A 72,089-nucleotide genomic window follows, 5' to 3' on the forward strand; every position below is an offset into this window, starting at 1 on the left:
CACCGGCGGAGTTGAAGGAATTGAAAGGACAACTTCAGTAACTCCTTGATAAGGGGTTTATTCGGCCTAGTGCGTCACCTTGGGGTGCACCGGTCCTATTTATGAAGATGAAGGATAGTTCTATGAGTATGTGCATTGATTACAGGCAGTTAAACAAGGTCACAGTCAAGAACAAGTATCATTTGCCTCGTATTGATTCAGGGAGCGAGGGTGTTCTCCAAGATTGATTTGAGGTCTGGATAACACCAGCTGAAGATTTGGGATTTGGATACTCTTAAGACAGCTTTCAGGACCCGATATGGCCATTATGAGTTCTTAGTGATGTCTTTTGGGCTAACCAATGCCCCAGCAGCGTTCATGCATTTGATAAACAGTGTATTCCAGCCCTATTTGGACTTATTCATTATTGTATTTATTGATGACATCCTGGTGTACTCTCGTAGCAAGGAGGAATAGGCTCAGCATCGGAGGATTGTATTACAGAGATTAAGGGAGGAGAAGCTTTATGCAAAGTTCTCCACGTGTGAGTTTTGGCTCGGTTCAGTAGCATTCTTGGGGCACGTGGTGTCCAGTGAGGTTATTCATGTGGATCTGAAGAAGATAGAAGCGGTGCAGAGTTGGCCTAGACCGTCCTCAGCCACGGAGATTATGAGCTTCCTTGGTTTGGCGGGGGTTGGTCAGAGTGGAGAGGTACATTGGGTCATATTCCTAGTAGGGTGGTGTCATTTCTGAAGGCACAACGGATGGTGAGAAGGGGTGCTTGGGATATTTAGCCTTTGTGAGAGATGTCACTGCTGATAGTGTTACTATTGAGTCAGTTCCAGTGGTGAGAGAGTTTCCAAACGTGTTTCCAACTGACCTAACGGGCATGCCACCTGATATGAATATTGATTTTGGTATTGACTTGGTGCCGGGCACTCAGCCCATCTCTATTCTACCACATCGCATGGTACTAGTGGAGTTGAAGGAATTAAAGGAACAACTTCAGGAGTTGCTTGATAAGGTTTCATTAGACAGAATGTCTTGCCTTAGGGTGATCCAGTTTTATTTATTAAGAAGAAAGACGGCTCTATGAGGATGTGTAGTGACTACAAGAAGCTAAACAAGGTTACAATCAAGAACAAGTACTCACTACCGCGTATTGATGACATATTGGTGTATTCTCGCAGCCAGGAGGATCATGAGCAGCACTTGAGAATCGTACTCCAAACTTTGAGGGAGAATGAGCTATATGCTAAATTCTCCAAGTGCGAGTTTGGCTTGAGTAAGTGGCATTCTTAAGCCACATGGTGGATTACGGTGGATCCAAAGAAGATTGAGGCAGTTCAGTGTTGGCCCCGACCTTCTACTGCTATTGAGATCCGGAGTTTTCTAGGCTTGGCTGGGTATTATCATCATTTCATGGAGGGTTTTTCATCCATCGCATCTCCTTTAACTAGATTGACCCAAAAGTGTGCCCCATTCAGGTGGTCTGATGAGTGTGAGGAGAGCTTTCAGAAGCTCAAGACTCCCTTGACCACATCTCCAGTTCTGGGTTTTCCTTTATCATTGGGTTCTTATACAGTCTATTGTGATGCTTCACGGATTGGCATTGGGTGTGTGTTGATGCAGGAGGGTAGAGTGATTGCTTATGCTTCACGTCAGATGAAGTCCCATGAGAAAAACTACCCAGTGCACAATTTGGAGTTGGCAGCCATTGTTCATGCGCTGAAGATTTAGAGGCATTATATTTGCGGCATGTCATGTGAGGTGTTCACAGATCACAGGAGTTTACAACACCTATTCAAGCAAAAGGTTCTGAACTTGAACCAACGCAGGTGTTAGAGCTACTAAAGGACTATGATATCACCATTCTTTATCATCCCGGGAAGGACAATGTGGTGGCCGATGCTTTGAGTAGGAAGACTGAGAGCATGGGCAGTCTTTCTTTTATTCCAGTTGGGAGAGACTATTAGCCTTGGATGTTCAGGGTTTGGCCAACAAGTTCATGAGGTTGGATGTTTCGGAGCCAAGCTGGGTTTTTTGCTTGTGTGGTTTCACAATCTTCTTTGTTTGAGCGCATCAGTATGATGATCCCCACTTGCTTGTCCTTAAGGACACAGTGCAACACGGTGATGCCAATGAGGTGACTATTGGGGATGATAGGGTGTTGAGGTTGCAGGGTCGGATGTGCGTTCCGAATGTAGATGGGTTGCGTGAGTTGAAACTTAAGGAGGCCTATAGTTTGCGGTATTCCATTCATCTGGGTGCCACGAAGATGTACCAGGACTTGAGGCAACACTATTGGTGGCGTAGGATGAAGAAAGATATTGTTGAGTATGTTGCTCGGTGTTTGAACTATTAGCAGGTGAAGTACACGAATCATAGACCGGGTAGTTTGCTTCGGAGGTTTGATATTCCGGAGTGGAAGTGGGAATGTATCACCATGGATTATGTAGTTGGGCTTCCACGGACCTTGATTAGATTCGACGTTGTGTGGGTCATTGTGGAGAGGCTGACCAACTCTGCACAGTTCATTCCAGTCATGACTATCTACTCTTCAGAGCAGCTGGCTCGGATTTATATTCGGGAGATTGTTTTACTTAATGGTGTGTCGGTGTCTATTATCTCGGATCGAGGCACAAAGTTCACATCGCATTTTTGGAGAGCCGTGCAGCATGAGTTGGGCACACAGCTCGAGCTAAGTACGACATTTCATCCATAGACGGATGAGCAGTCCGAGCGCACTATTCAGATATTAGAGGACATGTTACGTGCCTATGTTATTAATTTTGAGGGTTCATGTGATCCGTTTCTACCGCTTGCAAAGTTCGCCTACAACAACAGCTACGAGTCGAGCATCCAAATAGCTCCTTACGAGGCCTTATATGGGAGATGATGGCGTTTTCTGGTTGGTTGGTTTGAGCCTACGGAGGCTAAGTTATTGTGAACTGATTTGGTACGTGATGCTTTGGAGAAGGTAAAGTTGATTCAGGATCGACTTCATATAGCGTAGTCCATGCAGAAAAGCTATGCTGATCGAAGGGCTCGTGATGTGGCATTCATCGTGGGTGAGAGGGTTCTGCTTCAGAGTTTCGCTGATGAAGGGTGTGATGAGGTTCGGGAAGAAGGGCAAGTTAAGCCCTCAGTATATTGGTCCTTTTGAGATTCTTGAGAGAGTGGGTGAGGTAGCCTACAGACTTGCATTGCCACCCAGCTTATCGTGAGTTCACCCGGTATTCCATGTTTTCATGTTGCGGAAGTATTATGGTGTCGTCACATGTGTTAGATTTCAGCTCAGTGCAATTGGACAAGGATTTGATCTATGTTGAGGAGCCAGTGACCATTTTGGATAGGGAAGTCCGGAAGTTGAGTTCGAAGAATATTGCATCGGTGAAGGTTCAGTGGAGAGGTCAACCGGTCGAGGAGGCGACTTAGGAGACCAAGAATGACACGCGGAGCCGATATCCTCACCTTTAGGAATTTTCAGGCATATCTCTATACTCGTTGAAGGACGAAAGTTTGTTGGTATAGGTCCGTTGCTCATTTGGGACTTGCATGCAAAATTTGAGGTCATTCCGACTTGATTTATCATGGTTCAACATGAGTTTTGGAAGTTGAAAGTTCATTAGTTCAATAGGCTTGAACTGAGGTGCGGTTCATATTTTCGATATTGTTTTGTGTGATTTGAGGCCTTGAGTAGGTTTGTGTTATGTTTTGGGATTAGTTGGTGTGAGTGGACGAGGTCCCGGGGGGACTCGGGTGAATTTCGGATGGGATTCGTATCATTTGGAGTGGTTTTGGCAGCTCAGGTCTTGTAACGACCCGGCCGGTCGTTATGAGAATTAGAGATCCGATCCCCTAATATCTGCTTTCCCCACATTTGTTTCTATTTTTGGGATTTGCCAGGAGTGATTGGTTATGGAATTCGGGGAGTTTTGGGACACTTAGTCCCTAGTTGTGAGTTTAAGCTTTAGAAATTGGACCGTTGTCGGAAATGTATGAAGACGGATCCAGAATAGAATTCCGTCGACTCTGTTAGCTCCGTTGAGTGATTTTGAGCTTAGGAGCGTGTCCAAAATGCATTTTGGAGGTCTATTGTAGATTTAGGCTTGAATTGGCGAAAGTTAGATTTTCGGCGATTTCGACCGATATTGGAAATTTTGATATCGAGCTCGGAATGGATTTCCGAAAGTGGCTGTAGGTTCGTAGTTTCATTTATGACCTGTGTGTAAATTTTGAGGTAATTTGGAATAGATTTGACGTAGTTCAGTTTCATTTGCAGAATTTGGAAAATTCTAAGTTTTTAGGCTTGAATCCCTGCTTAATTCATGATTTTTGATGTTATTCGATGTGGTTTGAAGGCTCGACTAAGTTCGTATGGTTTTATAGGATTGGTTGGTAGGTTTGGTTGAGGTCCCGGGGGCCTCAGGTGTGTTTCGGATGCTTAACGGAATGAAATTGGACTTGGGAAAATCTGGTACTTTTGCTGGTTCTGTTGTAATCGCACCTGTGCAAGGCTGCCCACAGGTGCGAGCAAATTGGCGCAGAAACGGGAAAATGGAGGTGTGCCAGGGTCGCAGGTGCGAGGTGATTTCCGCATCTGTGATGCCCGCAGATGCGTTAGGGGTCTTCGCAGGTGCGCAAGGTCCGCAGAAGCAGAAGGGAATTCCGCAGGCGCACACGCGCATATACGGCCCTTTCATTGCAGGTGCGAAGGCAGAGGGGGCAAGTGAATTGCGCAAATGCGCACAATTTCCGCACAAGCGCACCCGCAGGTGCGAGCCCAGGTTCCGCAGGTGCGGAAATACCTGGGCAGTGGTTAAAACCGAAGGGCTTCGTGATTTTTGTCATTTTTGACTTTGCAAACTCGGTTTAGGGCGATTTGTGAGAGCATTTTCGAGGCATTTCTTGAGGTAAGTCCCAATGCTTAATTTTGATCAATAATCTTGCTTTGCCATGTATTTTTCCACCTAGTTAGTGTATATTTAAGGTGAAAATTGGGAATTGGAGGCTAGGGATTTGGAACTTTGATTTGTGGATTTGGAGGACCATTTGGTGTCGGATTTTAGTAAATTTGATATGGTTAGACTCGTGAGTGAACGGGCTTTCTTATTTTATGACTTTTACCCAATTTCGAGATGTGGGTCCCACGGACGATTTTGAGTTAATTTCAGAATTTTCGTTAACGTGTTGATTTCGTTAATTAGATGAGTCTATTATTGTTATATTTATGATATGTAATTACTTTTGGCTAGATTTGGGCCATTCGGAGCCATATATTCGTGAGAAAGGCATTGTGACCGATTGATTGAGCTTGGTTCGAGGTAAGTGGTTTGCCTAACTTTGTATGGGGGAAATCCCCTTATGATTTGGGACTATTGTAATATGTGAGCGTCGTGTACGTGAGGTGACGAGTACGTACACGGACTAGTTGTAGTAAAACCCGATTTTCTTACTGAGCAGCAATATGTTTTCCTGTTATTTTGAGTTATACTATTTTAATGAGTACTAATCTATTTTCATTCTTAATTGAGTTACTCCAAATTTGTATAGCTATCATGTTTAGTCTAATACAATATGTCTACGTGTCTTAATTGTTTATGTTAATTATGTGCAACATGCTTAGTGAATTTCCTGCTTCTTCCCTGACTGGTACTTAGTTTAAATTGTAAGAATTTCATGATGTAGTTGTATTTCTATCATTCGCGCTGCATATTTACTTTGGGACTACGGAACGGTATTCCGGGAGATCCCCCATGTACTGCATATTTACTTTGGGACTACGGAACGGTATTCCGGGAGATTCCCCTGTCTTGCATACTTACTTTGGGACTACGGAACGGTATTCCGGGAGGGTATTCCGGGAGATCCCCCTGCACATTTACTTTGGGACTACGGAACGGTATTCCGGGAGATCCCCCTGCACATTTATGTTTGGGACTACGAGACGGTATCTCGGGATATCCCCTGTTGTGTTTTTTGTGTACTAAGCTATTACCTTCTATGATTTCATTATTGTTAAATTTCAGCCTTTATTTTATTGCGGTATTTCACTCTATATTCTTTTATTACATATTTACCAGTAGGGCCTTGACCTGACCTCGTCACTACTCGACCGAGGTTAAGCTTGATACTTACTGGGTACCGATTGTGGTGTACTCATGCTACTCTCTGCACATGTTTTTTCGTGTGCAGATCCAGGTGTACCTTATCAGCCGCACTATCAGTGAGTTGGGATAGCTTTGGAGACTTAAAGGTATATCTGCCGCGTCCGCAGACCTCGGAGTCCCCTTCTACTCTTTCTCATGTCCATTATCTTATGTATTTTTCCTTGTTAGAATCTGATGTATAAAAACACTAGATTTTTCTTTCTGTAGTTTGTGATTCACGATGTTCCGGGTTTTGGGATTTGTTATGTATTTTTGAATAGTTGGTTAAATTTATATTTTTATTTCACTATTTCGCAAAAATATTAGGCTTACCTAGTTGTAGAGACTAGGTGCCGTCACGACGTCACACGAAGGGGAAATTGGGTCGTGACAGGTCTGGTACTTTCGCACCTGCGATATTTGGTTCACAGGTGCGAGCCGATAGAAGCGGGTAGGGACCGCAGATGCAGTGTTGGCTGAGCCTAGGAATTTCTCTAGGTACGGCTATGTGTGCACAAAAACGCAACCGCATGTGCGCCTTTTGGTCCGCAGGAGCGCGTGAAGGTCTGCAGAAGCGAAATTTGTGAGTCTTAAGTGGAGTCCGCATCTGCGATGAATTTTCCGCAGATGCAGCATCGCAGATGTGACTGAGGGACTATAGAAGAGAAAAGGTTGGGCAAAAATATTTTGAGCGAGGGGTTTAATTTCATTTATCACATCTTGAGTTAGAACAGCTCGATTTTGGGCGATTTTGGAGGGGATTTTCACGATTTAGATTAGGGTAAGTATTTTTGACTCAGATTTGCTTTTATTTCATGATTCTAACCTCGATTTTGGTGTTTGATTGATGAATGTAGTTGTACTTTGATAGTTTCAGTAAAAACTTTTCTAAAACATAAATTGATGATTTGAAGGCCGATTTGAGGTCGGAATTGGATGAAATTGGTATAGTTTGACTCATATTTGAATGTGTGTTCGAAATTTTTGAGTTTGTCTGGTTCCAGGGCACTAGCCCGGGTTAAAGTTTTGAGTTGACTTTTTTTATTTTAGTTAAAGATCGAAGATTTATTATTTTGAATCATTTTTTATGGCTTTTATTTATGATACTAAGTTATATTGGCTTAATTCGAGCCGTCCAGAGGTTGATTTGCATGGCAAGGGCTTATTAGTCGATTGATTTAGCTTATTTGAAGTAAATATCTTGGTTAACTTTGTGTGGGGGAAATTACCTATAGGATTTGGTCTAATTTGTATTATTTGTACTATGTAAAACGATGTGTACATAAGGTGAAGAGTGTGTACACGGGCGTATGTATTGGTTGTGACCGGATTAGATCTTGGACTATTAATATGTTTTTTTGGAGTTGATTGTTATATGAAACATGCTTTTATTTTGTTGTTCACTCGCCACACCCTTATATTACTATGATGATTCTTGCGCACATTTTTGTTGAGTCGTTGGCTATATCTTATTGTGGCATTGATATTGTTATTGTGGTGATATTATGGCACATATTTCGCGAGGTGCGAGTGATTGTTATTGTTGTATTGTGATTGAGACGTGCATGCGGCGGAATAAGGGTGGTGTGTACATTGATGCGCATGCGGCGAGATAAGGGGGCTTATGCGCGCGTTGCTAGTAAGGGAAGTTACTTCAGTGTGAAGCACATGCGACGAGATAAGAGGGATTATGCGTGTGAAGCTATTTCGGGGAAATATTGTAAAAATATGAAGCTCACGCGGTGTCATAAGAAAGATTTGTGATTTGTAACTTGTGATTTGTGATGAGGTGTGGTACCTGAAGGTGATTTTTGTTGTAAATCTTGTGTTGGAACGGCTTGATGATTTGAGCACTCATTATTTCCTTAGTTAATTTCATTTGTATTTTGATTTTGATGTTTTATCACATGTTTACTCTTTGTTTTCATTTATTAATTTTGCTTTCTGTTGTTAGATTTATAGTTATATCCTGCACAGGTTTTATGTCTAATGAGTATTTTGACTTGAACCTCGTCACTACTTTACCGAGGTTAGTCTTGATACTTATTGGGTACCTATCTCATACTACACTTTTGCATATTTTTTTGCAGATCCAGGTACCTCTGAGCGTACCGGTCGGTAGTGAGCTGATTTGAGATTGCTGTGAAGACTTCAAGGTATACCTGCTATTCTTCCCGCAGACCTCAGAGTCACCTTCTGCTAATTTTTTTCCTACTGTTTATTGCATTTTCAAACATTATTGTGTTTGAGATGTCACATGTACTCTCTGCAGAGCTTATGACTCGGTAGCACCGATTTTGGGATTTATGTGATTTTGTATTTCCGCTTTTAGTTAAACTAGTATTTATGAACATGCGTTGCACGTTAATAATGACACATGATGATTTAAATATTTATTTATATGGAAAAACAATAAAATTTAATTAATAAGAAAAATTTTATGTATAATAATACAACAATCATCTAAATGCCGAAAATATTATTACATTAGCATAATACATGTATTTAAAATAAAAGGACATCATCAAAACTTACACAAATGATCAATTTTGTCATGTTAGTCAGATAATTATATATTAAAGTTTAAAAGTATTTAATGTGATGGTATCTTAACGAACACTTCTTTGTGGACATTATTCTTTTGTGTATGTTTCCTCCTAATGCTTTAGTTGCTCTGCCTTAACCAGAACTGTTGTTGTCGATCTTGATATCCCTCTTGAAAGTGCAATATACAGTTGTTCGTGCAAGAAAATATATTGCGGTAAATATAGTCCAATATTTAAAATATTTTTCCTTGTGCTTTATGTATTATATTTGCAAAAGATAAACATACTAAAAAATATTTTCACACAAATTTAAAAGGATATTCCTTAGTTTCGGAAGACGAAAGTTAAATTCAGGGATAAGAATATACTTAGAAGCACATTGACTAGTATCATAATTTTTGCATGTATGACGTTATTGTCAAAACTTCTATATACCATCTGTGTGATATTACATAAGCTATTTGGCGTATTTAAGTTTTTCAGTAGCATGACGAGCATATTTTTCTTCAAAATCAACCTATATACAATGGAAGATCAACTTAGTCTATTATATATACGGTGACACTAACATACGTACGAAATAATAAACCTGACAACAAACATGTATGGTAGAAGGCCGTTTGATATTAAAGTATTTAAATATTCTTCTTGGTAGTAATTATTGGTATCATTTTCTGTCAAGTCAAAAATAAAAAAATATTTTGTTCTTACTATAAAATTTTGCAATCGACCTTTTATTTAATTGATCAACATATTCATTTCTGCTAGCTAAGATGTCTTTTTAATTCTATCATGCGATTTGCACAAATTGCGTTTTAATCTAATGATAGAAATATTTCTCTTATTAAATGCACTACTATTACTATTGGGATTGACAATCAAGTGTTTAGGAAGAATCAAATCATCTTTTATTGGATGCTCTTATTCGTTTCTGACACAAAGCAAGAAGACACTGAATACTGGATCTGTTCTTAGTTTATATTTTTTGTTAGTTGAATCTTTTTCATTTGAGGCCAGAAGTATAACTTTGGGAAGCTGCCTTTTACAGTCTCTGCTTTTGTCGATTTTGGAACTACTGATAGTACTTGACATAAATCACCTTCCAAACCATTAATTTTTCGCTAAACGGTTCATTAATATCCAATATATCTCTAGAACTCCGTTTGCCACTTAGCCATAAGTGCTTTATCCCATACTATCAATTTTGCTTTCCTTATAAATTTAGCACTATTTCTCTGCTTTGATATATTTGTGATGGTTATTTAAGTTGTTTGAAGAGGTATATCAAATCTAAAGTGGGTGGCCTCACAATAAAATCGTTGTTGGTATACCACTTGCTATTATTGCTAACTGTGTCATGCTTCTTAATATGATATTTGCAAGTAATTCATGACATAGAAATATTATTTCGATTCCACCGGATGCATCTACAAAGAATAATCCCGTTATAGCAGAGTCGACTCTTTATAATATAGTCTTGAAAGCTTATTCTTGTTTAATATTTAGCTTTGATTGTACTTCCTCAGACACTTGTATAACATTTTGATTCTTAATAATATATTGACCTTTTTACTTTGTGTTCTAACGCTCTTTTTATGGAATAAATTTATGTACCCTAAGATTTATTTTTAACTTGAATAAGAATTTTATTCATGTGATGAATTTAAAAAGATAATTGAATTGGTTTCTCTTGCTAAATAATTAATTAAAAGATTTAATTATTTAATTTTAACATAAAAAATAATTTATTCTATGATGATTTAGATCTTAATATTAGTTCATCTCTTATTTTGAATATTTAGTCTTAATTATAATTTTATCCACCAAAAATATTATTTTCAAAGAGTAAAAGATTGATATGACATTTCACTTTTAGATCTTTATGTCTGTACAATCATTAGTGGTATTGACTCTTACCAATCATTTTTTTCTCTCTTTCTCACACATTTATATTCTTAAATATTTTCTTAGTTGTAGTTTAATAAGTGGGTATTTTTAAATATTACACGAAAATTGATAAGAAAATATTATTTGAGTAGGAAAACAGTTTAAATATAATAAAAATATATTATCGTGGGCGTATCTTTTTTTCTCAATGTCAACTCTTTATGCCGTCCATTTAATGTTACTTTTTTTTTTGTGTGTTGGACATTATGGAGTGGTATCGTATTGCCAGTATGGAGGATTCTGATGAAATTGATTTTATTAAACCTTCCTACATATTTTTAATAAGAATTTAAGAGACAAATTTTATTAATTTTAAAATATTAAATATTAAAAATTAGCATAGAAGGTATTGTAGTCCAAAAATAAGTTATTTCAGTTATGTTCTTTCTCTATGAGTTCTCCCGTTTAATATTTTTGGGCTATTCTGGTATATTAATATTGTATTTATACTTTTATAATAATATAGGCTCTCCTTTTTCTAAATGGATTTGGACAATATAATACATTCTCAAATTAAATTAGTAATAGGACATTATAATACGTTTTCAAATTAAATTAGTAATAGAAATTTTTAAGAAGTATATCCTAAAAGTAATAGGATTACATGACTAAATATATTTACTTGTTCAATTTATAATGAATTAGACAGCCGTAAAGTAATTATACTAATAGGATTCCTAAAGGTAATCATGTAGGATTCCTAACGTGTAGTATTATGTTCTAAAACTAATAGAATTATAAGGCTAATATCTAGAATTCTGGTTATGTTCTTTTATTATAAGTTATTATGCTTAATATTATAAGGTTATTTTTATAAACCGACATTGTATTCATGCTTTTATAATAATATAGATTAAGGCTCTTTTCAGCTTTCATTATTGTTTAAGTTGGTGTTTGGTTCTGATGATCTTGCTATGTGATAGGCTTACCTAATACTAGGTATTAGGTGCCATCACGATTCTAAAGGTGGGATTTTGTAGTCGTGACAACGACCTACATACAATTATCTTGTTATATGTATTTTATCTTGCTCTTCGAGTTTTAATCTGGAATTCCAACCAAAACCAACTCTAATCTTTACCAAATAGCCTCAAAATTGAGATATAAACTCCAAAGGATATTCTCAATCATTTGCAACAACACCCAATCCAAGAAAATAAAATTCTTGCAAAATCTGGTTATCAAATTTAAAGTTTTAAAGCTTTTTAATGTATTTCAATAGAGCTTTCTAATAAAATTTTATGTTTATTATTAAAAAAACTTATTCATTTCATCCCTTTCATCTTTCCTGTTTACCTTTGTTAAATATTCGTCCATTAAATTCATCATTCTTAGCTGAAATGCGGAAATGAGCAGCTTGGAATTTTGATTCACGTGAACTATGTTGGAAAATTCTTAGGCACAGTAGACGCTGATACATTGGCTTAACTGTTATACATGTATGGCAGAATGAATGTGTACAAAAGGATGCTGTAATCGGACAACCATCTGTTTAGCTACAAGGGGAAGGGAAAATGGAGAGGATTGGAGCTAATGAGGAAGATTGGAGCATAATCCCTTATTTTGTATACAAATGGTTAAATGTATGTTAGGCAATTAAATGGGAACCTTTCAAATAGTGGTAACTAGATTTATAATTTGAGAAATATATATGTTTAGCCGTTACAAAAGTTAATAACCGATAAAATATATACTTTTTGTATATATGTGTATTATATACATATAATATACATATGTTATACTCTTTTTTGACTAAAACAACAACAACAAAAATCCAGTTTGATCCCATAAATGGGGTCTGGGGAGGGTAGTATGTACGTAGACTTTACCCCTACCTCATAGAGATAGAGATGTTGTTTCCGATAGACCCTCGACTCAAGGAACAATGAAGATAAAGCAACCAAGTAGCAAAGAATATTAGCAACAATGTAACATGGTAACGGGCGTGAATGCCACGACATGCATAATAAAGAACCATAAACAGAAAATTACAAAAATAGTCCTAATACTACTGATCGGCCTAGGAGGAACACACTACTATCTGTCAACTTACAACCCTAATTCTTGACCTCCACACCTTCTTATCGTGGGTCATATCCTCGGTAAGCTAAAGCAATGACATGTCCTGCCTAATTACCTCTCCCCAATACTTCTTAGGCCTACCCCTTCCCTTCCTCAGACCCGCCATGGATAACCTCTCACACCTCCTCACCGGAGCATCTATGTCTCTCCTCTTCACATGCCCGAACCATCTCAGCCTCGATTCCCGCAACTTGTCCTCCACAGATGCAACTCCTACCTTGTCCCTAATAACTTTATTCCTAATACCGTCTTTCCTAGTATGCTCACACATCCATCTTAACATCCTCATTTCAGCCACATTTATCTTTTGGATATGAGATTTCTTGACGGGACAACACTTAGCTCCATACAACATAGTCGGTCTAACCACCACTCTATAGAACTTGCCCTTAAGTCCAGGTGGCACATCCTTATCACACAAAACCCTGAGGCTAGCCTCCATCTCATCCACCCCGCTCCAATACGATGAGTAATATCCTCGTCAATCTCCTCGTTGCCTTGAATAATAGACCCAAGAAACTTGAAACTATCTCTTTTAAGGATAACCTGAGTACCAATCCTCACTTCCACTTCTTCTTCATGCATCTCCTTACTGAACTTGCACTCCAAGTACTTAATCTTTGACCTACTCAACTTGAAACCTTTAGACTCCAGCGTTTGTCTTCAAACTTCCAACTTAGCATTAACTCCGCCTCGCACATCGTCAATCAGGACTATGTCATCAGCAAATAGCATACACCATGGTACCTCCCCTGGTATGTTACACGTCAGCACATCTAACGCTACGACAAATAAAAATGGGCTAAGAGTCGATCCCTGATGTAACCCCATCTCCACTGGGAAATTATCCGATTCTCCTCCCGCAGTCCTCACCCGAGTCTTGGCTTTCTCGTACATGTCCTTAATCGCCCTAATGTACGCTACCGGGATACCATTAGCCTCCATACATCTCCATAGGACCTCTCGCGGGACTTTATCATATGCCTTATCTAAGTCAATGAATACCAAATGCAATTCCTTGTTCCTCTCCCTAAACTGCTCCACCAATCTCCTCACAAGGTGAATGGCTTCTATAGTAGACCGTCCCGGCATAAATCCGAACTGGTACTCAAAAATATCAACACTACGTCGCACCCCCATCTCCCTTACCCTCTCCCAAAATTTCATAGTATGACTCAACAACTTGTTACCCTATAGTTGTTATAGTCTTGGATATCATATTTGTTTTTATATAACGGGATCATCAAACTCCGCCGCCAATCTTCAGGCATCTTCTTCGTCCTAAAAATGACATTAAACAAACTAGTAAGCCTCTAAGCCTGCCCGACCCACTGCCTTCCAAAATTCCATTAGGATCTCATTTGGCCCAGTAGCCTTATCCCTGCTCATCTTCGGCATCGCCCCCTCCACCTCTACGCTCCTAATACGCCTACAAAACTCATAATCCCTCTGACTCCCTGAATTCTCCAACTTACCTAGCATAATGTTCCTGTCCCCTTCCTCGTTCAAGAGCCTATGGAAGTACTCCTGCCATCTACGCCTCCACCAGAACCTTTCCATCTTCGTCCTTGATGTACCGTACATGGTCCAGGTCCCGAGCCTTCCTCTCCCTAATCTTGGCTAACCTGAACAACTTCTTCTCACCTCATTTTCCCCCAAGATCCTCGTACAATCGCTCAAAAGCTGCAGTCTTAGCCTCCATGACTGCCAATTTTGCCTCTTTCCTTGCCTTCTTGTAACACTCCATACATGTCCTCTTCTACTCCTCGTTCGTGCTCTTCACTAGCTTCAAATATTCTGCTTTCTTAGCTTCCACATTTCCTTGGACCTCCGCATTCCACCACCAGTCACCTTTGTGGCCTCCCGAATAACCCTTCGTTACCCCTAGTACCTCTCTAGCAGCCTCCCTAATGCAGTTCGCTATCGTGGTACACATGCTACTCGCATCCCCACTATTCCTCCAGGCCCCAATGGACAACAACTTCTCCCCCACTCCTGAGCATTAATCTTACTCTTTTTTTACTAGCGAATGTAATTAATTTCGGCCGACCGACCAATTTTATATTTTGCCCTTAGAATTTTGCATATATAGGTAAATTTTCCGAGATATGCAAAATTGGAATACGAATTACTACTATTATGGATTCGACACTTAATTTTGTAACATAGCAAGGTTTCCAAAGTATTTTAACTTCTTGATTTTAAGCTCCAATCTTCAGCTTTTTCTCCCACCCTCTTTCTCACATCCCTCTCCCCATCTTCGATCTCCCCAAAGTTACTTCTTATGCATTTCTTATCACTTATTAATATAGAATAATATTAGTACTCGCGCGATATGCAAATATTACTAAAAACAATTAATCATATCAAAGTATGCTCTGATTTGTTTGAGCACGTTAAATCATACATGTTAACATAATCATATCTATCTATCACGACCCCAAAATCTCACCTTTAGGATCATGATGGAATCTATTCTCTAAGACTAGGTAATCCTAACACATGATGACATTTAGCAAAAAAATCAACTTAACTATTAAGCATACAACTAATAAATGACATAATAAAGCCGAAGCTGATCAATAGTCTTACATTCCCAAAATTGGTAGTACGAAGTCATAAGCTCTACTGAGAGTAAACTAGAAATCTCATTACAACGTTGTTTTGGAATGAAAATAAAACAATAGTAATGGTAAACATCAGAAGGTGGCTGCGAGGCCTGCGAGCGGGATAGTAGGTATACCTTGAAGTCTCCTCAACAACTCAAACAGCTAGCTAGCGTCCGGCACGCTCCGAGGTACTTGGATCTGCACAAAAATGTGCAGAAGCATTGTATGAGTATACCATAATGATACCCAATAAGTATCAAGACTAATCTCGATAGAGTAGTGATGAGGTTCAAGTCAAGACACTCACTAGACATGAAAACCTGTGCAGAATATAAGCATAAAGCTAACAACGGGAAGCAAAATAAATAAATTGAAATAATGAGTAAACATGTGATAAAACAACAAAAATAATATTAAAAAAATACAGTTAAATACAAGAAAAATAAATTAAGGAAAGCAATAACAGTTCAAATAATCAAGTCGTTCCAACACAGGATTTACAACAAGAACTGATCCGAAGAACCACACCTTATAATCACAATTTACAAGTCACAAATCACAAATTTTCCTTATAACGCTGCGTGGGCTTCACATTTTAAAAATACTTTTTTTGAAATAGCTTCATGCGCATAAACCCCTTATCTCGCCCCGTGTGGTTCAAATGAAGTAATTCCCCCTTACTAGCAATACGCGTATAAAACCCCCTTATCTCGTTACATGCGCATCAATAACACCATCCTTATCCCGCCGCATGCGCATCTCATCACAACACAAAATAACTCGCACCACACATTCCCATATGCCATAACATTGCTAAAATAACAATACCAATTTCACAAAAATACATAGCCCACGACTCAACAACAATGTGTACACGAATTTCAATATCAACGCAATGAAACGGGGAATAACTCAACAATGAAATGTGTTGCGTTAAACTTCAATTCAAGGTATATTAATAACCTAAGCGTCTAAACCGGTAAATTACCATATATAAGCCCGTATACATACTTGTCACCTCATGTATATGTCTTTAACATAATTCAAATAATGCAATTAGACCAAATCCTACGGGAAGTTCTCCCACGCAAAGTTAGGCAATATACTTACCTCAATTAGGCCAAATCAACATTCAAAAATAGATTTTTCTTTAAAATTCGCCTCCGCAAGGCTCAATCTAACAAAAAATGACTTAATATCATCAAACAATGCAAGAAAAACCAACTCTGATAATTAAAGTTAAGGTATTTACACAATTCTCCAAAAGTCAACAAAAGTCAACTTTAGGCTTGTCCGGTCAAAATCCGAGTCCAAGGGTAGATCTCGACTATCAATAACCCCACGAGTCCATATATGTATTTTATTTTCAAATCTGAGTCAAATTCGACTCTCAAATCTCAAAATTTTATTTTTTCAAAACATAGTCCAAATTTCCCAAAACTTTTCTTTAAATTCCATGGATTAGATGTTAAATCTCATAAACAATCATGTAATATAATTGAAATTAGAACAAAATCAGTTATCCGATAGGTGTATATGAAAATCTCTAATCAAAATCCCTTCCCACCGAGTGTAGGGTTCAAAAATGTGATAAATGAAGCTAAGTCCCGAAATCCAACCCTTTTGTTCAGCTACAAAAGTCGCAAATGCGACCTGGGGTTCAGAAATACGAACCCCGCAAATGTGCCAAGTTCATTGCAAATGTGATGCCTGCTGAACATTAGGGATGTCGCAAAGGCGACACAGACTTCGCATTTGCGAAGTATGCCCCTTCCGCAAAAGCGATCAATTTATTGCCAAGCGATTTCCCTTGCCTAGGTGCCTAATCGCAAATGCGATCCATAGTTCGCAAAAGGGAACCTGACAGCCTCCCATCCCACCTTGCAAATGTGACCCCCTCCTCACAAACGCAAGGTTCACAAATATGAACAGTGTCTCGAATTTGCGACACCTGCAACATCTGCCCAACAACTATGAAACATGGCCAAACTAATCCGAAACGCGTTCGAAACTCACCCGAGCCCTTGGGTCTCCACACCAAACATTCATACAAATATAAAAATATCATACAAACTCACTCATGCAATTAAAATGCCAAAATAACATCCACAACTATGTATTGGACACCAAAACATATAGAAACTTACAATAAACTCAAGAATCAATAGAAACCCAACCATGCGTCCGATCTTTATCAAACCAACTTGGAATGACACCAAACTTTGTAGACAAGTTCTAAATGATAAAACCGACCTACTCTAAGTTTCAAAATCACAATCCAAACCCAGGATATTTCTAAACCTTTAAATTGTCCACTTTCGGCAAAACAAGCCAAATCAATCTAGTAACCTTTGAATTTAATTTCGGGCATACTCCTAAGTCCAAAATCACAACACGTACCTGTTGGAACCATCAAAATACTGTTTCGGGGTCCTTTTCACAAAGGTCAAACCTCGATCAATATTTTTAACATAAACTTATAAACCAATAACCAATGGATCCAAATCATTCCAAAACCTCCCCGAAATGAAACCAACCATCCTCGTAAGGTATAAAACAAAAAATACACATACGGGAAGCTTCGTAAGGGGAAACAAGGGTCAAATACTCAAAACGACCAGTCGGGTCGCTACATTCTCTCCCTTTTAAACAAATGTCCGTCCTCGAACAAGTATAGAGACATACCTAAATTTCCAAAAAGATGAGGATAATGGCTCCACATATTATGCTCGGTCTCCCAAGTCACCTCCTATATTGGTTGACCCCTCCGCTAAACCTTCACCACGCAATGTTCATTAACCTCTACTTGCGGACCTTCCTGTCCAATATAGCCACCAGCTCCTCAACATAGGTAAAGTCCTTGTCCAATTGCACTGAGCTGAAATCTAAACATATGAGACGCATCACCAAAATACATCCTGAGCATGGAAACATGAAATAATAGGTGAACTCCCGATAAGTGGGGTGGCAATGCAAGTCTGTAGGCCACCTTACCCACTCTCTCAAGGATCTGAAAAGGACCAATATACCGGGGGCTCAACTTGCCCTTCTTTCCGAACCTCATCACACCCTTCATGAGTGAAACTCTAAGCAAAACCCTCTCACTCATTATGAATTCCACATCACGAGCTCTCCGATCAACATAACTCTTCTGCTTGGACTGCGATGTACAAAGTCGATCCTAAATTAACTTTACCTTCTCTAAAGCATCTCGAACCAAATTAGTCCCCAACAACCTAGCCTTCCCAGGCACAAACCATCCAACCATAGAACGTCATCGCCTCCATATAAGGCCTCGTAAGGATCCATTTGGATGCTCGATTGATAGCTGTTATTGTAGGAAAACTCTGCCAGCGGTAGAAACAGATCCCATGAATCTCCGAAATAAAAAAAAACACAGGCACCTAACATGTCCTCCAAGATCTGAATAGTGCGCCCGGACTGCCCGTCCGTCTATGGACGAAATGTCAGACTCAGTTCAACATGTGTACCCAACTCACGCTACTATGTCAGACTCCGTCCGTGATTGGAGATAATAGACACCGGCACACCATGAAGACGAACAACATCCCGAATATAAATCCGAGCCAGCTGCTCTGAAGAGTAGGTAGTCATGACTAGAATGAAGTACACAGACTTGGTCAGTCTGTCCAGCATGACCCACACATTGTTGAATCTCCTCAAGGTCTATGGAAATCCAACTACAAAATCTATACTGATGCGCTCCCACTTCCACTCTGGAATGTCTAGCCTATGAAGCAAACCACCTGATCTTTGATTCTCGTACTTCACCTGCTGACAGTTCAAACACTTAACCACATACTCCACAATATCTTTCCTCATTCTTCGCCACGAGTAGTACTGCCTCAAGTTCTAGTGTGTTTAGTGACACCCGGATGAACTGAATACCGTGAACTATAGGCCTCCTCAAGAATCAACTCACGCAACTTATCCATATTGGGCATACAAATCTGACCCTACATCATTAATCTCGGCCAAACCCACACCACAATTTAGTGGTGAGGCGGTCGATGCAATAATAAATCCATCGAAGGTCGGGATCGAATCCACAGGGAGTTAGAATATGGGATTAGGTGTATATCTAAGATAATTGCAAGTTTTGACTCCAATTACACTTCCACAAACTTGATTGGTGTTCTACTTCTACATTACTCTATTGTTTGCAAGTATAAAACTAAGGATAATATTTTTGGTTTTGAGTTTTTCAAATGATTAAAAGGGACTAGGGTCGTGACTTCTACCTAGGTGGTTATCTAATGGGTTGTAAACTGCAGGGCAAATTTCATTAGTTGAGGTCGTGATGTAGCAATCACATCCGGATACTCATTCTATACCTCTCGGTAGTTTGAGTGATTTTTTCGAATTTGGCTTTCTCAAGCCCAATTGGGTATTTGCACAATACAAGTGATATTAGCTCAAGTCGGGTATTACTATCTCTAGGTTTAACCCTTTAATTGGGGCTATCAATTTCTTGAGTTCACCCCAATTTCTTGTTAGCCAAGTTTTCCTAGACTTAGTCTCTCTTTTTCAAGTAGAGGCTAAGTCAAATAGGCATGAATCAATGTTTGCAACCATTGATTCTAGAGTTCAATCATGAACAAGGCTAAATATCACTAACCCAATCAAAAATAAGTCCTAAATTAAACACCCATCAAATACCCACACTAGGGTTGGGCCACAACCCTAGCTAAATATTTAGGTACTCATGAAAAATAAAGAAGTACAAGAAGAAATTAAGATAGAATGCATAATAATTGATTAGACAAAGCAAATATAATATTAAGAAGTTGATCTAGTACAAAATTACTCAATAAAGTAAAGAAAAAGGCCAAGGTGCACTTCTGAAAACTCAACTTAACCTAAAAATAACAAAAAGTTCTATTTATACTAAGCTGAAAATATTTGAAAAAAATGCTCCTACGAAGGTTGTGCGACCGCATAATTCTGGTGCGGTCGCACAATGAGCTACTGCGGCCGCACAATTATTGTGCGGTCCGCATTCTTAGGAACTTGGGCTTGGAACTTGGGGGCTTCTGCGGTCCGCATAAAAATAGGTGTGGCCACACTTATGATTATGCGGCCGCACAAAACTATTGCGGTCCGCACTCCTTACTTTTTTGGACATGACACGGCTCTCTGATTCTTCAACCTTGCGGACCGCATAATAATGAATGCGGCTGCACTTGGCCTCCTGCGGCCGCAAAATTTCGGTGCAGTCCACATGCCTTTAGCTGGCTAAAACCTACTCTCTGAATCTCCCCTCTGCAGCCGCACTGCTTGCCTTTTTGCCCTATTTTGGTTCTTGTTCACTTTTGACTCCTTTATGAGTTGATTTTGACTTCTTTGGCTCGTGTCCCAATATTCCTGTAAGTAAGCACATTTTGTTAGTTTCCGAGAATGCCTTTAAGCATTTTTGAGCTAAATCGCAAGTTAAAGAGAGCAAATAATCGGTCAAAATCTCCACTTATCAACTCCCCGAAACTTAAGCTTTTGCTTGTCCTCAAGCAAATAAGGCAATTCCCACCTCCACTAGAAAAAGAGATATTTCAGCTGGCCTAAGTTAAATCAATCACACATTAATTGGGACCAACAATTACCCACAACACATATGAATTATCAACAATGTAATGATTTTCTAATGTGACACTAGAGCATCAAGAGTTGACTCTATTTATCAAGGAAGCTCGTTCTTTCGCGTAGGTCATTATGGATCCCAAACTCCTCCTCCTCTACTCTCCATTAGCACATCTCACTTTAGAATGCAACACTTGATACAAGGATTGTGAAAAGTTCGCTCATCTCTCTCAAAAGAATGCCACAAATACGGCTCTAAGTACCATAAGCTTGATCCTCATGTAAATCACTACTATTGTAAGCTCACTCAACTTGAAATCATGTAGGGATTTTGCCGGATGTAATGAAGGCTTTTAGACCAAGGTAGGATTTGTTGGAATAGAATGGTTTCATCTTTCCTTAAGCACTCTATTTTTTTCTTTTTGGCTCATACTTTCTCGACTCTTTGAGTCATTTTCTTCTTCCTCGGGGGAACTAGAGAGACGTAACGTCGCTCTTTCTTGATCATGACATTCATTCTTCTCCTTTTCTATTTACTTCAGCCTTTTATCCTCATTTTCTTTTGAATTCCCTTCAACTTTTCACTTTATTCACTTTCTTTTTGTTCTTTCTTGCTTTTCTTTTTGCCTTCCCTTTTCTTCATTTCTTTCTCTTCTTTGTACCTTTTATCATTTCAAACTCCTCGTCTCTCCCCCAAACTTATGTTTTTACCAATTGTTTCTCGAGAATGCTAAGAAAAGATGGGGTGCCAAGAGAGGGTCATTTCAGAACGGATAAAGGCTTGTAACTTGGTTATTGAAAGACAAAGGCTTCGGCTCAAAGGGGTTGACTAGGGATATCACATTGGTAGGCTATGGAAGATTTCAATTTCAAATTGGATCAAGGAAAGCCTACAATCATTTCTCAAGCCAAGCTACACTTAAAATTTCGCCTAGAAAAACACTCAGGGCAAGTTCTAGACTATTAACAAGGAAACTTGGACTTGCAATTCAATACCTCACCTCTCACACTGCTTGATTGCTAAAGAGAATGGAGTCGAGGGCCCACAACAAGCCTAGATAAGATTGAGAATCACAAATGGCTCGACTGAACCACTCGATGACTGTTTGAGTCAACACAAGAGTGTAAAGGTCACAACTAGAGCTATTTTATGCCAACAACTTTGTTTTTAACCATAAGGTCAGAGGTAAATGTGTTGGTACCAAGTGAAGCATGCTCAAGACACTTTTATTAATTACTACTATATTTTGTCAAAACATAAAAGAAAACAGACTCAATCCCTAAAGAAGGTTGTCACGCCATCCATCATTGGGAAGAGCCACCCAGTTCACACAAAATCCACATTTGGAAAGAACCGAGGTATTAAGAAAACCAAAGGCTTATTGTTCTCACAAAACGTAAATAAGAAGTTATACTATTAAGGAAAAATAAACTAAAGAAACTATGAAATAAACTATGGAAAGCGAGATAAATGAATATACAAACCGAAGTCAAATGAGTATATACATAAGGAAAATAAATATCTACATCAAATGGGAAGAATATATACATACTAAAGGATAAAGACGAAAGAAAAAATAGTATCAGAGTTATTACAGCCCAAATGTCAAATGTCAAAGTCAAATAATAAAAATAGACCACCCCCAAAATGAAAATAAGCATCGTCCTCAATGCTTAACAAAAATAAGAACAGGGAAAGGGTAGAGAGCTAAGAGAACTCCCTATGTGGTCTCAGTCTGCATAGGATCATCTTCACCCCCTATCTCCTCTAACTGTATGTCATCATCTCCTGGCTGAGGGACAACTGGGTTGCTGAGCATCTGTATCATTTCCTCAGCAGTGTGTGCAGTCGCAACCGGCTCCTCAGACTGGCTGGCTGCTGCCTCTAGTGCTGGGACTGTCTGCTCCATAAGCATGTCCAATGGAGGATCTCCAGTAGATGCAATCTTTGCAACCTCTTTGCTCAACTTCTCTACCGACTTCTTTGATGCGTGGGATCTACGCATCTTCTTGACATGTTTGCCAAATCCTTAATGACCTTCCCATACGTTGCCAGAGTATCAATAATGTTCTTCTGGTTCTCCAGAATCTTTTTCAATGTTTCCTCCACTGACAGAGGTACCTGTGGCTCTGCTGGGGCTGCTGGGGCTGAGGACTGTGCTGTAACAACACTAGATATATCAGTCAGCTTTGTAGTAGTTGCCTGCATCCAGTTGTTGAGACTCGCCAATGTCTGAGAGACTCGCAACGCAGTCTGAGGATATGTAGATGAAGATGGAACTGATAATGGCACTGATAGTCTAACAAAAGTAGGTGGTCCGAAAGATGAAGGTGGCATGGCTGCTGTCCCGGTAGAAGTACCGACTGAGGTGGATGGCTCCGCAGCTGAATCGGTAACCACTACCGCTGGCTCCTCAGACTGGCCATTAGAGGTAGTAGCTTTACCCTTGAATTTCGGGTTGTCAGCTCCCTGAAGTTGGTACCAAGAGAAAGGCTTCTTGGCCTTCACCTCGATGTCATAATGCCTTGGCTCCACCCCTTGGTCCTTGAAGTACTCTGTGAGGAAGCTCAAGTACAGATAGGATCTTTCACCCTTCTGGACAGCTAAAGTGATGTTGGTGGACATGATGGCACCAACATTTATCGGATACCCCGCCATAATTTAAGCCACCAACATTGCACGGGGAAGTGGAAGCATGTTTTCATTGAGGCATGGGTCAATGCGGCTACACACAAATTTTTGCCACCATTTTGCTTCAAAGTTTAGGGTGGCTCGGACTATTGGAACTCCTGCTGTGAGCCACATAGGTGTTGACCCTCGAATTGCCAGAATATCAGCTAGCCATGGGCGAGCTGCGTCACCCATAGCCAGCTTCTCCAAGTATTGGACTACCACCACTACCTCAAACCCCACATACGTGTTCAAGGTGCAGGTATCAAACTTGATTTTCAAATTTCGAACTTTTGTCACCTTGGTAGCCTTTTTGATATGAGGTACATTGGTGTGGAATTCCTTGACCAAATGCTCATTGGCATCCATAATGCGGTGGGTGAACCATCTCCAACATTTTTGCTCCCGAAATTGTCGGAGGACATTAGGGTTGTGCTTGTCTAGATCTTTCATCAAGAACTGCCCCTCAAGAGTGAGTGACCGCTGCGACCACCATTCCCTAAATTTAGCAAAGGAAGCAACACTGACGAATATGTCCCCCCATATCTCTGGTCTCTTTGATCTATCCAAACCTTCTACTTTAGTATCCCCCTCTCTCCCATCGTCTAGGACATCATCATTATCATCCACATTAATTGGATCAGAGGTTTGACTACCCTCTTCCAAACCATCAGAGGAACCGGCAGATGAAGACGACTCATCTAATAGGTGGAATCTACCAGGAAACTGTTGTGATTGGGCTTCCGGCTGTGATTGCACGGAGTTACCCTCTGAAGCTTCCCCATATGGGACATACTTACTAGTTTCTGAGGGTTCGGGAGGTCTGTTGGTTGTAGATTTCTTACTTATAACCCTTTGAAGTGCTATAGGTAGGTTGCTTTTACATCGACCTCGGCCTTGGGAGGGTTCTGCCCTCCCTTGCAATGTATCTCCTATACCACGTGAGCGAACCATTGTCTGCAATGCATAAGGATTAGAGTAAGTTAGATTTGTAAACCACAGGTGCATGCATAACAATTGCAATAAAGCAGTTTCAGAAGGGGCAGTGCGGACCGCACAAAAGTGAGTGCGGCCGCAAACTGCCCAGTGCGGACCACACAAAAGTGAGTGCAGCCGCATAACAAAAATTTCGGACCACACAATTTTGAGTGCGGCCGCACAGCTTCAGGTTTAGACTACTGGGGTCTCTGATATTTCATCAGTGCGGACCGAACAAAAATGAGTGCGGCCGAACAAGTCCAATGCGGACCGCACAATTTTGAATGCGGCCGCATAACTTGAGGTTCAGACTACTGGGGTCTCTGATGTTTCATCAGTGCGGACCGCAGAAAAATCTGTACGGCCGCACAAGTCCACTGCGGACCGCACAATTTTGAGTGCGGCCGAACAATTCAAGCACACAATTTTCCTAACTCGGAGAGCTGCGGACCGCACAAAAGTGTATGGGGCCGTATAGCCTCTAGTGCGGACCGCACAAAAAATATGAGTGCGGCCGCATACTTCAAAATTCACGGGCACTTTTTAAGGTTCATGCAATATGTTCATAATCTAGACATGGTTTGCACAATTAAACATGGATAGCTCACCCAGACCCCAATTAACACTTAATATGCTACCCATATGATTATAAGCAGAAAAAGACTAACTATTGACATTTTAGACATGTAATTAACCCTAAATCAAAGAGCAAAACAAAACAAAAGATGAAAAATCTATATATGGAATTAACATACCAGTTGTGAAGATGCAGGTGATGAAATGAGGGACAATTTGAGAGCAATGGGGAAATTTACTGTGCTAGTCTAGCTTCAGGGCTTAGAAGATCGAAAAGTGTAAAATGATGAGAGAGCCCTATTTATACTTTTACCCGTGGGCCCAGATGTTTTACTTGAGTGCGGCTGCATAATTTTGATGCGGACCGCACTCCTTACCCGCCTTTGAGAAGTCTCATTGCGGACCACACAAAAGTGAGTGCGACCGCAGCATTAGTGCGGACCGCACAAAAATGTGTGCGGCCGTAATTTGTTCAGCATTTTTGACAGGCCAAACTTCAGAGACCATGCATTTTGACACTTAGCCAATTTTTCTTGCACAGTCCCTACCATGCACACCCATTCCTGCATACACTTCAAAACTAGTTAGCACACCATAAAGCCTGTCTAATCTAAAGAAGAAAAACAAGAAAAAGAAAAAGATACATGGGTTGCCTCCCAAGAAGCACCTGATTTAACGTCGCGACACGACGTATGTTACTATCAATCACCTGAAATGGAGTAACGCCACAACGTGGCCATCATTAACCTTGCCAAGATAATATTTAACCCGGTGCCCATTGACACTAAATACCTCATCATTCTTATTTTTCAAATCTAGAGCACCAAAGGGTGTCACATGTACAACTTCAAATGGGCCGCTCCACTTTGATTTCAGCTTTCCCGGAAACATCCGCAACCGAGAGTTGAACAAAAGCACAAGATCATCTGCTTTGAATTCTTTGTTCCGGATATACTTGTCATGGAGGTACTTCATATTGTCTTTATACAAGGACGAACTGGAGTATGCATGGAATCAAAACTCATCAAGTTCATTCAATTGCTCCATCCTAAGATTTGCAGCTACATCCCACTCAAGGTTAAGCTTCTTCAATGCCCACATAGCTTTATGCTCAAGTTCCACCGGAAGGTGACAAGCTTTCCCGAACACTAACCGATACAAAGACATACCAATTGGTGTTTTGTAAGTTGTTTTATAAGCCCAAAGAGTATCGTCAAGTTTCTTCGACCAATTTGTCTGGTTGGCATTCACAGTCTTTGACAGAATACTCTTGATCTCCCGGTTGGAGACTTTAACCTGTCCACTTTCTTGAGGATGATAGAGGGTTGACACTTTGTGAGTGACACCATACTTGGAGAGTAAAGTATCAAAATCTTTGTTGCAAAAGTGTGATCCCCCATCACTAATGATGGCCCTTGGAGTACCAAACCTTGTGAATATGTTCTTCTTCAAGAAAGCTACCACACTCCGAGCTTCGTTGTTGGGCAAAGCCACAGCTTCAACCCATTTGGACACGTAATCCACAGCTACCAATATATAGGTATTCCCACATGAGCTCACAAACGAACCCATAAAATCAATGCCCCAAACATAAAAAATATCAATCTCTAGGATGGTGGTAAGAGGTATCTCATTTTTCTTGGAGATCCCACCGGCCCTTTGGCATTCATCACAATGCTTAACGAAATTGCTAGCGTCCTTGTAAAGGGTAGGCCAATTGAATCCACAGCTAAGCACCTTTGTAGTAGTTCTCGCTCCACCATGGTGACCCCCATATGGCGAAGAGTGGCAAGCTTGAAGAATACCCAATTGTTTTTCTTCTGGTACACATCTTCGGATAACACCATCAGTACAAATTTTGAAGAGATATGGTTCATCCCAATAGTAGTCCAGGCAGTCCCATTTGAGCTTCTTCCTTTGGTTTTAAGAGAGCTCATTCAGAACAATGCCACTTACAAGATAGTTGGCCACATCGGCAAACCATGGCATCCCAGTCATAGAAATGGAAAGGAGCTGTTCGTCAGGAAATGAATCATTGATCTCAAGGCCATCATGTGGCCTCCCCTCCTCCTCCAATCGGGACAAGTGGTCCGCCACTTGATTCTCACTACCCTTGCGGTCTTGAATCTCTAGATCAAACTCTTGCAATAGAAGCACCCACCGCATCAACCTTGCCTTAGAGTCTTTCTTGCTCATCAAATAACGAAGTGCCGCATGGTTGGTGTGAACAATCTCCTTTGTACCCATTAGGTACGGGTGGAACTTCTCCATAGCAAAGACAATGGCTAGGAGTTCTTTCTCGGTCACCGTATAGTTGACTTGGGCCTCGTTCATGGTTTTTCTAGTATAGTAGATCGGATGAAAGATCTTGTTAATTTGTTGCCCCAATACCGTTCCAACCGCCACATCGCTTGCATCACACATGAGCTCAAATGGTAAGCTCTAATTTGGCGCGGTGATAATAAGAGTGATAGTCAACTTATACTTGAGTAGTTCAAATGCTTTCATACAATCTTCATTGAAAAGGAACTTGGCATCTTTCTCCAAGAGTTTGCACAAGGGGTTTACCATTTTAGAAAAGTCCTTCATGAATCGGCGGTAAAACCCCGCATGACCTAGAAACCTCCTCACTCCCTTTACGGAAGTAGGGGAGGGAGTTTGGATATCACTTCAATTTTTGCTTTATCAACCTCAATACCATTCTTGGAAATCTTGTGATTGAGGACAATGCCCTCTTCGACCATAAAGTGACATTTCTCCCAATTCAACACCAAGTTAGTTTCTGTACAACGTGCCAATACCTTATCCAAGTTATCCAAGAACTCTTCAAAAGAATTCCCCACGACAGAAAAATCACCCATGAAAACCTCGAGAAAGTCCTCCACCATATCAGTGAAGATGACCATCATGCACCATTGAAAAGTTGTCGGTACATTGCAAAACCCGAATGGCATCCGCGAGAATGCGAAAGTGCCATAGGGACAAGTGAAAGTGGTCTTATCTTGGTCTTCAGGAGCAATAAGAATCTGGTTATATCCGGAATATCCATCAAGGAAGCAAAAATAAGTACGTCCGGCTAACCTATCAAATATTTGATCAAGATATGGAAGCGAAAAATGGTCTTTTCGATTAACTTTGTTGAGCTTCCTATAATCCATGCACACTCTCCACCCGGTGACAGTTCTTGTGGGGATAAATTAATTTTTGTCATATGTTATCACAGTCATGCTCCCTTTCTTTGGGACACATTGCATCGGCGAGGTCCAAGAACTATCGAAAATGGGGTAAACAACCCCGGCATCCAACCACTTGATGATCTCTTTCTTTACTACCTCTTGCATGGCCTCATTCAATCATCTTTGATGTTCCACGGAGGGTTTGTCATCCTCCTCCAAAATGATTTTGTGCATAAAAAGGCGGGGCTTATACCCCGAATATCTGCCAATGTCCAACCTATTGCTTTTTTCCTCCTTTTGAGCACTGCAAAGGTGGAATCTACCTGCATGTTAGTTAAGCACGAGGAAAGAATAACAGGTAAAGTGGAACGAAGGCCTAGAAACTCATACCTGAGGTGTGAAGGAAAATGCTTTAACTCCAAGGTGGGAGGCTCCTCGATTGAGGGCTTTGTTGGTGGAGTCTTCTGGTTTTCGAGATCCAAGGAAAGTTTTTGGGGCTCATAAATATATGATCCCATTCCTTGCAAAGCATTGACACAATCTACAAAGCCTTCCTTTTAAACCTCATCATGATTCAACAACACAGCTTCCAAGGTATCTTCAACATTTATCACAACACTAGTGTCATCAACAATTACTTAGGTCACAAGATCCATGAACGAGCACACTCCGTTGCTATTTGGCTGCCTCATTGATTTACAAAAATGGAACACCACTTTTTCATTGCCCACCCGGAAGGTGAGCTCGCCAGCTTCCACATCAACTAAGGCCTTCCCTGTAGCAAGGAAAGGTCTCCCCAAAATGATTAACACCTCGTAGTCAACCTCACAGTCAAGTATCACAAAATCTGCAGGAAGTATGAACTTGTCGACTCGAACTAACACATCATCAATTATCCCCAATGGCTTTTTCATTGTTCGATCCGCCATTTGCAACCTCATGGATGTGAGTCTTGGTTGCCCAATCCCCAATATTTTGAACACAGAATAGGGCATCAAGTTAATGCTTGCCCCCAAGTCACATAAAGCTTTGGCGAAATCGACACTCCTAATAGTGCACGGGATTGTGAAATCACCAGGGTCTTCCAACTTTGGAGCCATGGAGTGCATAACAGCACTCATTTGATATGTCATTTTGATCGTTTCACAGTTCATTGATCTCTTCTTTGTTACCAAATCCTTCATGAACTTGGCATATCCCGGCATTTGTTCTAAGGCTTCAAGCAAAGACACATTTATGTACAAACTTTTCATCATATCAATGAATTTCTTGAATTGATTCTCATTGTGTTGCTTTGCAAGTCTTTGAGGGTATAGAGGCGGAGGCCTTGGCATTGGTGCCTTAGCCTTTGGCACTACTAGCTCCGGCATGTCAATCACGTTCTCCCTAGACGGGTTCACATCTTCTTGTGTCTCCTCTACATTTTCATCAATATCAATCCTTGCTTCTTCATTAGCTTAAAATTCATTGCTTGGCTCATCATCATCTTGCACCAACACATCATCACCACATGTCTTCTTTGGTTTGAGGTACTAGCAACTCTACCTCTCCCACTTCTTGTTGTTACGGCCATTGCATGCTCTGTATTCCCACCTTTCGGGTTCACCACCGTATCACCAGGTAGTGCCCCCTTTGGGCGAGTATTTAAAGCTTGAGAAATTTGTCCAAGTTGAACCTCCAAGTTGCGGATAGAAGTGTTGTGGGAGGCTAATTGGGCATCGGAGTCTGCATTTTTCTCCATCATTTGCTTAAACATGTTTTCAATCCGTCCCATTTCACTATTGGAAGAACTAGGACCTTGCAACGGATATGGAGGCGGATTGTTTGGTTGTTGATACATCGTGGGTCTCTAAAAGCCCGACCCCCGATTTCCTTGATTGCTATTGTTCCAACCCCCTTGATTATTGTTGCCTCCCCAATTTCTTTGATTGTTGCCACCCCAATTACCTTGACTATTTCCTCCCCAATTGCCTTGACTACCTTGATTACCCCAATTGCTTTGATTATTGTTGTTGCCACCACTCCAATTTCCTTGGTGGCCTTGGTTGTTCCAATTTTCTTGGTTTCCTTGTGATCTCCATTGTTGTTGATTTGGAGCATTGCTTATTTGACCTTGATAATTGTTGACATATTGAAGCTCTTCATCTTGCTCATTATATGAATCATCTTGATTATACCCACTATTACTTTGCTCAAATTGTTCCGGATGTTTTTGTACTTGTTGACCTCGTTGCCGTCTCTTATTTACCATCATGTTCACCCCTTCCTTAACATTCACCTGTTTCGACCCTTGAACCTATTGAAGCTGAGCCTTAGCCAATTAGTTCATGGTGGTTGTCAACTCCGCAATAGCTTGACCATGATCATGTAGCTCCTTGTGTAGGTGAATAACATTTGGGTCACCCTGAGGAACATTGGCTCTACTTTGCCACGCCGAATAGGTGTCCGACATATCATCCAAAGTTTCACAAGCTTTAGAATAAGGCGTGTTCATGAACTTACCCCCAGCGAGTTGATTTACCACACACTGATTCGTTGTGTTGATCCCCCTGTAGAAGGTCTGTTGGATCATGGCCTTGGTCATATCATTATTTGGGCATTCTTTGACCATGGTACGATATTTTTCCCAAATCTCGTGCAATGACTCATTGGGCTCTTGTTTGAAAGCTAGAATTTCATCCCTTAGTATAGCCATGTGCCCCGGAGAGAAGAATTTAGCAATGAACTTCTCGGCTAACTCATCCCAAGTGTGGATGGAATGATTGGGCAATCTCTCTAACCAGTCCAAAGCCTTTCCCCGTAGAGAAAAGGGAAATAGCCTTAACCACAGTGCATCCTCGCAAACATTTATTTGCTTGCTCCACAAACAAGTATCGACGAAACCCTTGAGATGCTTGTAGGCATTTTGGTGTGGAGCTCCGGTGAAGAAACCCCGCTGCTCAAGTAGTGTAAGCATCACGTTAGTTATTTGGAAGTTGCCCGCCCTAATTCGGGGCGGGACTATCTTGCATAGCTCTCATTCGGCAACACCCGGTGCGCAGCTCTTGGTGGAGGTGGGGGAGGGTTTGGGACATTATCATTAGGCGGTCGTCTTCGCCTGTTTACTTGAGGCTCGGGATGAACCTCTTTCACTTGATCATCATCTACCTCCTCCCCCAATGGTAAATTTCCGAGGGGCTCGTTATTAAGGGACATTTTGTATATAAAAGAAATTCACAAACAAAATTATTGACTTGGAAGGAAAGAAAGACAAAACACACAAATACCTATATATATAGCTAAATCCGTTTAACTCTCCGGCAACGGCGTCAAAAATTGATCTCGGCCAAACCCACACCACAATTTAGTGCTGAGGCGGTCGATGCAATAATAAACCCAACGAAGGTCGGGATCAAATCCATAGGGAGTTAGCATATGGGATTAGGTGTATATCTAAGTTAATTGTAAGTTTTGACTCCAATTACACTTCCACAAACTAGATTGGTGTTCTACTTCTACTTTACTCTATTGTTTGCAAGTGTAAAACTAAGGATAATATTTTTGGTTTTGAGTTTTTCAAATGAATAAAAGGGACTACGGTCGTGACTTCTACCTAGGTGGTTATCCAATGGGTTGTAAACTCCAGGGAAAATTTAATTAGTTGAGGTCGTGATGTAGCAATCACATCCGGGTACTCACTCTATACCTCTCGGTAGTTTGAGTGATTTTTCCCAATTTGGCTTTCTCAAGCCCAATTGGGTATTTGCACAATACAAGTGATATTAGCTCAATTCGGGTATTATTATCTCTAGGTTTAACCCTTTAATTGGGGCTATCAATTTTTTAAGTTTACCCTAATTTCTTGTTAGCCAAGTTTTTCTAGACTTAGTCTCTCTTTCTCAAGTAGAGGCTAAGTCAAATAGGCATGAATCAATAATTGCAACTATTGATTCTAGGGTTCAATCATGAACAAGGCTAAATATCACTAACCCAATCAAAAATAAGACCTAAATTAAACACCCATCAAATACCCACACTAGGGTTGGGTAACAACCCTAGCTAAAGATTTAGCTACTCATGTAAAATAAAGAAGTACAAGAAGAAATTAGGATAGAATGCATAATAATTGATTAGACAAAGAAAATCTAATGTTAAGAAGTTGATCTAGTACAAAATTACTCAATACAGTAAAGAAAAAGGCCAAGGTGCACTTCTGAAAACTCAACTTAACCTAAAAATGACAAAACGTTCTATTTATGCTAAGCTGAAAATATCTGACAAAAATGCCCCTACGAAGGTTGTGCGGCCGCATAATTCTGGTGCGGTCCGCACAATGAGCTACTGCGGCCTCACAATTATCGTGCGGTCCGCATTCTTGGGAACTTGGGCTTGGAAATTGGGGGCTTCTGCGGTCCGCATAAAAATGGGTGCGGCCGTACTAATGATTATGCGGCCGCACAAAACTGTTGCGGTCCGCACTCCTTGCTTTTTTGGACTTGAAATAGCTCTCTGATTCTTTAAACTTGCGGACCACATAATAATGAATGCGGCCGCACAATTTCGGTGCGATCCGCATGCCTTTAGCTGGCCCAAAAACTACTCTCTGAATCTCCCCTCCGCGTTCGCACTGCTTGCCTTTTTGCCCTGTTTTGGTTCTTGTTCACTTTTGACTCCTTTATGAGTTGATTTTGACTTCTTTGGCTCGTGTCTCAATATTCCTGCAAGTAAGCACATTTTGTTAGTTTCCGGGAATGCCTTTAACCATTTTTTAGCTAAATCGCAAGTAAAAGAGAGCAAATAATCGGTCAAAATCCCCACTTATCAATCATCATCACCCCATCATCTCCAATAGTAACCTCCTTAGCATCACCGTGTTACATCGTGTCCTTAAGGACAAGAAAGTGGAGATCATCATACTGACGTGCCTTGATACGCTCAAACAAAGAAGACCAAGAAACCACACAAACAAGAACCCAGCTAGGCTCCATAACATCCAACCTCACGAACCTGTTGGCCAAAGCCCGAACATCTAAAGCAAACTGTCTCTCCCCAACTGGAATAAAAGCAACACTATCCATGCTCTCAGCATTCCTACTCAAAGCATCGGCCACCACATTGGCCTTCCCAAGATGATAAAGAATGGTGATATCATAGTCCTTTAGTAGCTCTAACCACCTCCGTTGCCTCAAGTTCAGATCCTTTTGCTTGAACAAGTATTGTAGAATCATGTGGTCCGTGAACACCTCACATGACACACTGTAGAGATAGTGCCTCCAAATCTTCAGTGCGTGAACAATAGCTGCCAACTCTAAATCATGTACTGGGTAGTTCTTCTTATGGGGCTTTAACTGACGCGAAGCATAAGCAATCACTCTACCTTTATGCATCAACACGCACCCAATGCAAATCTGTGAAGCATCATAATAAACTATATAAGAACCCGATGCTAAAGGCAAGACCAGAACTGAAGTTGTGGTCAAGACAGTCTTTAGCTTTTGAAAGCTCTCCTCACACTCGTTAGACCACCTGAATAGGGAGCCTTTCTAAGTCAATCTATTCAAAGGAGATGCGATGGATGAAAACCCCTCCATAAAACAACGATAATACCCAGCCAAGCCTAGAAAACTCCAGTTCTCAGTAGTGACAAGAAGGTCTGAACCAACTCTGAACTGCCTCCACCTTCTTCGGATCCACCTTAATCCCCTTACTGGACACCACGTGGCCCAAGAATTCCACCGAGTCAAGTCAAAACTCACACTTAGAGAATTCAGCATATAGCTTCTTCTCCCTCAAAGCTTGGAGCATGATCCCCAAGTGCTGCTCATGATCCTCCAGGCTACAACAATACACAAATATATCATCAATGAACATGATGACAAAGAAATCAAGATATGGATGGAATAAATTATTCATCAAGTACATAAAAGTTGTTGAGGCATTGGTCAGCCCAAAAGACATCACCAGAAACTCATAGTGACCATAGCGAGTCCTGAAAGCCATCTTCGAAATATCTGAAATCCTGATCTTCAACTAATGGTACCCGACCTCAAGTCAATCTTTGAAAGTACCCGAGCACCCTGAAATTGGTCAAACAAATTATTAATATGCGGTATTGGGTACCTGTTCTTAACGGTAACCTTGTTCAGATGCCTTTAGTCAATACACATTCTCATAGAGCCGTCTTTCTTCTTCACAAATTGAACTAGAGAACTCCAAGACGATACACTCGGTCGGATGAAATCCTTATCAAGCAACTCCTAAAGTTGTTCCTTTAATTCCTTCAACTCTACTAGTGTCATGCGATATGGTTCAATAGATATGGGTTGAGTGACTGGCACCAAGTCAATTCCAAAATCGATATCCTTGTCGGGTAGCATGCCCGGTAGGTCTGTTGGAAACACGTCTGGAAACTCCCTCACTACCGGAACTGACTCAATTGTAGGAGTATCAGCACTGACATCCCTCACAAAGGCTAAATAGGCTCTTAACCATCCGCTATGCCTTTAGAAGTTACACCACCCTAGTCGGAACATTACCCAATGTACCTTTCCACTCCAATCTCGGCAAATGCGGCATAGCCAATGTCGCAGTCTTAGCTTGATAATCCAGAATAGTATGATAGGGCGACAACCAATCCATGCTTAAAATCATATCAAAGTCCACCATATTGAGTAGCACTAGATCAACCCTGGTCTCAAAATCCCCAAAACTGACCAAACACGACCGATAGACACATTCTACCACAATAGAATCCCCAACATGCATAGACACAAAAATATGGGTATCTAAAGAATCACGAGACATATCCAAATATGAACCAAAATAGGATTACACATACGAATAAGTGGAACCCGGATCAAATAGAACTGATACATCCCTATGACAAACCAGAACAATACCTGTGATGATAGCATCTGATGCGACAACCTCTGTCATACCACGAAAAGCATAACAACGGGCCTGGGCTCCCCTTCTAGGATGACCTCTGTCATACCATACCTGCCTGACCTCCACCCTAGCTGGATATGCAGGTGGAGTAGTGACTGGAGCAGCAACCATGACATGTGTACCCTATAGATTTATACCCCTCCTAAGTCTGGGACAGTCCCTCACCCCTACCGATTAGCGGAGCAGACGGTTTGATATGTAGAGGATGCTCCGATGGGTAGAACAGATAGTTTGATATGTATGAAATGCTACGATGGGTAGAGCAGGCAGTTTGATATGTACAAATCACTTTGATTGTGTCGGAGGCTTGGCTTCAGGATACCTGCAAATAATTCAGAGCTAGTCTTTAGCTATACTAGAGAATGAATTGAAAAATTAAGGGTGAGATAGGAGCTCATGAGATTGTGGCGGGTCTAGCATTGATTCTGGTGCATTCCAACATCATTTGATTCATGTCAACCCTGCGATCAAAGAAAAATTCTTAGTAGGGGAAGGGTGTTGATTTGTGTTGATTGTGGACATGGCCTTGCCCCGAATTTGGTGGGTTATTCCACGAAGTTTAGTAGGCAAAAAAGTAGAATTTTCTAAAAAGCTTTTTTGAAAATTCATTTAAGTTTATGGAAAATGTCGTCGTTCTGTATTATGACATGTTTAGAAGTTTCCTCCGATGCCAGTATCATTTCTAGATAGCTTTGTCTTGTTGATGACCCATTCCGGGATGTGCCCCTAATGGCGTAGCTTCTTGCTAATGTGATTACTTCCTAATCTAGCAATGTATTACAAAGGCTTTTCCTAGGGTTATGAGTGAACCCTTTTAGGTTGCCTATGTATCTGAATGGAATTAAGTTTGAACACAGTTCGAGGATGATGAAATGAAATGACCGAGCCTGACTCAGGCAGCCTATATATCCAAATTGAATCAGGTCAAAACGTAGTTCAATTATAATAGATGCAAAATGATAGAATTTTGAAATGATATGGCCATGTCTGAATCAAACATCCTATGTATCCAAATGGAATCAGGCCAAAACATAGTTCAATTATAATAGATGACTGAATTCGATGTGGATTGCCTACATATTCCACTAAAGGAAATCAAGTCGTGGCGTAGTTCCGAATATATGAAATTAACATTTAGATTTTTTATTACAAAAGTGGGACCATACCCTATATGGGTTGCCTACGTATCCCACCGTGGTAAGTCAAGCCAGATGTATTTCTATTACAACAAAAGCCAAACTCAATAGTCTTTAAATGTTGTATCTCTTGATTGCGTCTGAATTGATGGGTTTCGCATTGACTCTGCCATCCATTTATTCTAGGATTAATACTCCTCCCGACAATACTCGATGGACCACATAAGGACCTTGCCAATTTGGCGTGAATTTCACCTTGGCCTCTTTTTGATGGGGGAATATTTTCTTCAAAACCAACTACCCCAGTGCGAATCACCGAGGTTTCACTTTCTTATTGAACGTGTTGGCCATCTTATTTTGATACAGCTGACCATGACATACTGTGTCCAACCTCTTTTTATCAATGAGCATGAGTTATTCTTTCCGGATATGTATCTGTTCTGCATCATCTAACTTGTTTTTTTGAATAATTCTCAAAGAAGGTATCACGACCTTTACGGGTATTAGAGCTTTAGTACCATATACCAACATGTATGGTGTTGCTCCATTAGATGTCCTCATGGAAATGCGGTAACCAAGTAGTGCAAAGGATAATTTCTCATGCCATTGCTTGTGATTATCCACCATCTTCCGCAAGATCCTCTAAATATTTTTGTTGGCTGCTTCAACTGCTCCATTCATCTGCTCCATTTATCGCAAATGTCCCTCATGAAATCGCTGTTGAGATTGGCTATATTGTCAATTATGATTGACTCCGGAATCCCAGATCGACAAACTATGTTGTTAAAGACAAAATCGGCCACCACTTTCTTTGTGACATCCTTGTATTTGGAAGCTTTGACCCATTTAGTGAAGTAATCGATGGATACCAAGATGAAACGATGCCCATTCGATGCAGTGGGTTCTATACGTCAATCATATCCATGCTCTAAGTGGAAAACGACCAAGGAGAACCCATTACATTTAACTCATTCGGCAGAACCCGGATGAAATCCTGTGAATCTGACACTGGTGACATTTCTACACATAGTGAATGCTATCCCTTTCCATGGTCATCCAAAGGTATCTAGCTCTTAGAATCTTCTTGGCCAGAGTGAAACCATTCATGTGAGGCCTGCACGTTCCTGCATGTATTTCTTCTAATAACTTTGTTGCTTTAGCAGTATCTACACACCTTACCAGACCCATGTCTGGAGTCCTCCTATAGAGAACTTCCCCGTTAAGGAAAAAGTGATTTGCTAATCTACTTAATGTTAGCTTCTGGCCGTTAGTGGCACCCTCTGGATATTCTCTTACTTCGAGAAACCTTTTGATTTCATGATACCAAGGCTTGCCATCTGGCTCTTCATCCACGTGAAAATAGTATGCATGCTAATCTCGAATTTCTATCTGATGTAATTCTTGTCCAGATGCTGGATCATAGATGACAAAGTTGCGAGAGCGTCAGCAAACTCGTTCTAGATTCTGGGGACATGCTTGAACTCGATCTTGGTGAACTTCTTACATAGTTCCTTTACATAATGCAAGTATGGAACGATCTTGACATTCTTAGTGGTCCATTCGCCTTGAACTTGGTGGATCAGCAAATCAAAATCTCCTATCACCAAAAGTTCCTTAATGTTCATATCAACTACCATCTTAATCCCCAGGATGCATGCCTCGTACTTCGCCATATTATTGGTACAGGGAACCTTATCTTAGCTGAGACCAGATAGTGTTGTCTTGATTCGAAAATTAGGACTGGCCTAATTCTTTCTCCACTCTGGGTATGATTCTGAAATATCCTCCCCAGCGAATAACACCTATTTATCTGGGAAATATGTTGTAAGTGGCTCATAATCTTTGTCCACCGTGGTTTTTGCGAGATGATCGGCCAATGCCTGTCCTTTGATAGCTTTTTAAGTTACATACACAATTTCGAACTCACTGAGAAAAATCTGCCATTTAGCTAACTTTCCCGTAGGCATCGACTTTTGAAAGATGCACTTGAGCGGGTCGAGTCAGGATATCAGATGTGTGGTATATACCGATAGGTAATGTCTTAGCTTCTGAGCGATCCAAGTCAAAGCACAACAGGTTCGCTCCAACAAGGTGTATCTAGCTTTATGTGGGGTGAACTTCTTGCTCGGGTAGTAAATAGCTTGCTCCTTCTCCACAATCTCATCGTGTTGTCCAAACACGCATCCGAATGCATTATCTAATACTGACAAGTATAGTAGCGGCTCCTTCCTAGGTTCAGGAGGAACTAGCACTAGTGGACTTGACAAATACTCCTTCATTCTGTCGAAAGCTTTCTGACATTTTTCTATCCACTTTATAGCAACATCTTTCTTCAATAGCTTGAAAATTGGTTCACAGATTACTGTTGACTGGGCTATGAACCTGCTAGTGTAATTCAATCTTCCGAGGAAACTCATCACATCCTTCTTGCTTTTGGGAGGAGGCAGGTCTTGAATGGCCTTGATCTTTGAAGGGTTCAGCTGTATTCCCTTTCTGCTGACGATGAAACCTAACAGTTTTCCTGCGGGAACTCCAAATGCACACTTCACAGGATTCAACCTCAAATTGTACCATCGTAACCATTCAAAGAACTTCTTCAAATCACTCAAATGATCCACACTCTTTTGAGATTTGATGATGATATCATCCACGTATACTTCTATCTCCTTGTGGATTATGTCATGAAAGAGGGTCGTCATGACCCTCATGTAGGTGGCACCGACATTGTAGAGACCAAACGACATGACCCTGTAGCAATAAACTCTCTATGGCATGATGAATGTTATATTCTTCGTCCATTAGGATCTGGTGATAACCAGCAAAACAATCCACGAATGATTTCAATTCATGTTTCGCACAGTTATAAATAAGGATATGGATATTTGGCAAAGGAAAGTCATCCTTGGGACTGGCTTTGTTGAGATCTCAGTAATCCACGCATATCCTAATTCCCCATCCTTCTTCGGCACCGGTACGATGTCTGCCAACCAAGTAGGATAATTGGTGACCCTTACCACATTTGCTTCTATCTGCTTGGTTACATCTTCCTTGATCCTTAGACTCAGATCTGGCTTGAATATTCTGGGTTTCTATTTGACTGGTGGCTTCGCGGGATCAATGGGCAATCGGTGCGAGACGATGTCGGTACTTAATCTAGGCTTTTTTGAGATCTCGGTAATCCATGCACATCCTAATTCCCCATCTTTCTTCGGCACTGGTACGATGTTTGCCAACCAAGTAAGATAATTAGTAACCCTTACCACATTTGCTTCTATCTGCTTGGTTACATCTTCCTTGATCCTTAGACTCAGATCTGGCTTGAATTTTCTAGGTTTCTATTTGACTGGTGGCTTCGCGGGATAAGTGGGCAATCGGTGTGAGACGATGTCGGTACTTAGTCTAGGCATGTCATAATATGACCAAACAAACACATCGACGTATTGTTAGAGGAGCTCTATCAATTCTTCCTTTTGTTCTGCCTTCAGATGGATGCTGATTCGAGTTTGTTTTACATCTTCTTCATTTCTCAGATTGATCACCTCTGTTTCTTTAAGGTTGGGCTTCTTCTGGCTTTCTAGTTATTCGATCTCTTGCGGTAGGTTCTCGGACATCATACTCTTACTCTTCGTAATCCGGATATTTTTGCTCAAGGGTTTCATTACATGTTTGCGGAACGCGAGTTTTTTATTAATTTGATTGCTAAAAAGAAAAATTAAGAATAAATAAAGACAGAGATAAATTTGTAATGATTTTTATGGAAATAACTTTTTTATTTCATCAAAAGGAATGTCTCAGTATTCAAAGAGGCGATTTAACAAAAACGCACATGCATGCTATGCTTCTTGTACTCAGTGGGTGTATCAAAAGGATAGTCTTGATCAGTCCTTGGGCAAAGTATTTAAGTTGTCGCAGCTCCGAGATCTCTGGAAATCTTAGGCACACTCAAACTCTAATCCATATGCAAGTCCTAAGACCATAAGGACTCCTTAACCTCGTGACTCCTATTCTGCAGATATCTTTAGCCAGCATTCTTTATCGCATTAAAGATAAGCTACCACGAATATCGGACTGCGATATGTTCTGTAGAAAAAGTTACTGCTTTGTAAGAATCCTTCTGCAGCCACTCTGTGAGAACCTGATTCTTAGTACATGTTCATTGCATACACTTGTTAATTATCAAAACACATAACTCAACAAATGTGTTTTCATCTTCTTTATTCTCTCTTTTTCTCCATTGCTTCTTGCATTTTCCACATGAAGAAAAACCAAAACAAGCGATAATTAGGAAAAGAGAGAAAAAGGGCTGGGTTATATAACAAACTATAGGATCGTTACATGCTTTCCCCCAATTTTCTTTTATGTTTTGTTGGGTTTGTTGTGGTCTGTTATACTCTCTGCCAAAACTGAAAGGTCGAAAAAAAGAATTCTAACATCCTATCCTCGTCTAAAATTTAAAAAGTTGAGACAAATGATGTAACATAATTCATGAAATTTTTGATATATCACGCAATTAACGACTTTGGTTTTACCATATTCGAATCAATGAAAAGATTCATCTGCATTTACGAATAAGAGAACTAAGGCTTAAATGAGCTTAATGATATGTCGCAATTCTAATTAACCTACAAGTTTTGGTGCAATGTCAAATCTCATAAAAAGTCTTTTCCTCTTCTTTTCTGTTCCTTATAACTCTTTACGAACACACCCTGGTAAAAAAGTAAGAGCTTAAATAACTGGCATAATTAAAGCGGGAAAGAATAACCTATAGACACTGCAATAAATAATTCTAGGCTTTAACTAGCTGATATCAAACTTGAATTTTTTCCATATTGACTGAAACATGTTATTAATCTATATTCGGAAACTAAATTTTTTAGTAGAGCCCACTGAATTCACAATGTTCCTTAAGGAGCTTAATCCCCTTCTAGTATTCGAGGTTTATGATTATTTTCTCCCGGGATAGAACGGACAACCACAATAGTGTAGCGGTACTTCAAAACTCATTGTATAGCGAACACAAATGGCTGCAGTGAATCACGCTGTATTTTTGTAAGAAAACAATGTAGAAAGCAAGAAGAGATTTCAGAACTTTGGTAAGGAAAATCTGGGGGAATGGTCTGGTATTTACAGCCAACAGTTTGGGTTCAAACGAAGAGGTGTAACTCTTTTAGATGGCCTTTCACGTAAAACGACTATAACACAAACTGCTATTTACGCAAAATAAAAAGGAAAAATAAAATTATCGGAGGGAAAGTTAAATTACCGTTACATACACAGTTGATTATTTGGATTAAAAATATTAATATAATTTTAATATTTAACAAATAAAAATGGTCCAAAAAATAAATTAATCAAATCACTTAATTGACGAAGCCGAACCAAGTGAGCGACTATGTCGCGAGGCTTGACGTCTTCTCAACTCTTTAAGAGTTAGAAGAAGTGCAATTATATATAGCCAACAAGTGATCTTTACTCCTTCAATATGGGACAATGTTTGAAAATTCAAATTTTCATTTTTTTCCCCTTCATTCCCATGCGCATTATTTTTTAACTAAAAACCCAACAAAACATTATCAAAAATGTTATTTACACACTTCTACTGAACTCCTAACATATTGAGCACCCGATTTCCATTCAAAATATGCATATTAGACACAAAATGCTGACATGACCCTCTCTCCCCCACCCCCCCAAAAAAAAAACTAAGAAGAAAGATGATGAAACTGCTAAAGAATCTTCATTTTGTAACGAACTCGCACAGGGTGTTGTCCCTGCTTTATCCTTTAGTCGTAACTGTTGTAGTTGTTGTAATCTGATACTGCTTCAGTATCACCCTCTCTGTACGCATGTTTTACTATAGTATAAAATTTAGTGCATATATATAATATAAAATCTCTTTCTTTTCACACTAATAGCCTGTTTGGCCAAGCTGGAGTAATCAGCTTATTTTGAGAAATATTTTTTTTAAAAGTGCTTTTCAAAAAAGTACTTTTGGAAAGAAGCAATTTGTGTTTGGCTAATCACTCTGAAAATCACTTTTGAGCAATAATTTGTGTTTGGCCAAACTTTTCAAAAAGTGCTTTTAAGTATCAAATTACGAATAATGCCATGAATAGATTTACTTAATAGTTAATATTATGAGTAAATAAATAATTTTAAAATTTTGTTATTACATGCAATAATTAAATCTTTTCATTTTATTTAAGTACAATATGAAAATAAAATTTAAAAGTACTTAATTATTTTAATATAAGTTAAATATATTAAAAATCATTCAACAAATATAAAAGCATTCACCCCTAAAGTCATTATATATTCAAAAGCTACCCTAAAAATAATAAGAAATATTTATACCTTAATATCCTAAGTATTAGGTTTGTGGGTTATTTTAGTATATATTATATTTTGTTAAGGGTATTTTTAGTAATAAGAAAAGTCAAAACTGATTCTGCTTATACTTTTGGAAAGAAGCTACTTTTTTCTGTTTCTCAGAAGCTGCTTCTGCTTCTTTCCAAAATCACTTTTTTCCCCAAAAAAGCTTGGCCAAACACTTCAAGTTAGGAAAAAATGTGCTTTTGGGAAAAAAACACTTCTAGCCTCTTGAGAAGCTTGGCCAAACAGATTAAATCTCTTTGGGTTCACCAAAAATCAAAGTCCTAAGAAAATTAATTAAATTCTCATCTTCCCGATCAATACTCGAGTCCTAAGTCAATTTTTCATTTTCTTTCTTTTGCTTTTTGTACGTTTTCTTAATCCTTTATTTCTTCATCTATGTATTTCCTCTCTTTGTACAATCTAATATTATTATTCAATTTTTTTTTGGAATCTTGGCATCAATAGACAAAACGTTAATAGCTACATATAGAAGGGGTGTAATATATTTATTTATGCATAAAAGTCTTGTAACTCGAATTGAATTATTTCAAAAAGGATCGAACTAAACCGAATTAAGTCAAATGGGTCGAACCAACCAAACATCTATATATTTATATAATTGAGGGGCATTAGGCAGTGATGTGGCAGCGTCCATCAACTAGGAATCCTATTTATCTTTTTTGTCCTTTTTTTGCTTTCTACTCCTATTTTAATTATTATGGAAATCCAACCGTCATTCCAATTTTATCGGAGGTGGCTAAGGGATGTTTCAAAAGAAACCGTAAAGAAAGCAGCGGTTCCCTTCTATTAAAGGAGTTAGGGCTTGTACAATCATATCAACTAACTCCTCTGCCAAAAGTGAGAGATGAAAATCATAATCAAACACTTTGATCGGACTGCAACATTCAAGCTTTATGCACTGGATGCCCGTCACTAATCTTCTTGGTAAACCGCTGTAAAATCATAGCTTAAGTTCACTTTGGTCCGGATATTTTCCCAAAGAAAGACACAGATTAATAAAATTCGGCTTGCTTTCATGACAAATAACTCTTTGAAAGGCAAGTGAAGATCGAATCTTTTGATGTTGTTTGATGTCTTTTTATATTTCACTAATGAATAAAATTGTAACATGGTTTCTTTCAACCAAAAAAAAAAAAAAAAAAACACTTGCATTACCCTTTGTCTTTTGCATGTATCTATGCTTTTGATTTTGCAAAAATATGATATCAGAAAATTTTCTGCTTAGATGCAATTTACTGCATATATATTAGCGAGGACGAGGAGACAATGGTCGGCATGAAGTGTGTTAATTTCGTATAGTGTTTGAATCCATTTTCATTTAACTCTTTTTTTATTTCTCTTGTAGTAATTTTATTGTATTGGACAAGCGTTTTGTTTTCCTTTTTATTTTTGGCACGCGTAATAGTGGTCATGTATTTTTATGTAGATAATACTGCTTAATTGAGATAATAGTGCTTAATTGAGGGGAATATTCTCTTTCTGATGCGAAGAAGGGCTTTCATATCCTACTAACCTGGGAGAAAAGTGAAAAAGGAATATTTTAGTTAGATTAGAGGCCAGATGTGTTTTAGAAAACAAAAGAAAGAAACGAAGAAAAGAAGAAAGAAGGGAAAGAGAAAAATAAATAAGAAAAATAGTGACAAAAATTGCAATTTGATTCCATCATCGAATATTACAGCTTGTTTGGATGGTTGTTACCCATTGTATTGTATCGTATTGTTACTTTAAATACGATATTTATTTTGATTATTACTTAAATTTTATTGTATCGTATCGTTAAATCCGTCGTTACATAAGACGAAATGTGCCACTTTATGTAACGATCGATTTGGTGTGGTCGCGTCGTTACCTTGTCTTTTTCTTTAAATCTCACCCTTCATTATTATTAAATAATTTTATTTTATCATTTACCCTACCTTTTTATATAATAATTTTATCCTGCATCATAATTGTTCTTTATAATATTGCAAGTTTATTCTTCATATTGCTGGTGCGTGATATCATGAAACGATGGCAAATGACACAATCTATTCAAATATTGTATTTATCAAACGATACAGTACAATACAATATAGTACGATACGATACATTATGAAACGATAAGTAACAACCATCCAAACAAGCTCTTAGTGCGCGAAATTGGTGCCATGATTTGTTATTTTCATTTGACTTTCCTTCATCTTTATTTCAAGTTCTGCATAATTATTTTGTAAAACTTTATATTTTCACCTAAGATCTCTCCATTTGCTCCCAATCTCAAAGAAATATTTTAGTGCGAAGAAGAGTTTAGAATGATACATTTACTGCGAAAAGTAGAGAAAGTTGACAAAATAGTTGTTTCGGTTTGTCTATCTTAATAGTTATTGAGCAATATTGGTTCGTTTTTCAAAAAACTATACCCAATTAAAATTCAAGTTGCTCTTCATTTTTTGGTGTTGGTCATATGAACACATTTATTGATCAGGCATATCTTAACATTATTCTTGCATTATCAAATTCGATGTGTTATATTTTTCTGCCTACTCTCTTAATTTATCGTTTCTGTTTAAGATAAGATGAGTTCAAGAAATATTAAAAAAGAAAGCAACAATTAATTTAATTCGTGTATAACATTGACAAAAGAGAATAGAGATTCCTAAGCATAAAGAAGGGGGAAAATATTTTTCTTTTTAAAAAGAGAATAAAAGAAAGGGAACAAAAAAATATCATATAAGAAATAGCAGTAGGAAAAGAATGAAAATAATAATAATAATAATAATAATAATAATAATAATAATAATAATAGACGACCAAGGCAAAGTCAGTAATATGGTTTTATTTAGAGGAAGATTAAGGAATAAAAACGAAAAGACACCCCCCACCCACCCCCACCCCCTCTCACGCACACACATAAGTAAAAAATTTCCCCTTTTTTGTTTTACAAGATTTTTGATAATAATATATGTACTGGTTTATTTGAGCTCTAACTTTACTAAATGCATGTATATTTGTGATTTCAGTTTTTAGGCATATGCATATATATACTGAAAAAAGTATCTATTCTATCTCCACAAAATTTATAAAAATATTATTTCTACATAAATGGGTGTTTTACAACCGGCGCGAAGCGCGGCAAATTTTCTAGTATACTATAATTCAGCCTCCTTTACTAATGGTAGGCCTACATTAAAAATAGTGGCACTCGTAGGTCCTTAAATCTCGAATCTGCCTCTATAATTTTCCGTTAGCGTCATTAGGGTATATTTTCATGTTTATTTTGTACTTATATAATATTTACAAAATTGTAGATTATTTTCCTTTTCAAATTTATTTTTTAGTCTTTTCGTATAAAACTTATCTTTTCTTGGAATATCACACTCTTATATTTTGCAAGAATTGAACCCTGGTACGGATGAACAGCACCATTAACAGAGTAGACGAACTCCTAGTACCTTTTCGTTTTCTGAGGTTTTTTTTTGCATTGATCTCAATCCACATGAAGAAAGACAAATACAAGCGATTATTAAGAAAAGTGACAAAACAAACCGTGTTATATAGCAAACTATTAGCATTTTGAGGAAAAAAAATATAACAAACCATATCATCTATACTTTTCCCCAATTCTTCTTTTATCATTTTGTTGGGTTGTTGGTCTGTTATATATACTTCTGCCAAAGCCCAAAAATAGAATCTAACAGCCTATCCTCATCTAAAGTTTAAAAAGGCGAGACGCAACTGGTGTAAAATAATTTGATATTTCACGCAACAAACAAACTTTGATTTCATCATATTCTAATCAACGAAAAGATTCCTCAGTATTTATCAACAAGGGAATTAAGACTTAAAATGATCTTAACGGTCACAATTCTATTTGACCTACAAGTTTTGGTGCAATGTTCATATCTAATGTACTAGGTAGGGATGGACCGTGCCAACATTGTTGTAACGATCCGGCCGGTCGTTTTGATTGTATTAGCCCCGATCCCCTATTTACTGTTTTCCCCGTATATGTTTCTGCTTATGTGACTTGCCGGCCGGAGGTCTTGTTTTTGGTTTCGGAGTGTTTTGGGACACTTAGTTCTTAAAACGAAAACTTAAGTCTTAGAATTTTGATAATAGTCGGAAGTGTGTGAAGACGACTCCGGAATGGAGTTTCGTTGGTTCCATTAGCTCCGTTGGGTGATTTTGGACTTGGGAGCGCATCCGAATTATGAATTTGAGGTCTGTAGCTAATTTAGGCTTGAAATGGCGAAAGTCGAATTTTTAGGAAGTTTGACCGGGGGTTGACTTTTTGATATCGGGTCGGATTTCGATTCCGATTTTGGAAGTTGGAGTAGGTCCGTAATGTTGAATATGACTTGTGTGCAAAATTAGAGGTCAATCAGACGTGGTTTGGTATGATTCGGCATCCTTTGTAGAATTTGAAAATTTCGATATTCATTAAATTTGGATTGGAGAGTGATTTGTGTTTTTGATATTATTTGAGGTAGTTTGAGGATTCGACTAAATTCATATAGTATTTTGGGACTTGATGGTATGTTTGGTTGAGGTCCCGGAGGCCTCGGGTGAGTTTCGAATGGTTAACAGATCATTTTTGGAATTTGGTTGATGGCTGATATTTGCTGGTGTATATTTTCTGGTTTCCTCTTACGCGTTCGCGAGAGGAGCCTCGCGTTCACGAAGGGTTAATGTGAGCTGGGAAGATTTTGTTCTTCGCGTTTGCGAAGAAGAGGACGCGAATGTGAAGGTGTAGTCTGCGTGTGCATCGCGAACGCGTGAGTGGTGTTGCGTTCGCGAAGAGAAGTGAGGCAGCTGGGGACCCCAAGTCTTTGGTCTACGCGTTCGCGAGGTATGGGCCGCGTTCGCGATGAGTTGAGCTTGTAAAGCTTCGCGTTCGTGAAGCGTTGATCGCGTTCGCGAAGAGTAAACTAGGAGGCAATCTGAGTTGGCCTACGCGAACGCGAGAGGACTGTCGCGTTCGCGAAGAAGGAAATCTGGGTAGGTAGTATTAATTTCAAAAACGAGGGTTTGGACCCATTTTTCATATTTTGAGCTAGAGAACACGGAATTGGGCTATTATTGAATGGAGTTTTGTGAAGTTAATTGGGGTAAGTGATTCGTACTTGGTTTTGGTTAAATCCCATGATTTCATCTTTAATTTTATCATCTAATTTGTGATTTGGGGTGAGAAATTGGGAAAAGAGAAAGAACTCTTGAGTTAGAATTTTAAGGTTTTGAATAGGATTTTGTTATCGGATTTGAATAACTTTGGTATGGTTAGGCTCGTGAGTGAATGGGCTTTCGTATTTTGTGACTTTTGTCGGATTTTGAGACGTGGGCCTTGGGGGCCGGGTTGAGCCTATTTCGGATTTTTGGCTTATAATTTTATATTTTTCTTGTGGAATTAATTCTTTCAGCTTATATTAATTACAGCGTACTGCTTGTGGCTAGATTCGGGGTGTTTGGATATTGATTCGAGGGGAAAGGGCATTGCGAAGTATGATTTTGCGCGGTTTGAGGTAAGTAACAGTTTTAAATCTGGCCCTAAGGGTATGAAACCCCGGGTGTTGGTATGATGTGATTATTTTGGAGGTGATGCACATGCTAGGTGACGGGCATGTGGGCGTGCACCGTGGGGGATTGGGACTTGGTCCGTCCCGTGAGACTGTAAAGTCGAATAGCTTATTGTTAATTACATGTTCCCTCTGTTTCCTAGAAATTTGACTGCCATTCATGTTAGAAACCATGCTTAGGCCATATGTTATCATTGTTGGTACGATAGCACGTGGGTTGTCCGTGTAGCACGTGAGTTGTCCATGCGGATTATAGCGCTTGGGGATGAAAGAAGCCCCCTCCGGAGTCTGCACACCCCCAGTGAGTGCAGGTATCTATTGAGTGTAAGTACTGAGGGCTGAGAGCCGAGTGATGAAGCTGTTGTGACGAGTTGGATGTCTGTTGGCCTGAGAGGTTGTACTTGTTTTTCATTTGTTGATGCACTTAGTTGCTATCTGTCATTGTTGTGAAATTTCTGAAAGATTCTATATCCGGATTACCTGCACTGTAACTGTATAAACTGATTTGATTTGAACTGTCGGATTTGAAAGCATGTCTATTCCTTGCTGGAATTATTGAAAATGAACTATATTTGTATAGCTCGTCACTACCTTCTCAGTTCCTTATTTATTTCTATTATTTGCTGAGTTGGTTGTACTCATGCTACACCCTACACTTCATGTACAGATCCAGGTGTGTTTGATCATGGATGTCGTTGAGTTCATGCGCGATCGAGTACCGGAGACTATGAGGTAGCTGCTGACGTCCGCAGACCTTGTCTCTCCTTCTATGTTTTCTTTCTTTTCAGTATTGATACTCAGACACTGTTTGTATTAGACTGGATATCTAGATACTAGTGACACCCCGATGTCAGGCTATTTTTTTGCACTTATGCTTTGGGTTTTACCCTGTTTTTATGAAAGACTCTGATTATTTTAAATATATTAATTCATTTCTGTTTAATGTTTAAAGTGTTTTGGAGATGTCGACTTGCCTAGTATCACAATAGGCACCATCACGACGGGTTAGGTTTTGGGTCGTGACAAGTTGGTATCAGAGCCTAGGTTACATAGGTCTCACGAGTCTTGAGCATGTTTAGTAGTCTTGCGGATTGGTACAGAGACGTATGTACTTATCTTCGAGAGGCTACCGAACCATTAGGAAACTTCACATTCTTGAATTCTTATCGTGCGAATCTTTTGATTCTGGTAACTAAACTTATGTTGTTCTAATTCTCTCACAGATAGTGAGGATGCATACTACGAGGCAGGATGGACTGCCACCAGTACACCAGTCAGGGCCGCGAGAGGCCGAGGTCGCGGTAGGGGAAGAGGTGCAGCCCGCACAATAGCTGGGGCAGTACATGCAGACCCACCAGTTGCCCTAGTTTAAGAGCAGTCACCAGTTGTGGATGAGCCTGTGGGACCAGCTCAGGCACCACATGTGCCTATTGTGATTCCACGCCTTCAGGAGGCCTTAGCTCAGATTCTGACCGCGTGTACCAGTTTTCTCAGGCGGTCTTTGTTCCGGCCGCAGCAACCACTTCTCAGGCCAGGGGAGGTGCTCAGACTCCCTCTGCCCGCACACCAGAGCAGGTGGTATAGGGATTCCAGACACTGGGGGCACCACCATCCTAGTCGGTTGCAGCTTCTCAGGACTATGTGATTCCTGTCATGCCTGATGATGAGCAACGTCGATTGGAGAGGTTTGGGAGACTCCAACCTCCATCTTTCAGTGGTGCATAGGGAGAGGATGAACAGGGTCTCTTGGACATGTGTCAGAGGATACTCCGTATGGCAGGTATTCTGGAGACCAGTGGGGTCTCGTTCAGTACTTTTCAGTTCTCTGAGGCTGCCTTCAGTTGGTGGGAGGTTTACGAGAGGTGTAGGCCGTTCGATGCAGCACCCCTTACATTGCAGCAGTTCTCCGTTCATTTCCTGGAGAAGTTCGTGCCTCAGTCTTGCAGATAGGAGTTGCGCAGGCAGTTCGAACAGCTTCATCAAGGTGATATGTCCGTGACGCAGTATGAGATGATATTTTCTTAGTTAGCCCGTCATGCTATCTGGTTGGTTCCCACAGACAGAGAGAGGGTTAGGAGGTTCATAGATGGCCTCACTTTTCAGCTGCGATTGCTTATGACTACAGAGAGAGTGTCTGGTGCTACTTTTGATGAGGTTGTCGACATTGCTCGTCAGATTGAGATGTTTCGCAGCCAGGAGTGTGTTGAGAGAGAGGCCAAGAGGCCTCGTGAACAGGGTGGATTTAGCGGTGTTCTTTCAGGGGGCAGTTCCACCACGGTAGGGGTCGTCCTTTCAGACATGCTCAAACGGCTCGCCCAGTCCACCGTGGTGCATCATCTGGCCACGGGTCACACAGTCATCAATAGGGCTAGTCGTCGTTCAGTGCACTACCAGCGCAGAATTCTCACCATGCCTCGTCAGCTCAGGTTTCCACGGGTAGTTCCTCTAGGCATCAGGAGCAGCAGTTCCGTCAGAGGAGGGGTTGTTTCGAGTGTAGAGATTTTGGACACATTAAAAGAGATTGCCCTAGGTTGTTGAGTGGGGCTCCGCAGCAGAGTACTCGGTCGATGGCACCAGCACTAACAGCTCCACCACCCGTCCAGTTAACTCGAGGTGGGGCTCAATCAGCTAGGGGTCGCGCAAGAGGGGGAGGCCGATCAGGGGGTGGCCATGCCCGTTTCTATGATCTCCCTGCCAGACCAGATGCCATTGCTTCAGATGCTGTGATTATAGGTATTGTCTCAGTTTGCCACAGAGATGCCTCTGTATTATTTAACCCTGGTTCTACTTATTCATATGTATTATCATATTTTGCTCATTTTTTGGATATGCCCCATGAGTCTCTAGTTTCATCTATTCATGTATCTACTACGGTGGGCGATACTATTATTGTGGACCATGTATATCGGTCATGTGTGGTGACTATTGAGAGTTTGGAGACTAGAGTGGATCTCTTATTGCTTAGTATGGTCGAGTTTGACGTGATTTTGGGTATGGATTGGTTGTCTCCATGTCATGTTGTTCTAGACTGTCACGCTAAGACCATGACGTTGGCGATGCCGAGGTTGTGAGGGTTGAGTGGAGCGGTTTATAGACCATGTTTCCAGCAGAGTGATTTCATACTTGAAGGTTCAGCGGATTATTGAGAAGGGTTGTCTATCCTATTTGGATTTTATGAGGGATGTTAGTGCAGAGGTCCCTACTATTGATTATGTTCTTGTGGTGTGTGATTTCATGGATGTGTTTCCTACAGACCTGTCGGGCATGCCGCCTGACAGGGATATTGATTTTGGTATTGATTTGGTGTCGGGCACTCAGCCTATTTCTATTCCATCGTACCGTATGGCTCCGGCTGAGTTGATGGAGTTAAAGGAGAAACTTCAGTAACTCCTTGATAAGGGGTTTATTCGGCCTAGCGTGTCACCTTGGGGTGCACCATTACTAATTGTGAAGAAGAAGGATGGTACTATGAGAATGTGCATTGATTACAAATAGTTGAACAAGGTCACAATCAAGAATAAGTATCCTTTGCCGCGTATTGAGGATTTGTTTGACCAGATTCAGGGAGCGATGGTGTTCTCCAAGATTGATTTGAGGTCAGGGTATCACCACCTGAAGATTCGGGACTCAGATATTCTTAAGACAACTTTCAGGACCCGATATGGCCATTATGAGTTCCTTGTGATGTCTTTTGGGCTGACCAACGCCCCAGCAATATTCATGCATCCGATGAACAGTGTGTTTCAGCCTTATCTTGACTCGTTCGTTATTGTATTAATTGATGACATCCTGGTGTACTCTCATAGCCAGGAAGAGCATGCTCAGCATCTGAGGATTGTGTTACAGCGATTGAGGGAGGAGAAGCTTTATGCAAAGTTCTCTAAGTGTGAGTTTTGGCTCAGTTCAGTGACGTTCTTGAGGCACGTGTGTCCAGTGAGGGTATCCAGGTGGATCCGAAGAAGATAGAAGGGATGCGGAGTTGGCCCAGACCATCCTTAGACAATGAAGATTCAAAGCTTTCTTGGGTTAGCGGGCTATTACCGTCGTTTTGTGGAGGGTTTCTCATCTATTGCATCGCCCTTGACTAAATTAACCCTGAAGGTTGCTCCTTTCAGGTGGTCGGATGAGTGCGAAGAGAGCTTTCAGAAGCTCAAGACTGCTTTGACCACGACTCTAGTTCTAGTTCTACCATCAGCTTCTGGTTCTTACACAGTGTATTGTGATGCCTCGCAAATCGGTATTGGGTGTGTTCTGATGCAGGAGGGTAGAGTGATTACTTATGCTTCGGGCCAGTTGAAGCCTCATGAGAAGAACTATCTTGTCCATGACCTTGAATTAGAAACTATTTTTCACTCCTTGAAGATTTGGCGACACTATTTGTATGGTGTCTATTGTGAGATTTACATTGATAATCGGAGTTTGCAGCATCTGTTCAAACAGAAGGATCTTAACTTGCATCAGCGGAGGCGGTTGGATCTTCTTATGGACTATGATATCACCATTTTGTACCATCCCGGGAAGGCCAATGTGGTGACTGATGCCTTGAGTTGTCGGGCGGAGAGTTTGGGGAGCTTAGCATATCTTCCAGTAGCAGAGAGGCCATTGACATTAGATGTTCAGGCCTTAGCTAGCCAGTTTGTTAGATTGGATGTTTCTGAGCCGAGTCGAGTATTGGCTTATGTGATCTCCCAGTCTTCTTTTTATGATCGTATCAGGGAACGTCAGTATGATGACCCCTATCTGCTTGTCCTTAAGGACACGGTCCAGCACAGTGATGCTAAGGAGGTCACTATTGGGGATGATGTTCATATTTCTAAACAATATATATATATATATATATATATATATATATATATATATATATATATATATATATATATATATATATATATATATATATATATATATATACTTTCAAAATAGTGCATATTTACATCATCATTTAGTTTATAAACCTATACAAGCATTTTTCATAATTTTTCATAATTCTTAAAGTCTTTAAATTAATTTCTTTCTGCATTTTATTATATAAATATCCAATAATTATCCTTTAAATTATTTTTTATGATGATTTAATCATCCAAACTTATCATTTACACCAACATGTATGTTTTTAAATATTTTACTGTATTTTTCATAATTACATTTGCATTTTTAGGCTAATCGCATATTTTGCAATAATAGCCTATATTCGTGTATAATTATATTATTTATGCAAAAAATAACTTTTTATATTTTTATAATGTTAATTAATTATTATTAATCATTTTAGTGCACAAACAATATTTTTGTTATTTACTAATTACTTTTATAAATTATTTTGTTACCTATTGTACATTTAAAAACTAGCCTAAATTCCTAAACCTATTTTTCGGACCAAATATTGGCCCATAGCATCTAATACACTAGCCTAAATAACCCCCAGCCCAAACCTATAACCCCATTACCCACAACCCGGTCATGACCCATTTCTAATAACCCGACCCAACTCTCCTTTAATCATGGCCGTTGATCTCTGAGATCAACGACCCATATCAAACCCTCCCATTTAACTACCAAAACCCATAACCCTAATCTCATTCCCCCTCATCCGCCGCCTCTGCATCCCCTCACCTCCCTTCTCCCTCCTAAAGAACTTTAGCCGACCGCCCCCTAAATCTTCTCATAATCCCACCTAATATGGGATTCAATGGCTATTACTTACCATACTCGACCCCCTTCTGGTACTGGCTACTCTCCTATAGTGCTTGCCTAAACTTGGCAAGCAGATCTCATCAAAATAGAACCAAAAATGGTTCAAATCCCTGATTTTTGAATGTTATTCCGTCTATGTACATGCTATGCTACTATGAGTCCAAATATTTGTTTATATTCTGTTGATTCTTACTTACCCTGATCTCTTCAAATCGAACCAAAATTGGTTCGATTCTCTGATTTTAAGTGTTATTATATCTATATTCTTCCTATGGTACTGTTTTTGTGTATATTCCGTTGATATTTATTTTCCCTAAAAACTAGGGTTTGGCCTGATTTTCTCCTAGATTGGTTCTAATTGATTCTGCATGCTCTTCTTTCCTTATTTTTATGTCTGATTGATTATATTTCCTTGTTTGTTTGTTTAATTCCTACTACTATAAAAAACCATTCCCCTTCCCCTTTTTGGAGAATTTCAATCACTATTTTTCCACTAAAATTGAAGCTTTATACTGTGCTCGTTGAGTATCTTATTCTGTTTTGGGCTCTTGGCAGGCTGAAAGCCAAGGCCACTAGATTTCTATTTTTTCGACCTCTCTTGGGTGTGAGCACTACCCTGAGTTCTTGAAACCCTTGGGAACTTGACACAATTGAGACTCTGGGTCCTTGTTGTTCTTTCTTGCTTATTGAACAATCATTGGTTAGTTTCTAAACCTTCACAATGTTTATTCCATTATGTTAGCATGTTTCATAAAACTGCATAACTTCATGTATTCCCTTGACTTTTTTCCTGTCTAATTCTGCCTATAATTACTAGCCTAATAATGCCTTTGCATCTAGCTTAGTCAATTTGGAAAGATTGAAGCATGTTTACCTTGGTGATTGCTGATAATTTGAATATTCTGCCTTGATCATATGGCTTAATCCATGTGTTCTGCCTAATTCTGAATCTCTAGTGATCAGTTTTTGTCATTAATATGACTCAGCTTGTTTAAGACCTTCATTCTAAATGTATAGTGTGCCCCTACGACTATGATTGTCACTCTATGTGTTCTTTCCATATCTAATTATGTTCCTCTAATAACCTGTTATCCTTTCTTCCTTGACTAAGGCCCTCTATGGTACCTGATCCTGTTTGTATTATCTTGTTTAATCCTGAGTTTGGTATAATCTGATCCTTTAAGTTCTAAACTGGTTGTATTAATTGGTTTTACTAGTCTAATCTCCCTGCCTGTTAACTTTGCAATCCCAGGCTCCTTATTTCTTATCATATGTAACTCTGCCCCGACGTATTAGTTTGCTTCTTGAGTTCATGTTCATTATGTGATTGTCTTAAAGTGTCTGCAAATGCTTTTCCAAACCTATTACTTTATTACTATTTCTTTGATTGTTTCTTGTTATGAGTCTAATTTTGGGTCGGCTGAAAGCCAAGGCCCCCTAAATCCTCTATATTAACCTCCCTAGTGTGAGCACTGCCCCGGGTTCTTGAAACCCTTGGGAACTCTAACACACTAGGGTATAAGGTTCTATGGCCACTTTGTCCCAATTACTCAATTCTGCCTCCCTTTTCACCTACTGAATGAACCAATTGGTTTGTGTAAATGGTTGTTGATCAGCTGTGGTTATTGGGTTTTGGCTATTTTGTGTAAATGAAGATTGTTTTCTGGGTTTGACTGGCTATGACTTATGGGCTGTGGTGAAACCTGTATGGATACGAAATTTGAAGGATTGGCCAGGCTGGGTGTACTTTGGGCCTGTCTTAGGCCCACTATAGTGATTTTGTAACTTTTTAATTTGATTCATTCATTGGGCCTATAATAATGCTATAATAACAATTGAGGTGTTAGTAAAATTGGGAAAATGGGTTTATTCTAATATTTGCATGAATGGGTAGAAATCCTGCCTATAGGTGTTTAATTTACTCAACATGTTCTGCTCCTATGTGTTATTAGATACCATGCCTATAAGAAAGTGTCAATGACCAATCTTTCAATTTACATAACTGCAGCATATTCATTAGATACTATGACTATAGGGATATGTTAGCTTATGTTCTACAAAATCTGCATTTAGAAATCATGCCTATAGGGTTTAAATTTGTTAATTCGCTGTTATACTGCCCACCTAGGAGACATGCATGTAGGAGCTAAGTATAAAAATTTAATTTCAATCGTTAATCGTTAGAAATTCTGCCTATAGGGTAATACTACTCGCTTTTACGTGTTAATATTGAACTTTCAACACTGTTTCGTTGCGACAATTAGAAAGCATGCCTATAGGATCAAACTGAGTAATTCTTAGTATCTTCAATAGTTATCACTGCCAACTACTGTGTAAATCACCTAGATATCATGCCTATAGGTTTAATCACTTATAATCTGTAATCAACAGGCAGACTGTGTAGTCGCTTAGAAATTGTATCTAAAATGGCATCTTGCTCTGAAACTGCCTGCACGTTTGAATCCAGGTCACATAGAAACCATGCCTATAGGGCCTAATGGCTTTAATTTGCCTCAATCCTGAAATTGTCTAACGTTTAATGTAAAAATTTGTTCGCGTGCATTTGTTATCTAAGTGTGGAGGCTAACTTGAGCCCTTAATTGTTTTCACATGAAGTCCAATTTATTTTGTATGTTGCCTAGTTTTATCATTTCTGAGCAGCCTAAGCTAAGTCTAGAAACCATCCAAAATAGAGGTCCAAACACCTCCTAGGCCATAGGCATGAGATAGGTAGCATACGCATAGGGCACGATTTAGAATCAACTAGTGCGCTTTAGGTAAAAACATAAAGATAGTAATCGGGTAGCAGGAGATGATAGTCTATGCCCGCTGAATAATACGAGTAACACCCCACCTCGAGAGAGTTACGAAGTATTATTTATGTTGCACGGGGTAATCCTTTAGGCTAGAAAACTTTGGACCCCCAATCTTGTCTTAAAATCAATTATTTGTGTTTCTTTGTAGACTTATGATAATAATTGCAAACTTCTTGTCTTTCCCTCTTGTTTTTGACTAATTCATATAATTTGAGTTCGACTGGGACCCACAGTTGTGGACCTCGAGGAATGCCTAACAGCTTCTCCTCGAGGTAATTTGAGCCCTTACCCGATCTTTGGTGACGCAAACTGGATAAACCAGAATTACTTGCAAATAGGTGCCCTAACGCACCTCAAACCCGTTAGGTGGCGACTCTCTCTTTTAACCCCTTCCTTTAAAAGAGTTGTCATATATCGAAACCTGACTTCGTGAGAAAGAGGGGCGCGACAATATGTCGACTCTGCTGGGGATATTTTTTAGGCTCTTACCATAACGAACTTGGTCTATATGAATTAGTCTTCTCTGATAAGCGTGTCTTTGTTATTTTGCTGTTACATGAATATCCCGCTCCCATTTCCCTTTTATTGCTACATACACACCCTTTTCCCTATTTCCCTCTATTCTGAATTTGTATTAATATGCAAATCTTTGCTTAATTTGGTTACAATATGTGTTTTCCTTTCTAGTCATGTTCACTTGCTCCGAATCTTTTTTAAATTTGCTACATCATGTCTCTCCTTACCCCTACCCCCTTGATTGCTTTATTGCAATTCTTTCACATTGCGCGAACTAACTTCTTCCTTGTTTTCCTTTCTTTTTATGTCTTTACGCTCCATTTAATACTGCGTTTATTGTCTTCATCATGCACAATACTTGACAACGCATTGTTTTATTTTTAAATAAAGCATGATCCACACCATATTCCACTTGTGCGTAATTAATACCATAGCGGCGCTTGATGAGTGTCCGCGCTCTTTCTAAATCACCCTTTTAAATTTGGTAAGGCTTATTTGAGGTAAAACTAGTCTAATCAGCGGTGAAATCGACGGTTCCGTGACTTCCCCTCTCAAGTTGCCACTTGAGGGTACCGATCTAGACTCTTTTAGAAACCCACTGTGCATGCATCATGTCTAAACCTAGTATGGGTTAGAACACTGTCCGTGTAATAACTCTCTAAGGTAAGCCTTGTCCAAAGCCCGTCGGGATTTCCTTAAATCCCAATGGGTACAATCATGATATGTGCATTATTTGGAGAAAACGTGCCGATATGCTAATCATTAATATGTAAATAGTCGAATCCGTAGGGGGAAAGGGATAACTTCATTTATTTTGTAGAAATGAGGCACGAAGTCCCCAGGTTCGGCATGGTTCGAAGTATCCCACCTTTGTTGCTACATTGGTGGGAAAATCTCTCGCCAAGTGACAAAAACCATGTGAAAAGAGTTCTCGGGAATTTTCCTTCTTTGTTAGATATTCAGCCTAACAATGTGTTAATTGAGGTTTCCACCATGTTCCGGGATGAGAAGAGGGTCGTCTTCCGTTTTGGTGATATAGAAATGACTCCCCTTCTAGAGGAAATAGGAGGCTTCGCTGAGCTCTCGTGGGATAGCCCTGGCTTGTTGGTACCGGAAAACCGTACTTCTCAAGGTTTCCTAAAAATGATGGGTTACAGGAAAAATGATGAGTTAGTCTGTCTGAAGAAATCTTACATACCATTCGACTTCCTTTACGAGCGTTATGGCCACAACAAGTCATATCGTCTTTACCATGATGTATTTTCCATCACTTCTTTGGATTGGACTCATCGCCCAGTTTTTATATTCATTGTCTATTTTCTGGGGATGCTGATATTCCCGATACAAGGAGAAAGGATCCACACTCGCCTAGCTATGTTCACTAAGACCCTAATGGAAGGAATTGAGGGGCAAAATTACACTATTGTTCCAATGATCGTGGTTGAGATGTACCGAGCTTTAGACCATTGCAAAAAGGGATATTGGCATTTCGAGGGTTGCAATCTGTTGCTGCAAATATGGTTGTTGGAACACCTTCATAGAGGACAATACCATCAAGAATTTCTGTGACGACCATGGAATGAACACATAGCTTATCACGATCCGAAGAGAATGACTTTTATCCCAGATAGGTTTGCACATCCGGGAAACGCTGTGAGCTGGTTACATTTCTTTAGCAATTTGACTGATGACAAGGTACATTGGATGTTCGACTGGTTCCCTAGAAGTGAATTCATTATCAGGTCGAGAAATGTTCCTCATCTAGTACTAATCGGATTAAGGAGAATCTATCCTTATGCTCTTATCAGAGTCATGAGGCAAGCTGGGAGAAAATAGATTATACCACGAGTTTCCAAAATGGTTCATTACAAAGCAGACTTCCAAGGGAATTCCATTCCATTCAAGTTCGAGGCACAACACATGTGGCATCAAAATATTATTGTGCAGAAAGATACCATCGAGCCAGACAGGTATCATGTCGTCCATGTGTACTTCTACCCATTATGGTTGGTCGATGACATAGCAGGAGAGGCCAAGCCAGGGGTTGATTTGAGAAATATGGTCATAGACTATGCTCCTGAAGCACAAGTCAAATACATGAGGTTGCGCAAAGGGTCTTATAATCTGAGGCCAGGCATTTGGAATAACATAAAGTAGACATGGAAGCAATCAATGAATGGAGGGGAATCGCTACTAAATCAACAGAAAGGTTGGAGTATTTGGAGCGGGGTTTGATGGAACTTTAGGGAAAGATGAGGAAAAGGGTCTCAGATTGTCAGAACGCAGAGAGCAATGAAGGAGGACATCTAGCAAGGGTGTATCTGCTGTTGGACATGCGCGACCTGGGGAGTCTGATTGACGGGGCTAAGAAGGCCAAGCTTGGAGAAGGTCCCTCTGAGACCGAGTAGATTAGGAATGATGTTTTCTAGATTCGTTTTAGAATTTGATTGTAATAAGGCAAATGCCACTAATGACTATTTATAATTATTATCGTTTTAGTAGAGATTTGGTGTATTTATCATATTAATGAAATGATGCAGTTATCGGTATTGAGTTTTCTCTAAAGCTATATGTTGCTAGGCCTACCTTGGGCATGATGAGGTCCCCAAATTAGGACGCGAATTTATAATTCCGCAATACGTGTTTAAATATCGTAAATATCTTTTTAATACCCCTTACTGACTTGTTTACCTTTTGTTTTTATTCTTTTCTTTGTTTATTCCCATCCCCTAAGATTGGTTCGTGCATACTATCATCATCAGCATATCATACCAGATCTAGAGGTCCTCCACCTCCTCCTCCTCCAAGTGATCCCAAGAAAAAAGGAAAAGCTAAGATGGATGATATGAGTGGTATCAGGAAAGACAACGCTGCGAACGCTGATCGAGGCCAAACCTACACCACTATAGAGTAGCGAGGATGGTCGATGCAGGTTTACCCAACGAGGTCGGGATCGATTTCCACAGGGAGTTAATTTGGCTTGGAGTTGGGTATCTAACTAATCTAGATATACGTGTTATTCCTAATTGCGCTTCCAAACATTGTTGCGAATGATTCTATTCTAATTTTATACTATTTTATGCTAAGTGTAAGCTAAGTACAAAATTTTTGGTGAAAGTTTTCAAGTGTTAAAAGGCACTAGGGAAGTGACTTCCGCCTAGGGGAGTATCTAATGGGTATCAAGAATCTAGGACAAGCTTGTTATGATTGGGGTCGTGATGTAACCATCACACATAAGTGCTCACTCTATACCTCTCAGTAGTTTGAGTGACTTTGCCCGATTTGGCTTTCTCAAGCCCAAATGGGTGTTCATACAATACAAGTGAAATTGGCTCAAGTCGGGTATTACTATCTCTAGGTTTAAACCTTTAATTGGGGCTATCAATCTCTTGAGTTCACCCCACTTCCTTGTTAGCCTAATTTTCCTACACTTAGTCCCTCTTTCTCAAGAAGATCCTAAGTCATAAAGGCATGAGTCAGTGTTTGCAACCATTAATTCTACAATTTTAGCATGAATTAGGCTAAATATCACTAACCCATAAACAATTAAGCCCTAAAATTCAAGATCCATTAAATAACCACACTAGGGTTGGGTCACAACCCTAACTATGGGGTCTAGCTACTCATAATATCAATAGAAATCAAAGATAAAGATGCAATATAAGCCATAATATTAGAGTACAGAATGAAAATCTAATGTTTGAAGGTAAATCTACTCTAAATTTTCCCAAAAAGAGAAAAACCAGCCGTTCACGTGCTCTGCTAAACAAAACTTAACCTAAAATTGATAAAAGGGTCTATTTATACTAGGCTGAAAATTTCGGACAAAAATGCCCTTGTAGAGGTTTCGCGGACGCATAATTTTGACCGCGTCCGTGCTTGGGCTTTCGCGGCCGTGTAATAGTGAGCGCAGTCCGTGTTTCTTCATATTTGGGCCTGGGTAGATCTTCGTTTCGCGGATCGCGTAATGTTCACCGCGTCCGCGTGAGATTCTTTCGTGGCCGCGCTATTTGGACGCGGACCGCCTTCTTCATTTATGCCCATCTTACAAATTCTCTGAACCTCGACAAACGTTGTCCGCTAAATTCCAACCGCGGCCGCGCCAGTTACTTCGCGGTCGCGTCTTTTTGCCGCTGTCAGCGCTCAATTTTAGTTCTCAAAATAGCCTCTCTGAATCTCTATTTTGTTGTCAACGGAGTAATGGCCGCCTCAGCGATGATAATTTTGTGGCCGCCCTTTTCTATCGCGATCCACGTTCCATAGTATTGGTCCAGACTTGGTTTATGTTCAAGTTTGACTCCTTTATGAGTTGGTTATGGCTTATTTGGCTCATTTTGAACAAAACCCTGCAAGCAAGCACATTAAGTTAGTTTCTGGGAATACCTTCACGCATTTTTGGCCCAAAACCTAACTAAAAGAGAGCAAATAATAGGCTAAAATCCCTACTTATCAACTCCCCCAAATTTAAGCTTTTGCTTGTCCTCAAGCAAACAAGGTAATTCCCACCTCCACAAGAAAAATAAATGAAAATTTCAGTTGTCCTAAGATGACTTCATCAAGCATCAATTGGGACTAACAATTACCCTCAACACAAATGCATTATCAACAACATCATGCTATGACGTTTTGAGTTCCATAGTTCTAATGTGACACAAAAGCATCAAGAGTAAACTCAATTCATCAACGAAGCTCGCTCTCTCATGTAGGTCATTGTGGATCCCAAACTCCTCCTCCTCTACCCTCCATGAGCAAATCTCACTTTATAGAATGTGACACTCAAAACAAGGATTGTAAAGAAGTGCGCTCATCACTCTCAAAAGAAGGCCACAAGTACGGCTCTAAGTACCATAAGCTTGCCCCTTATGTAAATCATCACTAATGTAATCTCACTCAACTTGAAATCATATAGGGCTTTAGCGGGATGTAATGAAGGCTTTTTGGATCAAGGTAGGACATAATGAACTATGATGGTTTCATCTTTCCTTAAGCACTCCATTTTCTCATTTCGGTTCATACTATATCGACTCTTTGAGTCATTTTCTTCTTTCTCAGGGGAACTAGAGAGACACATTGTCACTCTTTCTTGTTCATGACAATGATTTTTCTCCTTTTCTCATCATTCCATACCTTTCAACATTGTTTTCTTTGAATCCCTTCAACCTTTTCTTTCTTTTTGACATATTTCTTTTGAACTCTGCATCCTTTTCTTTGCCTTTCCTTTTCATCAATTCTTTTTGTTCTTTGTACCTTTCATCACTTTGAAATTCCTCGTCTCTCCCCCAAACTTATATTTTTGCTAATTGCTCATCATGAATGCTAAGGAAAGATTGGGTGCCAAGAGAGGGTCATTATAAAATGAATGAAGGCTTGTAATGTGGCTATTGAATGAAAAAAGGCTTAGGCTCAAAGGGGTTGACTAGGGATATCATATTGGTAGGCTACTGAAGCTTTCACAGTTCAAATGGGACCAAGGAGAGCCTACACTCACTTCTAAAGTCGAGCTACACTTAGAATTTTGCCTAGACAAACATTTAGGGCAAGTTCTAGACTTATTGACACGGGACTTGGACTTGCAACTCAATACCTCACCTCTATCTCAAGCTAATCGATTGTTAAAGAGAACAGAGTCGAGGGCCCACAACAACCCTAGTTAAGATTGAAGATCACAGATGGCTCAAAGAAACCACTTGATGATAGTTTTAGTCAACTCAAGAGTCTAAACGTCAAAACTAGAGCTATTCTTTTTCAATCAACTTGTTTCTAACCATGAGGTCGAAGGTAAATGTGTTAGTAACAAGTGAAGCCTGCTTGAGACACTTTTATTCATTACTACTACATATCAGAGCAAAAGGAAAAACAGACTTAATCCCTTAAGAAGGTTGTCACGCCATCCACAGTTGGGAAGAGCCACCCGGTTCACACAATATCCACCTTTGAAAAGAACCGTGGCATTAAGAAAACAAAAGGCTTATTGATCACGCAAAAAATGTAAAAACAAGCTAAAAACTCAAAAGAAGCTACTAAAGGAAATAAGAAGCTAAGTTATTAAGGAAAAATGCAAAATAAGTTATAAAGTAAACTATAGAAAGTAAAATGAATATGTACAATAATGGAGTGAACCGAATATATACAAAATGGAGATGAATATATACATGGAATGGTAAAGTTATATATATACCAAAAGTGAAAATAACGATAAGTAAAAATAAATAAAAATAGTATCATAATTATTACATGCTAGTCATAAAATCAAAATAAGACCACCCCACAAATAAAAGATAGCATTATCCCCAATGCTAAAAGCAAAAATAAGATTAGGGAAGGGATAAAAAGTAAAGAAAACTCCCTATGTGGTCTCTGTATGCATGGGGTCAGGCTCACTAGTAGGGACCTCGGACTGCATAGGATCATCAACTCCTTCCGGGTCCTCCAACTGTATCTCCAGGTCCTCTGACTGGGGCACCACAAATCCTCTCACCGACTCTCTATCAGCCTCCTGCTCTGATGCCTGTGCTGTCTGTGCTGCAGGGGCAGTCTCCTCCATAAGCAGGTCCAGTGGAATATCTCTGATAGAAGTGAACTTCTCTATCTCCTTCTTCAGCAGCTCCACTGACTCTTTTGAAGCTTGGGTCTTCTTCATCTTTTTGACCGGCTTGCCCAGCTCCTTGATCACCTTCCCATGAGTATCTAATATCTCCAGGATTTTCTTTTGGTTGTCCAGGAGCTTCTTCTGGTTGTCCAGAAGCTCCTTCAATGAATCCTCCACTGATAGAGGTACCTGAAGCTGTGCTGGGGCTGCCTGTTCTGCGACTGCACTGGATAAGACAGACAACTTTGATGTAGCTACCTGCAACCAATTGTTGACACTGGATAGCATCTGAGAGACCCGCAGTGAAGTCTGAAGATATGAGGAAGATGAGGGCATAAATAATGGGGTTGTGACAGATGGCCCGGATGAGGGAGGTGGCATAGCAGCCGAAGAACCCTCCGCTGTGGAAGGCTCGGAACCAGTGGCCACTACCTTTGGCTCTTCAGACTGGCCAGTGAAGGTAGTGGATTTGCCTTTGGACTTCGGGTTGTCTGCTCCCTAAAGGCTGTACCAAGAGAAGGTCCTTTTCGGCTTCACCTTCATGTCAAAGTGTCTCCCTCAACCCCCTAGTCCTCTAGGTACATAGTGATAAAATTGGGGTAAGGGTAGGACCTTTCTTCCTTCCCGGTTGCCTTAGATATGTTCTGGTCCATGAGGTTCCCCATATTTATTGTGTACCCCGCCATGATGGACGCTGTGAGGATCACCCGTGATAGCGGAATGTCACTGCCATGCTGGCACAGATCAAGGCGGCTGTAGACAAAGGTGCACCACCCTTTGGCTTCAAAGCTAAGGGTGTTTTTGGCAATTGAGACTCCCGGTGTAAGCCAGGCCGGTGTTATCCCTGGTATGGCTATCATCTCTGCTATCCATGGACGGGCTTCTTCATCTAATGCCAACTTCTGTATATATATAGCGGTGTCTACATCATCAAACCCGGCATATGTATTCAAAGTTTTGCCATCGAACCGGATCTTCTTATTCCGTACCTTAGTCACATAGGTACCCTTTTTGATATGGACAACATTGGCGTAGAATTCCTTGACTAGGTACTCATTTGCTTCCGGAAACTTGCTAGTGAAGAATTTCCACCCCACTCTTTCATCAAATTGTCTCGGCGTTCCCTGTTGCTCCGATCTCCCCTACGCCTAGGACGTTGTCCTTGAATTCATTCTATTTCATATCCACCGATCCGTGGAAGAGACCAAGGAAGAGTAAGATAGATTTAGGGCCGGCAGGCGGGTCTAGAATAGATTCCCCAACGGGTCCTGACTTTTCAACAACAGAGGCGAAAATTCACATTCGAGTTGTGAGGGAGGTCTCTTTCTATGAAATGTCGCTAAAGGGTAAGAGACCTTTGTGGCCACCATTCCCGGAATTTGTGGTAGGCCTTCTCACTCACGAACCTATCTTGCCACACTGCCATCTTCCTTGATCTAATCAACCCCCCCATGGGTATCGCCTCCTCTCGCATCATCCAGAACCTCTTCTACATAATCAATATCAATAAGAGCAGGTGTTGAGGCTGGAGTTTCAGCAGGTGGGGGAGATGGTGCTGAAGTCTCACTACCTCCTTCTGAGCCATCAGACGACTCAGATGAGGAGGTGGGTTGATTGACGAGATGGAAAGGTTGAGATTGAGCCTCGAGTTATTGTGCAGATTCGCCCTCGGAAATTTCCCGGGAAGGGAGGTATTCACTAGTGTCCGAGGAGTCAGCCTGAGGTCTCACAGGTGGGGACTTTTTGCTAATAATCTTCTGAGGTGCTAAGGGTGCAGTCTGCTTCCCTTTGCCTCGGCCTCGGGAGGATTCTCCCCTCCCTTTTGATTTGTCGGGACCACCATGAGATCTCACCATTATCTGCACACACACACACACTTAGTGAACGATCATTAGTATTGTGGTTCAATGAATCCTTAAAGAAATGCAGATGAAATGAAACAGTGCTTCCCAAAATAGTGCACCGCGAACCGCGGAAAAATGGGCGCGACCACGGAAGGGCCACCGCGGACCGCATAAAAATGGGTGCGGCCACGCGGAGGTTGGACTCAGACTACTAACTCTCTGATCATGGTCTTCCGCGGACCGTGAAATTTGGGACGCGGCCGCGAAAGATCAAACGCGGACCGCGTAAAAATGGACGCAGCCGTGGAAGCAATAGCCAAACTCTCTGAAACTCATGAGCACAGACCGCGAATTTCGGACGCGGATGACGCAAAAATCACCGCATCCGCGATCATGCAACCATACTCAGCTCTTAGAAATTAAATAATGCGGACCATGTAAAATGGATCACGGTCCGCGAAGTTCAAACAAAACGGGCACTGGCACATTTGAAACCTAGGGTTTTTACTAACTGCAAAAATTAATGCAATTAACATGTATAGTTAATAACCCTATCCCCCATTAGGCATGTAAAACAATTACCGACATGAATTTAAGCATCAATTAAGCATTATTTTGGGATTGTGGCATGTATTAAACCCTAACCAAAAAGATAAATTAAAACTAGAAGAAAAGAAAAGAAAGAGATAAAATCAATGCAAAATTTGAGCATACCAGTTGTGAAATTGTAGAGGAAAATGGATTCTTGATTGATATGAAATGAGATTGACAGTCAAAGAAGAGGAAGATGAACAGTGCTCTAATGTGGTGAATGTTTTTGGTTCGAAAAGTGTAAAAGTCCTAAGGACTTTCTATTTATACCAAACCGATGGGGACCCACCGACTTACCTTAGCGCGGTCCGTGGAATTCTACCGCGGTCCGCGCTTTTTACCTTTCGAAGAGCTGCTGCAAAATCCTGGGTGCGGTCCGCGGAAAACTAGGCATGGCCGCGAATGTCACCGCGGTCCGCCAAATTATGAACGCGGAAGCAAACTCAACTTCAGAGATTTGATATTTTGGGCTCTTCAAGTACGCGTCCACGGATAAAATGTGCCACCACGAAATGCTAACGCGGAACGCAAAATTCCCACACTTAGTCAGATTTTTCCCTATCAAAGTCCTGCACTGTACAACCAATTCCTACACAAACTTCACAACCAGTTAGTCCAAAACAATGAACAACATGGGTTGCCTCCCAAGAAGCGCCTGATTTAACATCGCGGCACGATGCATGTTACCATCATCATGTGAAATTGATCAAGGCCACCACGTGGCTGTCATCAAACTTTCCGAGGTAATGCTTCACTCGGTGCCCATTAACTCTGAAGATTTCACCATTTTTGTTTTTCAAATCAAGAGCACCAAACGAAGTTACATGCACCACTACAAAAGGGCCACTCCATTTTGACATGAGATTTCCCGAAAACAGTCGTAACCGAGAGTTGAATAGAAGAACTAAGTCACCCTCATTGAATTCTTTGTTTTGGGCATATTTGTATTGTAGGTACTTCGTCTCGTCCTTATACAAGGACGAGCTGGAATAGGCATGAAATCGGAATTCATCAAGTTCATTGAGTTGCTCTACCCGGAGATTGGCTTCTACATCTCATTCAAGGTTTAATTTCTTGAGCGCCCACATGGCCTTGTGCTCTAACTCAACCGGAAGATGGCATGCTTTCCCAAATACCAACCGGTACGGAGACATACCAATTGGAGTCTTGTACGCAGTTCTATAAGCCCACAAAACATCGTCAAGTTTCCTTGACCAATCCGTCCGATTTGCATTGACAGTTTTTGATAATATGCTCTTTATCTCCCTGTTGGAGACCTCACCTTGTCCACTAGCCTGGGGATGATAAGGGGTTGACACCTTATGATTGACACCATACTTGGAAAGTAAAGTGTCGAAGGCCTTGTTGCAAAAATGAGAACCCCCATCACTGACGATCTCCCTAGGAGTGCCAAACCTTGTGAAGATATTTTTCGTTAAGAATTCCACCACACTCTGTTCCTCATTATTGGGCAAAGCTACAGCTTCAACCCACTTGGAAACATAATCAACATCAACCAAAATGTAAGTGTTGCCACAGGAACTTACAAATGGCCCCATGAAGTCTATGCCCCACACGTCAAAAATATCGATCTCAAGAATAGTGGTGAGAGGCATTTCATCCTTCTTGGAAATTCCACTAGCTCTTTGGCTTTCATAACACCTCTTAACAAGCTCACTTGCATCTTTATACAGGGTAGGCTAATAAAATCCACAGCTAAGAACCTTTGAAGTAGTTCTCGCCCCACCATGATGACCACCATTGGGCGAGGAATGGCAAGCATCAAGAATATTCATTTGCTCCTCTTATGGGACACATCTCCGGATCACACCATCATTGCAAATCTAGAAAAGATAGGGCTCGTCCCAATAATAATCCAAGCTGTCCCATTTGAGTTTCTTCCTTTGGTTAGAAGAGAGCTCACTCGGGATAATGTCGGTCATAAGAAAGTTAGCCACATCGATGAACCAAGGCATACCATTCAAAGACAAGGAGAGGAGTTGTTCATCTGGGAACAAATCATTAATTTCGAGGCCATCGTGGGGCTTCCCCTCCTCTTTTAAGCGGGACAAGTGGTACTCTACATGATTATCACTTCCTTTTCTATCAATGATTTCATAGTCAAACTCTTGAAACAGAAGAACCCATCTCATCAACCTAGCCTTCGAGTCCCTTTTGGCCATCAAGTAACGGAGTGCCGCGTGATCGATGTGCATAATCACTTTGGCACCCTTGAGATATGGCCTGAACTTTTCCATAGTGAAGAAATTGGCTAATAACTCTTTCTCAGTCACCGTATAATTGGCTTGGCCGTCATTCATCGTTTTGCTTGCATAATAGATCGAATGAAATATCTTGTTGACCCTTTGCCCCAAAACCGCTCCTACCGCAACTTTGCTAGCATCGCACATGAGCTCCAATGGTAAGCTCCAATTGGGTGTGGTAATGATGGGAGTGGTTGTCAATTTATACTTGAGAATCTCAAAAGCTTTCATGCAATCTTCATTGAACACAAACTTTGCATCCTTTTCTAGCAACTTGCACAAGGGGTTCACCACTTTTGAGAAATCCTTGATGAACCTCCGGTAGAACCCCGCGTACCCAAGAAAGCTCCTAACTTCCTTGACAGAAGTAGGAGGAGGGAGTTTTAAAATAACTTCAATCTTCGCTTTGTCCACTTCAATACCATTCTTTGAGATCTTATGGCCGAGGACAATGCCCTCCTCGACCATAAATTGACATTTTTCCCAACTAAGCACTAGGTTTGTCTCTTCACATCGGGCCAGCACTTTGTGAAGATTATCCAAGCATTCTTCAAATGAGTCCCCTACAACACTAAAATTATCCATGAACACTTCGAGGAAGTTCTCCACCATATCCATAAATATTGCCATCATACACCGCTGAAAGGTAGCCGGTGCATTACACAAACCAAACGGCATCCGTGAGAATACAAATGTGCCATACAGACATGTGAAGGTGGTTTTCTCTTGGTCTTCCGATGCAATGAGAATATGGTTGTACCCTGAGTACCCATCCAAAAAGCAATAGTAGGCACGCCCGGCAAGTCTGTCCAACATTTGATCAAGAAAGGGCAATGGAAAGTGGTCTTTGCGGGTCACTTTGTTCAACTTTCTGTAGTCCATACATACCCTCCATCCGGTGACTGTACGAGTGGGGATCAACTCATTTTTCTCATTTGTGACCACAGTCATACCCCCATTTCTTTGAGATCTTATACCAGTGAAGTCCATGAACTATCCGAAATAGGGTACACAACCCCTGCATCAATCCACTTGATAATTTCCTTCTTGACGACCTCTTGCATAGCCTCGTTCAACCTCCTTTGATGTTCCACGGAGGGTTTGGCATCATCCTCTAGTATAATTTTGTGCATGCAAAAGGCGAGGCTTATACCCCGAATGTCAGCCAAAGTCCATCCAATTGCCTTTTTCCTTCTTTGAAGCACCGCAAGGGTGGAGTCTACCTGCACGTTAGTTAGGCAAGCAGAAAGAATAACAGGTAATATGGAAGAAGGGCCTAAGAATTCATACCTGAGGTGTGAAGGCAAAGGCTTCAACTCCAATATTGGTGGCTCCTCGATTGAGGGTTTTGTTGGTGGAGTATTCCGGTTTTCCAAGTCCAAGGAAAGTTTACGGGTCCCATATGAGTAGGATCTCATTCCTTGCAATGCATTTGCACATTCAACCAAGCCTTACTTTTCATCATCCTCATGGTTTAACAACACAACTTTCAAAGGGTCTTCCACATTGATCATAGCACTCGTGTCATCAACTATCACTTCCATCACAAGATCCACAAAAGAGCAAACTTCATTGCTATTTGGTTGCCTCATTGATTTGCACACGTTGAATATAACTTTTTCATCGCCCACTCGGAAGGTGATCTCCCCTACTTCCACATCAACCAATGCCTTCCCTGTTGCTAGGAAAGGTCTACCCAATATTATAGGCACCTCATAGTCGACTTCGCAGTCGAGAATCACAAAATCAACAGGCAAAATAAACTTGTCGACCCGGACTAGAACATCATCAATAATACCAAGCAGCCTTTTCATTGTCCAATCCGCCATTTGTAATCTCATGGAAGTAGCTCTTGGTTGCCCAATACCTTATGTCTTGAACACGGAATATGGCATCAAATTAATACTTGCTCCCAAATCACACAAGGCTTTTGCAAAATCGGTGCTACCAATGGTGCATGGAATTGTAAAGGCACCGGGAACTTCAAGCTTTGAAGCCATCGAGTGCACAATGGCACTCACTTGATGAGTCATTTTGATGGTCTCACAATTCATAGATCTCTTCTTAGTGACCAAGTCCTTTATGAACTTGGCATATCCCGGCATTTGTTCGAGAGCTTCCACACATTGATTGACAAACTTTTCATATCTCAATAAACTTCTTTAATTGGTTTTTATTATTTTGCTTTGTAGGCCTTTGAGGATACGGTGGAGGAGGCCCCAGCAACGGCACCAAAAATTGATTGAGGCCAAACCTACACCACTATAGAGTAGCGAGGATGGTCGATGCAATTTTACCCAACGAGGTTGGGATCGATTTCCACAGAGAGTTAATTTGGCTTGGAGTTGGGTATCTAACTAATCTAGATGTGTGTGTTCTTCCTAATTGCACTTCCAAACATTGTTGCGATTGATTCTATTCTAATTTTATACTATTTTATGCTAAGTGTAAGCTAAGTACAATATTTTTGGTGAAAGTTTTCAAGTGTTAAAAGGCACTAGGGAAGTGACTTCCGCCTAGGTGAGTATCTAATAGGTATCAAGAATCTAGGACAAGCTTGTTATGATTAGCGTCGTGATATAACCATCACACATAAGTGCTCACTCTATACCTCTCGGTAGTTTGAGTGACTTTGCCCGATTTGGCTTTCCCAAGCCCAAATGGGTGTTCATACAATACAAGTGAAATTGGCTCAAGTCGGGTATTACTATCTCTAGGTTTAACCCTTTAATTGGGGCTATCAATATCTTGAGTTCACCCCAATTCCTTGTTAGCCTAATTTTCCTAGACTTAGTCCCTCTTTCTTAAGAAGAGCCTAAGTCATAAAGGCATGAGTCAGAGTTTGCAACCACTAATTCTACAATTTTAGCATAAATTAGGCTAAATATCACTAACCCATAAATAATTAAGCCCTAAAATTAAAGACTCATTAAATACCCACACTAGGGTTGGGTCACAACCCTAGCTATGGGGTCTAGCTACTCATAATATCAATAGAAATCAAAGATAAAGATGAAATATAAGCCATAATATTAAAGTACAAGATCAAAATCTAAAGTTTGAAGGTAAATCTACGCTAAAATGGCCCAAAAAGGGGAAAACCAGCCGTTCACGTGCTCTGCTAAACAAAACTTAACCTAAAATTGATAAAAGGATCTATTTATACTAGGCTAAAAATTTCGGACAAAAATGCCCCTGCGGAGGTTTCGCGGACACGTAATTTTGACCGCGTCCGTGCTTGGGCTTTCGTGGCCGGTTAATAGTGAGCGCGGTCTGCGTTTCATCATATCTGGGCCCGGGTAGATCTTTGTTTCGCGGACCACGTAATGTTCACCGCGTCCGCATGTGATTCCTTCGTGGCCGCGTAATTTGGACGCGGACCGCCTTCTTCATTTATGCCCATCTTGCAAAGTCTCTGAACCTAGACAAACGCTGTCCGCTAAATTTCGATCG

The 72,089-nt window shown here is 40.3% G+C and overlaps 2 protein-coding genes across 2 annotated transcripts; both read right to left on the reverse strand.

Annotated features, from left to right (window-relative positions):
* Positions 1 to 12,731: 12,731 nt before the first annotated feature.
* Positions 12,732 to 13,148, reverse strand: LOC138909414 (uncharacterized). Its single transcript, XM_070200614.1, has one exon. It carries the CDS (start codon positions 13,146 to 13,148, stop codon positions 12,732 to 12,734), a length of 417 nt encoding a protein of 138 aa, XP_070056715.1.
* A 221-nt stretch (positions 13,149 to 13,369) lies between these two features.
* On the reverse strand, positions 13,370 to 13,846 carry LOC138909415 (secreted RxLR effector protein 78-like). Its single transcript, XM_070200615.1, has one exon. The coding sequence runs from the start codon at positions 13,844 to 13,846 to the stop codon at positions 13,370 to 13,372; it is 477 nt and encodes a 158-aa protein (XP_070056716.1).
* Positions 13,847 to 72,089: the final 58,243 nt, after the last annotated feature.

This window comes from Nicotiana tomentosiformis, chromosome 4 (genome assembly GCF_000390325.3).
Source record: "Nicotiana tomentosiformis chromosome 4, ASM39032v3, whole genome shotgun sequence".
Taxonomy (NCBI): Eukaryota; Viridiplantae; Streptophyta; class Magnoliopsida; order Solanales; family Solanaceae; genus Nicotiana; species Nicotiana tomentosiformis.

Excerpts from the sequence above, each read along its gene's own strand:
- LOC138909414 (XM_070200614.1), bottom strand. The coding sequence starts at position 13,148 with ATGGAGGCTAGCCTCAGGGTTTTGTGTGATAAGGATGTGCCACCTGGA.
- LOC138909415 (XM_070200615.1), bottom strand. The coding sequence starts at position 13,846 with ATGGGGGTGCGACGTAGTGTTGATATTTTTGAGTACCAGTTCGGATTT.